Genomic DNA, 72,089 nt, shown 5'->3' with positions numbered 1-72,089 from the left:
GGTGGTGGAGTCCCTGGAGGTTTTTAAGTCCTGGCTTGACATAGTCATGGCAGGGATGACTTAGTTGGGGTTGATTCTGCTTGGGGCAAGGGGTTGGACTCAATGACCTCTTGAGGGCCCTTCCAGCCCTGTGATTCTATGAATCTATGGCTATTTCAACACAGGCATTGTGCCTAACAGCTGTGAAAGCTGTTGCCTGCCAGCAAGTTAACTCCAAAGTATGCTTGGCTAATGTTTGTGAGGTGAAAGGCACAGTATGGAGGGCCAAAAGGTGGATGTGGGGCAGTGGAAGAAAAGGTTCCACCCCGTAGGTTCCCCCAAGTCCTGAGTCCATCCTGAGTGATTGGCTACAGAATACCCAGTTCCTCTTAGACAGAAAGGCTTCATTGCAGAAGGGAAGGGTGTTAGTGAATCTGGTAAAACTTTGCTCTCCTGTTTTTGTAACAGGACCACGCCCTGGAGAGTTCCCAGTCACTGGATCTTATTTAGCCGGGGTAACACTACCTAGTCCGGTCCTCCCCTAAATGGTCCAGGACCAGAATGTTAGAATGAGGCAGAGCACTGGGAAGTTATGTGAACTGTTATCTCCAGTGGAAAAACTAGGATTAATCACCACTGAGGGCACAGACAGCCTGTTTGACAGCAGCTGAAGTGGCAGGGACATGCTGCAGAAGCCAATTGAGGATTCCTAGCTCATGGGGGAGCTATGGGTATTTGCCTTGTCAGCACATCACTCCCCCTGGGAGGCGTTACACAAAGCACAGCCCTTCTCTACAGCTCTGTCTGGGAAGTCCAAGGTGATTCTTCAAGGAAAGCAGGAGTCATCCCTATGGAAACTTCTTCACTTCTTCCTCAAGGCCACCTTCTTAGCCTTGCTCTTAGGTGGGAGCATGACCAGCCCCGGGACAGCTTTGACCTTTTGGAGGCTTTTTCTCTCTTTTTGGTCTCTAATGCACCACCGCTCTCTTGCAGCTCTTCCTGGTGGCCTTCCTACAGCCTTTGACATCTATTCTCCTGCACAGAGTCACTGACTTATCCTTGTCCCTCAGCCTGAGGTCACTGCTGCAGTCTGAAAGTGAAGGAGCCACACTGCCTATGACCTTAGCCCTTCAGTGGAACTGCTGCACACAGGTGTAAGGACCTGAGCCCTGTAGGACAGGTGCAGTAGTGACATCACAAGGGCTTTTTGTAGTACATCAGTTAATTGGTTAAAAGGAAGTTGGGAGGCAGTGACCTCACAGAAAGCCTGGACAGGCCTGCAGGGCAGGGGCCATCTCACAGACTCCCAGGCTCTGCCATGGGGAATCTCCTTCTGGAGCTCTGCTCTGAAGGATGGAGAGAGCATTCAGGGCAAGGAATGTGAGCATGAGAAGGAGCTGCTTAGGCATGTTCTCTGGTCACACTTAACTGAGCTAGAAGACAGAAGTCCCTGTGGAGTAGGTAAGAGCCTCTGAGAGGCTTGGTATCTAAGCAGCCTGATCCCCCTGCAGCTGGCCAAACTGAAGTCAGGGAGAACACTAGGTTAAGGTGGACTGACTCTGGCAGGGCTGCAGGCTCTGCTGCAGCAGGGGCTGTGATTAAGGAATGTTCATCTGAGAGAGGCAGAGGAGGGCATGAAATAAGATTTCGACCCAAGCCTCTTTCCCTCATTCAGTGATGAGCCTGGGCCTTCAAGGTGACTATGCTCCAGCCTGCTATGTACCAGCCCTTGGGTCACTTCTTGTTATCATGGAGCATCTGGGAAGACAGACAAGTCCTTCTGGGGGACACTGCCCCTCAGCCCTTGGCAGCAGAGAGAACTAAGTCTGGTTCTTACTCCTCTCCCCCAGCATCTCTGGCAGAGGGAATTAGGGGAGAGTAGCTCCTGGCCCCAGGGGCACTAGGAGCTGACAGTAAAAAGGCTGATGGAGCCTCCTGTCCTTTGCCTTCCATTAGAACTCAAGCACATTCCCCCCCACCCTCAGTTGGGAGTATCAGGGCTCAACTAAGTTCATTCATCAGTGACCCAGGCAAGGACATTGGCCAGCCACCCCTCCTCCCCCGCCACACACACACAGAGTGTAGTTACCAGCTCCTGCTATGCCAGAGGGGTGAGGAAAGCCAGCTGAGAAATAGGACCCTGGAGCAGACTCGACCCTGACAAGATGAGCAATGAAGAAATCAGCCCCCTCCACCGTGACAGTGACTCCAAGTGGGTAATGGGACCCCCTACTGAAACAAGCCCAGTCCTCTGAGTCTTACTTCTGCTGGCACACAAGTCTCTCCCCCCTTCTCCTTAATTTAGGATCAGATCCCACCCCCCAATATTCCACCTGGCAGGAGCCCTGCTATTGTTGGGCCAGGGATTCAGCAAGAGCTTCGCCCAGTGCCAATGGGAAGCAGAATGTACACCTTTGGAGATCACAGGTTCTTGCCTGATAGCTTACGTGCCCTGTTCTCCGTAAAGTATAGTTAAGTTCTTCGCATTCAATGCCACATTTCCATAAAATATGGGAGGAAAGTCACACTCTCCATTTCCCAGAGCCACTGTCCCTATTACCCTCACCCTCTACCTTGCACCCCATTCACCGCTGCACTCCCATCATGTCCCTATACAGCTGTAGCCCCCACACCCTCATGTAGCTATAGCCTTTAGTAGCCTTCTGCATCTCCAGTCACTCCACTTACCCCACCCTGCCAATCCCTCTTCTCTGCCATCTCAGGTCATGTCCTAGGCCTCTTTCACTCCCCCTTCTCCTCTGCATCTTTTTGCCTCCAGCCCCTGCTCCTCCCAGCTGGGTGACTTAGGAAGCCCCTTGAAAAGTGCATAGAAAGTGTCTCTGTATAGACAAGTGTGAGCATGCAAGCACTGCGTGTTTAAGACACTGTTTTGTAGAGAGGGGGGTGTAGCATTGTCTGTGTAAACCAAGTTTTCAACCTAACTGACTTTTGTTCCTTTTACCAGCTTGTGCACAAAAAATTACACACACACTGTATGTCATTGTGGAGCAGGTTTTTGAAACGAAATTCAAAATAAAATTTATTTTATGCAAATGGCAGCACAGGTTATGAAATGGGGGAAGAGAGGAGGGAGAGCATCATGAAAGAAACCCTTTGTGAATTTTTTTTTTTTAAAATTACCCTTAGACTGTTTTGCTGGCAGCTCATGTCCTGTAACAAGCCAAACTCAAACTTAGCATATTACATCAATCCAGACACTAGATTTGCCCAATGATTTTTTTTTTTTTTTTGGTAAAAAGTGCCAATAATCATATCTTGATAAATATAAAACGCCTCTCCCTCTTCTCCTTTCTGCAACCCTGCAGCTGTTGCTCTCAAGTCCCCAGCAGGAAGCTACAAACATCACAAACTGCAGCAGCTTCTTCCAAACACATCGTGTGCTCTCTTTCCTCCAGCCAGTTCATCCTCTACCTGCAATGCAGGCCCACTAATTAAAGGAAAATCAAGGAGACTGGGGTTCTCTGCTCTAGTCCCTTGAAGACCCTGTCACACACAGCATCACCCATCTCTGTAAGTCAAAACCTGAAATTTTACCCCCACCATCCCTGTTCCTCTCACCACCAACTGAAGTTGTTGCAATAAAAAGATATTACCTCATCCATCTTGTCTCTCAAGTTAAAATTGTCGGTATTGGAAGATACCAGTAATCCATAATCAGATAGTAAGTCAACTTTATCTTCTAAAGGAGAACTCTCTTATTTGGTAATGCTTGTAAATACATTGAATGGCAAATTTATCCATAACCACTCCTCAGCATTCATATTAGGTAGATTATAATTAATGATATACAGCTTTAACCCCTTTATATACATCTAAGGCAGTTTATTACAGAGCATTTTCCATAACTAAATCTAGAGGCACAATCTTCATTTCCATCTTACCATTAGGGAAACTGCTATAGAGAGATATAGCACTCAGAGCCAGAAGGGACCTCAAGACATCGAGTCCAGTCCCCAACACTCACAGCAGGACCCACCACCATCCTTGGCATTTTGTTTTTAAAATCTAATAGCCACCTCAAGGATTGAGCTCACAACCCTGGGTTTAGCAGGCCGCTGTTCAACCCACCGAGCTATCCCTCCCCACACAACTGAGGTACAGTAAGCTGAAGCATCCGGACCAAGGTCAAGGAGATCAGCGGCATAGCTGGACTGTACTGCAAGTCCAAGGCCCTTGCCACTGGCTAAACTGCTCCTCCCTTTAGAATACTTTTTACAAAGATGTAGTTCTCTATTTTAGAGGTGGGTAAACTGAGGCACATGGCACTTAAACATGTGAGAATGGCAGAGTCAAAATAAAGCTCAAGTGTCTAAGTTCAATGCATTATCCATTTATAAACATTCATCAAAATTTGAAAGTTTTTTTTTTTTTAAAAAGTTTAGCCATGTTGTATTACGAAAGGTATTATAGATAGGCACAATAAAAGCAAACAGTTGGGAGCTGGAACTCCTGGGTTTTAATCTTTGGAGCCTTGGGCAACTCTAGTTTGCTGCTTGTATGTTCCACCTGCAAAACCTGGATATTCACCTACAACACATTACACAATTGTTTTGAAGAGGACTTTATAGTCACATATTGTATCAAACAGAAGGGGAAAAAATGCTGGAAACTATGTTTTTGCCAAGAAAACCAGTTTAATTGAAAATGTTAAAATCTCAAAGTTGCAGTTCAGCAAAAAGATTTTTAAAACTGTCAGTGAAGACCTGATGACTTGATACTTGCACTGCAGCTCTTACCTTGCATTACATTGTGATTGTTCTGCTCTTTGAGTTAAGCTTGCTCCTTCAAAGACATGTTCAACACATTCAGATGACCCAGTAACTTTAAGTTCTTTAATTTTTTTAGATTTTTTTTCCCCCCTCATGCCCTTTGGCTATCCGACATTAGTTATGATATTTGAGCCTTCACTGAAAAAAGAATCCTGCAGGAATGATCATTAACACGGCAAAGGCCAACCTTTCTTCGGAAGTAGAGAAGGTCACAAAAACCTCTTTTCTCTGAGCCAGCAAGATTTGCTAGTAGAAAAATACTCCCACCTCTAGCTTCCATTAAACCAATAGTCTTTTCAAAGCACACCACATAGTACTGTAATGCTTAAGTTTTTACTTGCTAGCTTTTTATAGACTGAAATTGAACTCTTAATTGGAAACTAATCACCAAACCCAATGCAAAAGCTGAATGGGAGCCTGCCATCTAAACCAGCTTTGGATCAATTTGGCAGAGATTTTAGAGGAAGAAGGGATCATTGTTAACATTGATCCAACATTCTGCAAAGCAGGGGCCCATAGAATTTCACTGTGTTTTTCCTTCATTAAGCACAGTTTCTGAGTCAGCAGCAATTAAGTCATCCAGTTTTGATTTAAAGATTTCAAGTGGCTGAGAACCTCTAGATAAGGTGTTCCAATGGTTAATTACCCCAATTAATAATGAGCATCTTATTTACTCCAAATTTGTCTTGTTAAGACTTCCAGTTACTAGATCTAATTATGCCTTGTCTCCTAAATTAAACCATCTTTTGATCATAAGTCTCCTGCCCATGCAGGTGGTACAAACCATGATCTCAACTTGTTGGTTTCCCTGATTTGCTACCCTCCAATTAATTTGTGTTAACACAGAAAACCTTTCACAGCTAATTATTATAATCATGGGCAAGTCTTAACCCTGACAGGTCAATAACAGATACAGAGAGGACGAGCTTTAACACTTACATCTAGTCCTCAGCTAAAACCTTTACAGTGCACCATCAGGGATTTACAACCCATCCTGGACAATGATCCCCAACTTTCACAGGCCTTGGGAGGCAGACCAGTCCTTGCCCACAGACAACTTGCCAACCTGAAGCAAATCCTAACCAGCAACTATACACCACACCACAGTCACTCTAACTCAGGGACCCATCCATGCAACAAACCTCATTGCCAGCTCTGCCCACATATCTACACCAGCAACACCTAACCAGATCAGCCACACCATCGTGGGTTCATTCAGCTGCACATCTACCAATATAATTTATGCCATCATGTGCCAGCAATGCCCCTCTGCTATATACATCAGACAAACTGAACAGTCTCTACGTAAAAAGAATAAACGCACACAAATCAGATATCAGAAGTGGCAATATACAAAAACCCATAGGAGACCACTTCAATCTCCCAGGCCACACAGTAGCAGACTTAAAAGTAGCTATCCTACATCAAAGAAATTTCAGGACCAGGCTTCAAAGAGAAATTTCTGAGCTACAATTCATCTGCAAATTTGACACCCTCAGCTCTGCCTTAAACAAAGACTGCAAATGGCTGGCTAAATACAGAAGCAGCTTCCCCTCCCTTGGTGTTCACACCTCCAGATCAACTGCTGGTAGTAAGCCTCACCCTTGCTGACTGAGCTAACCTTGTTATCCCCACCCTTGCTCTGGCTTATTTATACCTGGCCCTGTAGATTTCCAAGACCAGCATCTGAAGAAGTGAGTCTGTGCTCACGAAAGCTCATGCTCAAAACTTTTCTGTTAGTCTATAAGGTGCCACAGGACCCTTCCTTGCTGTTACAGATCCAGACTAACACAGCTACCCCTCCAATACTTACATCAAGTGTTTCTTACCCACAATGAATACTTTACAAATGTCATTGCAGCAAGTTGCTTTCTGAATATACATCCAGAAGCAAACTTTGAAATAATCAGCTTGAACTTTTCACAGTAAAGTATTATTTTGAACAGATACATTCCTTGTCAGAATCATTAGGATGCTTGAAGAATGACTGGTGCAGCAGAAAGCACAGCCTGCAAATAATTTTATTAAAAAAAAAAAAAAAAAAAGTCTTCTCTTTGACTCTCCTCCAAAAGTCATCTGGGATGGGGAGCACACTTTTCAATGAAGTTTAGTTTTTTTGACTAATGTGGTTTTATTTATTTATTTTTAAAAAAGGGCACAAGAACCAAACTAGTCTGACTCCAGGAAGGCAACCTAGTCCTTCCCATTTACAAACTCCTACTTAAAAATGGGATGATGATATGCTATGATTACAAATGAAGGAACTTAACTGGAAGAACAAGCCTTTTGGAAATTCAAAGACTCTTTCAGCTGATAATCAGCAGCATTGATCAGGAGATCCACAGTTTGAGGCAACAACATGCAGGGTAGATAATTGCCTGAGGTAATAAGGGAAATAATGGAGAAACTGTGAAATGGTATCCCACTCAATAGGCACACAAGCTTCTAAGGCTGTGTACAGAGAGACTAGTATGAAACAAATCTACACAACAGGAGATCATCAACGAGCTGAAATGAAAAAAAGGATCTTAAAAAAAATGGAAACTAGGCAAATCACAAAGGATAAATTTTAAATACCATATATAGAGACAAAATTGCAAAGACCAAGATGGAAGACTAGAATGAAGCTAACTAGAGACATAACAGGTAACAAGAAAAACATTCTACATACACATTAGAAGCAAGAGGAAGACTAAGGATTGGGCAGGTCCATTACTCAAATGAGGTAGGGAAGACAGTAAAAGAAAATGTGGAAATGGCAAAAGTACTTAATGACCTTTTTGTTTGCCTACTTTGAAAAAATAAGTAGCAATTGGACATCTAAATTAATGAATGCCATTGGGGGGAAAACAGTAGTATCAGAGGCTAGCATACAGAAGAAAGGGATCTGGGGGTCATTGTGTATCCTAAGTTACACATAACTCAGCAATGTCACACTGCCAAAAAAAACCAAAAGCAAGCATTATGGTCTTTTACTAGCAGTGTTGTAAGACCCAAGAAGTAATTCTTGACTCTACTCCATGCTGATTAGGTCTCTGTTGGAGTACCATGTCCAGTTCCAAGTGCCACAATTCAGGAAACCTGTGGACAAACTGGGGAAAGTCCAGAGAAAAGCAGCAAAAATGACTGAAGGTCTGGAAAATTAAGAGGGAAGATGGGGAAAAAAATAGGTAGAATTAAGTATGCTTAGCCTGGAAAAAAGACTGAAGGAGAACATGACAACTATGTTCAAGTACACAGAAGTTTATAAAGAGAAGGAAGAAAAACAATGTTCTCTTAAACCTCTGAGGATAGGAAAGGAAGGAATAGGCTTAAATTGCATCAAGGGAGATTCAGGTTGGATATTAGGAAAACCTTCCTGCTAGGGCAATTAAGCACTGGGTAATCTGTCACTGGAGATTTTTAAGAGCAGTTTAGACAAACACCTATCAGGGATGGTCTCTGTAAGATTTAGTCCTGCCCTGATCACAGGGGACTGGACTAGAAGACCCCTCACAATTCCTTCCAATCCTACGACCCTATAAACATAGTGTGTAACTTCAGCAGTTAGGCACCCATGGAATATACCTCACTGAATATTGAAAACCTCACTCCCTATATGCTTCTTAACATTTCTGTTTCAGACTAACCCTTAACCTGACGGAGATGCTGTTGGGATACAGGCACTATACAAATACACAGTAAACATCAACTCCTATGCCCAAGCTTACAGTCTCAAACACAGTGCCTTCAGTAATGCTTCAACACCACTGAAGGATTTTAGTGCCCATTAGGGCAAAGCATCTCTTTTAGCTCAGCAGACTTGCTAACTGTGACTGAAGCTATTCTGGGAGATTCTCTCTTTCACCCAACATCACATATCATTTCCATAAAATAGTTTATTAAAATCTCCTGGATTGCTTTTAATAGCTGCTGGGAGATTGATGCTAATCCTGGAGCATTGGCATCCCTGGACTTAGCCCTTCCCTATCTACAAACAAAACTAGAGGGGATACCTTTCTCTGCCCCTTCACTGAGAAGGGGCCATCCTGATTTAGACCATGACCATCAGTCCTTCCCTTAAACAAGCACTCCATCCCAGTTTCTCCTTCTATGGAGAGGAGAACAGTCTCACCTCAACAAGCCTGAATCCCTATTGCCAGCCTGGCTGCAGCTTGTCTGAAGCACCACCTGAGGGGAGGAGGGGTTAAAAGGTCTCAGGCAGCCTTAATTAGACTCAGGTGTCCCTGATTGCCCTGAGGTAAACGTCTTCTCAGCTCGCAGGAAAAATGCCTTTGTCATTCTCAGGTTAACATAGCCACCCTCCTACTTTTGACACTCATACCTGTGTTTTTTCTTCACTGATTCCCTCATGTGAGTCAGCAGCTCCCACTTAATTCTCAGAACCGAAGAGGGCCACTCTTCTACAGTCCCCCAAGCCTGCTTTCACCACACCTTCAGTCATTTAACATGCTGAATAGCAATATTTGAGAAACACTTTACACTGAGAGGATTAGGAATTGAAACTGAAAAAAACTGTCCATCCGCTGAGGGCCAGACTTGGCTACCCTTTCCCACATGGAACCACAGGATATGAGAATAGAAGGGACTTGGAGAGGTCAAGTCCAATTCCCTGCATTCATGCAGGACCAAGCATCATGTATGTTTACATAACCTGTTCTTAAACGTCTCCAATTATGGAGATTTCACAGCCACCCTACGCACTTTATTCCAATGTTTAAACATCTCTGCCATGGCTACACTAGCCCCTGCCTTTCAGCAAGGGCATGCTAATGAGCCACTTTGGCAGATGCTAAGGAGGCACTATCATGAATATGCAGCACCTCATTAGCATAAGGGTGGCTGCATGTATTTTGAAAGTGCTGCTTTTGAAATGCACACTGACCACGTAGACAGGAGCCTTTCAAAAGGACCCCTGAACTTTGAAAGCCCCTTCTTCCCGAAACCAAATGGGAAGAAGTGGCTTTTGAAGACAGGGGGTCTTTCAAAAGGCCCATCTACACAGGTGGCATGCGTTCCAAAAGCAGCACTTTCTAAATGCATGCAGCCACCAGTTTGCTCATTAGGCACTGCATATTCATAGCAGCACCTCATTAGCATCTGGTAAAGTGGCTTATTAACATGCTCCTTCCAAAAGGCAGGGCCTAGTGTAGCCACAGCCCCTGACAGTTAGGAATTTTTTCCCTAATGTTCAACCTAAACCTCCCTTGCTGCAGTTTAAGCCCATTGCCTCTTAGCTCATCAGACACAAAGTGATGTGTACTTTGTCACAATGTACCTAGTCCCCTGGGTTTCAGTAGGGCTGCTTACATAGACATTAGGCAACATGTGTACACATGCTATAATGGTTCTTTTGCTCTGTTTGGTGACCTCAGATGCATTTCTGCTTTTATACTGAAGAATATTCTCCACCCCAGATACATACTGAGAATAATGAGAACATTGTTTAGTGAAATGTAGAACTAGGTGTTCCACTGTGGGAGGGGGGAGAACGCACCAAAAAAACAGAACACTTTTTTGTTTGCAGGATTATGTTTCTGCATTAGATTGATGTGTTATATTTTCCTTATATAAATTGGAGACTAGTTACCACCAGCAGAATAAAACACTCCTTTTTTTAAAAAGATAAGAATTGTACTGCCTTTCATAAAAGACAATGCCTCATTTGTCTGAGGTTATATTTAACTGACTATAGCTCATTTCTGCAACAGTATCTGCTAATACTTGGCATTTATCTACAAAGTGCTTCACAATTATTAATCCTCAACATCCTTTCCATTAAACTTCAGAGCCTGACAGCCTTCTACCTAGTATTTAACTATAACATTCCATTTTAGCACAAAACAAAAAATAAGTCCACAGCCTGGGCAAAGATGGGGGTCACTTTCTACCTATGTTTGACTTTGTAAGTAGTGGACTTTAATAAAAAGCCAAAGCCCAGAACAGAATAATTCACCTTAAACATGTAGTATTTAGCTAGGACCGGAAAATGCTGCCAAGTGCTTTGGGTACTGCTTTTGACTACCAAACCCAGTTACAATGAGGTCTGTAGAAGCAGTGTTTATAATATTACTGCCAAAGTTCTGATTTTGAAGTTTAAATACATGCAGCAGGGCACTATTGTATTTTTAAAGCATTTTCTCTACAGAACCTCACTTTTTCTTATTACAACTGCACTGAATTATTAGTAAATGGGAGAAAAGAATTTTAGAATATTTTTTCACCCTCAAGTTCAGCAAGAGCAAGAGGTTACTTTGAACTGAAAAGCAATGAATTTAAAACTTAAGAAATGCAGGGTCTATAGAGAATAATGTGCAGAAATGCCACTGTCGCATGACATCACATAGTCATAATTTGGTAAGCTTCATAAAGAGATTAGGTACCTGTGTAACACCAATGCTGTTATACACAACCCTTAGGCTTCAAGAAAAGGGCCTTTTGTTGCTTTCTTGTTCACCAAGCATCCTTCTTTACTTGAAAGTTTTTTGTTTTTTTTTGCAGTGTTGGCTTTAAATTAATTTTCATCTCATTCAATAAAATGTATGCTACTCCAAATAATGATCTGATGCTGGAATTCAAGCTTCAGTTCTTAAGTTTTTTCAGTTCTTAAGTTTTTTCAACATGATTACTTTAAAAAAATAGGAAAGTATGTGACATGATTTCTCTCTTTTTTTTCCCACCTGTGTTTGGGCTCAAACTTATTTCCTTTTCCCTGCTTGTACGGATAATATTCAAAGTACATGTGGCTATGCCCTCCTGTAGATGAGGGCTAATTTCCCAACATTAAAATAGAGATAATAGGATTTGGCACTTAATAATAGAAGCTAACCCTTTTAGAATACTTTTACTATAAAAGCAATGATAAGTAAAAGCATTTAATGTTGAGAAGATTCACCTTGTTTTTAACTCCTCCTGTTTATGGGCTTCATGTAGTGACCACAAAGTATTAGATCTTTCCAGCCATCATTACCTTTGTCAGAATACACGCACTTACTGTGAATATACAGTTCTAATGACGACTGATTTCTCTCTCTCAAGGCATGTGAGAAAAATGGTGGATGTAAAAACTACACTACCTGCTGTGGGTTGAAAGGCCATGAGAGGCTCAGAAGCAAAATCTGAGTACAAGATAAACAGAATTATCAAAACCTAAATGAGAAATAAGAATAATGTTCAAGTTTGGAAAGGATATCTACCAGCTAGGCCTACGTTTTCAATCTAAGAATCCTTTTGAAGTCAGACGCAAGTAAGGGATGTGATTTTTCCCCTCCATAAATTATTCAGCATCCACAATTCCAACAGAAATCAATGCGAGTTGAGGGTTCTCAACTATTTAAAAACACACTAGAAATTTATTTGTGTGCCCAAACAGGAATTAGGTTCTCAAGCAAGCCTTTTATTTCTTTAGATTCTAGCAGGACTAAGTCATGTATACTTTCCTCTTGGGTATTGTCCACAAATACTTTGGACATTCTCATACAGCTGATAGCCAACATTTTCAGGGTGAATTAGAAAATATTCCTGGCAGAAGAGAAAGATTAAGGAGCAGTGCACTGTTAAGTCAACTTAAATGATTTATTCACAAGTTGTCACTGTTTCTATCCTTGTTACAGTGTACAAAGGGTTCTATCCTTTTCTGACAACAGTAACATTAAAAAAATAGGCTACCTAAAGAGGCAAGTTCTTACTTTGCATCCATAAATCTATACAGAGAAATTCAAGGTTTCAACAGACAAACATAAAAACCAAACCAATACATACAAAACTAATAGTGCGTACATCTTATCCTTTACTTGGATCAGTTAAACACCAGCTTGGAAATTAATCCCTAGCTCTCAGCTCCTATTCTGGATCCTGTGACCTTGTTAACTGATGTGAAGTTTGTGTTAGCATGTGTAACTCAAAAGGCACTCAAAGGTCACAAGGTTCCTGAGCTTAAGTGGGATACAGATTCCCAATGAAAAGTTAAAACAAGAAGTTACAAAAAGCCAAAAATAATTTAAAAACTGATATTTGGTATACACAAAGATATTAGGAGTCAACTGAATCCTTGCTGGAAGTTATGATTATGTCAACAGAACCATTCATAAAGGGTGGACAATACACCTTTGTAGACATCTCAGTACATCAAAACAATGCATTTCTGAATGAACTTGTCTGAAAATTTCAGACTTCTTACTGTTAGAACAAAAAACAAGGAACAGAATATAAAAAATATTTTCCACAAAGTTTAAAAAAAAAAAATGGCCTAAGCCCAAGAAAAACAATATACACGACACGTGGAAAGCTTAAAAACAAAAAAAGGATCAGGAAAACTGTACAACAGTTAAATAACTATAAAGAAAAGGGAAAAAACAGCCCTGATCTAAGGGCCACTAGAGTCAGTGGAATTTGGAGATCTCTATTTACAGTTCTATTAAAAAGACCCTGTGGTCAGCAATGGAAAGCTTTTTTACCCAAATCTATCACGTAATCAGAAAATTTACAGATTGAAAACGACTCTATGAATGAAGCATTACTAATCTGTTAGGTTCAGATTTTGCCCTACTCCTCACCCCAAACAACACAAAAAGCTCAAACAAACTGGTAACAGATTTGATACAAACTTGGAATGACTGTTCTCTGGTAACACAGAACAGAAAATACAAGTGAAAAAATTAATGGTATAACTAGTTTTAGCCTATGTGGTTTGAGATCTTTCTTTCAAATATGCATAGGAATATACTGAGGATAAAGAGTAGCTGTATATATATCTGCTACAGTATAAGGCCTTTTTTTATTTATCATAGCTCTGTTCATCAACAGGGCATTTAACTTAAAGCAGGAATAAAAGTTATAAAAGTGCTATTGTGTTCCACTGAACAGGCGACTCAGTTTTATGGGTTATATAGTAGTCCATCGCTCTCAGTTCTCTTCTCTGGTGATGTATATAAGAAGTTACAGCAGATATAAAGAGGGAAGATCAGAAGTCTGCTGTCCAAGTTCATTACAACTTGTTCCTGTAAAGCAAACATAAAAGCAACATTTTCAAGGGTTTTTATTTTTGTTCAGTATGAATTATTGTTCTAAAGTGTTGTATAAATAGCTGCACGTAATTGTATAAATAGCTGCACATAATTTTACAGGTGCTAAAACAGATTCAAGTGAAGCAGCAAGACTGGCGATTCCATCTAACTGTGCATTGACCTCAAAGTCACAGAACTTACAACATTTTATAAATTTGCAGCACTGGTATAAAGAAAAAACCCAATAAATTAATCCAAGGTTATATAATTCATTCCCATTCCTTCATTAGACATTATCAGCAACTTTAAAAAGAAATTTTATTATACCTCAACTTTGCCAAGACGTTCTCTAACCTGCCAACTTTCTCCCTATCTCACTCCTAAAAATCCCAGAATGAGGATCAGCTAGAGAAGGGGGAGGGCCAAACCATCAAAGAGCCCCCACAGGCAATCTATTTGACAGTTAGAGGTTTCAACAGACTGAATAAATCTAGGCTGTTACAGTTAGGATGTGCTACAATTTCTTGGCAGTGGAACTACCAAAATATTTTTGTTTAAGTCACCCTCACAATGAATTTGAGGCCATTATATTTGGAAATTACAAGGAAACAAAACTTGCATGCATGTGCCATGCACATGTTGCCATAATCAGGATATAAAAGGAACTGACAGTAAGATACTATACAAGAAAACATGTTCCCTCTCAGACTACAGACCCAAAAGTGGAAGACATCTACATGTTATTTATAACAGAAAACAAACTTTGGGGAAGAACACCACAACCACCACCAAGAATTCTAACCAAACTATGCAACTTATTTCTAACAGAAAGGCTTCAAATTGGTCATTAAAGCCAGGAATAAAATTCAACTAAATATTCTGGACCTCTTTCTCCCATTTAAACAAGGAATATTAACTTCAATTACATGTGGCAGAAATATTTTAAATTACATCTCTGCCATTAAAAAATGTAATTGATTTTTTTTCAAAAGGGCACAGATGATATTCTCAACTGTTTTGATGCTTTGACTTACTATTGGGTTTAAAAATAAACACAAAAACATACCTGATCTTTCTCGAGGGTTAGGATCTGATATCCTGTGGTTCTACTGCAAATAAGTTTCCCACTGCTGTCAAAAGAGGCTAGACGTAACCTAGGGATATAACGAAAGTTAAATTATTTGATTAGGCTCCTGTAGCTTATTCTTCTGACGCTACAGGAAGAAACAGGAGCATATACTGCCATGGAGCACAATTTTGTCCCAATTAAGTTGTCATCTGTTAGGAAGCCCACTCCAAAAGGAAATTGGTTGGAATACTGGCATTAAATTAAAACTTATGTATGAATTATTAGCCATTTCTTACCTGAATGCTATATTTCTCCGTGGTTGCAGACTGACTGACCCACTGCATGGCTGATTCAGTGTGTTTCGTTTGAAAATGATGTAACGATTTGTATAAGTGACAAGCAGGTCAAAGCCAAAGTTGAACCCAGTCCATCGCCAGCAGTACTAAAGAAGAGAGAAAATGCGTAAGGCCTATTTTATTTCAGTGGGCTATACCCATGGTGTCGTCCAACATGCTAGTCACAAGCCACATGTGGCTATTTGGCCAATTGAGGGGCTAGTTGGCTTCTAGTGCAGGCCAACCCTTCAAAAGCTTTGCTTAGGTATCAATAACCAGAATTTAGCAAACAATTCTGCATAGTAAGAAAACATATGACTATATCTGCAGGTGTGCTGATTCTCCACAATGCAACCACTTTTCAGAGCAGAACTACATTATTTTACAGATGGTGTTATTCACATTGTATTATAAAATCAGTTTGAAAAGCTTATGATTTTCATTACTTTGCAAAAGTTACATTTACACATCTCAGGAGTTTCCAACAACAAATGAACTTCATATTCCCTTTCTAAAAATGCTCTGTATTCAGATTTAGTTTCAAGGATGATGACTTAAGTAATATTTTGTTAGAAAGTTGGAAAGCTGACAAATACTTCACTAAGAAGGAGATTTATTTGTGAAAGTATTTTTAATATAATCTTCCTTTTTGGTGCATTTGCTAAAAAAAGCCACTGAACTTTTTTTTTTCAGAAAATACTCAAGACTTTCATGATAGCTTCGTTTTTTAAGTATTAAAGCATGATGTATACTTACATCACCATCCTTTCCAAGCTTTCTACCACACCTCATGCTGTTTCCTTCAAGTTCTTCTTTATTGATTTCTTGCGGCCTATGAATGCACGTAGACCATTTTGAGAATGATTAGACAATTCGTTGTTTACATGTAAGAAGAAAGATGAGTAACAGCAGCAAGAAAATGCTCTGGGGAATTTCAGCGTAAGTCAGCTCTGAAGACAGCATACAAGTCAGTTTCTTATTGTATTTTGATGTGATGTGCTTTCTCTAAATACAAGCTTTTGAGTTTAATTTTTAACCAGCTCTTGCTTCTAGTTCAGCTGTGCTTCCGAATTCATGCAATACAGGTCATCAAGGCAAAAAAAAAAAAAGACTGAAAAGCACCTAAGTTTAAAAGTGAACACTGCTTGCATTTCTCCAGCCCAACGAAGAATAAAGACACTGGAAGCTTCTGCCTCAATCACTGAAGGTTTTTAGTAGCATACACAAGATTCACAAACCAGCGTAAGTTTCCCGAGGGCACATTCCAATCAAGGAACCCTGTTAAAATTCAATTCAAGGTTGTAGCATGGACAGGAATCTAGAAAGGTCAGTACCTAATGGGGTTAAATACTTGTACATGAGCTATTCATACTAAGTTTTACCTGTAGGTCACGTGGAACAAATGGAATGCAAGTAAGTTCTCTAGCTTTGTTATTTTTGTAAAGTAAAGTAGATGCACTCATAGTATTTACCTGCAATTCAGAAAGATTACACAGAGACAGATCATCTACCAGAATAACTGGGCCATCCAAACTAATGGATCATGTAACTTAAAGCTGCCATCTGACTGTGGGACTTTGCAGAAAAGCAGCACAACCAAGATCCCCCAAAGAGGGGCTGGCATGAAGGACAGCAAGGCTACCTGGGTGGGTAAGTAGCTGGTCTAAATCCAAACATAACCCTTTAAATATAAAAGCATAAAGAACACCTATTTAACATACTGTGTGACATCTCAGTGTCAGAGCTGGAACCGAGGAGTCCTGACTTTATTGCTGTAACTACAATGTGGTTCAGCCTCCCTGCTGTGGATGCAACTGTACCAGTATAAACTACATTTAAATTGTTATAGATATTCCAATACGGGAATAATGATATCCACATTAGGGGTTGATTTTGTATCAACTACTTTAGTTTAAAAAAAAAAAAAAAAACAAAAAACCATACCCCTAACCAAAACAGCTATTCAGGTACAAAAAGCTATATATAGATGAGACTTCAAAAAAGTAAGTTTTAGCCATTAAGAATCTTACGCAGTCTGGCTTTAAAAACATATACTGCACTTAGTTATATAAGCATTTTCCATCCTACAAGTCTCCAAGGAACAGTGAAACCACAAAAATTAAATCACTATAAGAAAGGAATACATATACTAAATTACTATTAAAAATCCTAAAGTAGTCAAATACAGCAATAAAATCCACAACTGGCCACAGACCGCATTTCTTGCCATTATAAACAACATGTGCTTGTAACCACTGCACTGAAAATATCAAAGTAGTCTGTGACCTTTTTCCAGATTTTATAGAGTACTAGTCAAAGGGAGTTTAAATACATTATAAAGACATGTCTAATTGTAATTTTTAAATGGGATAAAAACATTACAAAATTGTCCATAGAGTTAATTTTTATTTATAATATCCTAGCTAGCTGATAGTCGATCAAATATATTAACAATATTTGGCAACGAAAACATGCACTGTGGACACAGAGCTACCTTCTTCCTGGCAGAACAGTGGTTATTTTCAAAATCATGAATAAGTTTCTACTTATACATTAGCCTCTTATTAATATTCACTTCAACTAGTTACAAAAATTCAAAAAGCAACTATTCAACAAGTTATCCTAACCACTTAAACAGCATTACTTCTTATTTACATCTTCACACAAGAATCAAAGATCACCCTTTGGAATTAAAAAGCAGCAGGTTTAAAAAAAAAAAAAAACCAAACAAACAAGAAGAACTTCTTCGCATCATCTGTGGAACATATTGCCAAGGAACATTTGTGGAGACCAAAAGAATAACTGGATTCCAAAAAAAGATCTAAGCTCCTGGAAGATAGAGCCATAAGTGGCTATTAGGCAAGATTATCATGGATGCAACCCCGTGCTCTGATCATCCCCAACCTCTGACTGCCACAATATGTGAGTGGATCACTCAGGCCTGCTCTACATTGGGAATCAAAGTCAATCCCAGATACACAATTCTAGCCATGTCATTAGTGTAGCTAGATCCAACGTATCAGGACTGACTTTGTACTCTTGTGTAGATCACGGCTCTTTGGGCTCACACTGACATTCCTTACTCCACACAGCAGCGTGCAGTACCAGGGTTGACGGCCAAGCCCAGAGAAAAAGATTTTGCCATGTCTTCACTGATGCAGCAAAATCAAACTACAGAGGATCGATCGTGGTGCATCAAACCTGTGTTCAGTATAGACACAACATCAGTTACTGTCCTGTTCATTCCCTCTGAAGTTCCTGCAATTGGCCACCATTGGAAGATGGTATCCCAGGCTGGAGGGATCACTGGTCTGATCCAGAATGGCTGATCTTATGTAATAAGGAGTCCAATAGACTTTAATTTCCACTTTAGTTTACCTGGTTAAATATTCAGAATTAAAATAGACTAACCTGCAGCTTCAAAGAGTCAGTTTCCTCAAACTACAGTAGGCATGAATATCTATGTCAGGACACAAAACCACATTAATGCTAACATAAAAAGTCAATCTACTTAGGGTTTAATGTATGTAAGAGATGTTTTGATGACTGGATCCAGTACTATGTGATGTTTTAAGAAGGCATCAGAAAGTTCAAGGCCATTAAGTTGCACACTGCTTTAACGAAGTGAGAAGCATTGTTTTGGCCTCTCAAGTACAGCAAAACATTGAAATAATGCAGCTTTGATCTATCACACAAGGGCACTTTTAATGCAAAATCATTTTCATTTCTGTAGTCTCAAAACAGCATGTGCTCATTAAACTGTGCACCAGATGGGATATGAAAAAGCTACATCACTTCATGAAGCTGACAAAACAGTTTTCACATTTTGTTCATATTATCTGGTTTGTGGTTTTGGTTAACTCTTCAGGAGATGTCCTCTAGCTGGTCTGGATAAAATATGGTGAATTTATTCTTTTACCGGCAAATTTGCCTTTTAACTGCCAAATACTTCCTTCCAATGAAGCAATACCTGGCATCTTTTCTAATTTGAAATACTAATAAGGTACGACAGTTGCCTCTGTCCTGGGTCCCAGGAGGAGATGCTCTACTGCCAGGCAATGGAACCTGTGGACCTGCAAATCCAGAAATCTGGCTCTCTCTGGGATTTTTAATATCACAGACCCTCATTATGAGATTTAAAGTGCCAAAACACAGTGCAAAGGCAGCAATATCTCCCTCCTACACAAATCCACATCAGAAGGGAATAACAAGAAGAGATTAGCTAATTTTAATAAAATCCAGACAAACATTGTTCAATAAAATTAGCTAAGGCACTGCTGAAAAATCCTTAGGACACATCACCTTCTAATGCAAACTTATACAATATTCGCTAATTAAACTCTGAAAATATATTCTCCAAATCACACTCCAGTGCTACCTACCGTTAAACAAATACAATATTAGAAAGCTATAAATGGAATACATGATGCAGAAAAAAAATCTAAAAATATACTAGTGCTGTTGATTAACAAGTGCAACTTACAAACGTAGATTTTTTTTGTTACGTAAAACTGCGCTCAAACAAAACAATATAAAACTTTAGAGTCTAAGTCTGCTCTGTGCTATTTCTTGCTCAGCTTTTCACTAAGACAAACAAGTTTGTTCACATTTATGGTAGGTAATGCTGTTTAGTTACAATGTCACCTGAAAGAGAGAACAGGTCCTTGCATGGCACTTATGTAGGCAGAGTTGTGAAGTATTTACATGCCAAGTTAATCTTTTATATAATCCTTCACGCTTCAGCCACCATTTCAGAGGGCATGCTTCTACGCTGATGTAAAAAAGTGACATATTAGTTTTATTTGTGACTGAACTTCTTGGAGAAAAATTGTATCTCTTGTTCTGTTTTTACCAGCATTCTTACATATCTGTCACATGGTACCAGTATTGGATGACAATACAGCACATTTTTTTTTCCAGTAATGCTCTCACAGTAGATTTGACAAAATGAAAAGAAGGTACCAATATGAGACTTCTAAAAATAGCTACAGCACTGGACCCAAGGTTTAAGACTCAGAAGAGCCATCCAAAATCTGACATGGAAGTGATGTGCAGCATGCTCTCAGAAGACTTAAAAAAAAAAAAAAAAAAAGAGTATACACCTTCTGTTGTTTTGCATCTGACCCAATAATTAAAATGTACATACATCAGTCTGCTCTGGATCATTGCTAACCAGAACCCCTTGTCAGCATGGATGCATGCCCTCTGGAAGCATGAAGGGACACATAAATCTTTAGTAACAGCAACAAAGGGTCCTGTGGCACCTTATAGACTAACAGAAAAGTTTTGAGCATGAGCTTTCGTGAGCACAGACTCACTCCAACATCTGACGGAGTGAGTCTGTGCTCACGAAAGCTCATGCTCAAAACTTTTCTGTTAGTCTATAAGGTGCCACAGGACCCTTCGTTGCTGTTACAGATCCAGACTAACACGCTACCCCTCCGATATATAAATCTTTAGTGCAGCTGACACAAATATCTTGTATCTCAGCTACAACAGTACCATGCAAATACCCATTTTCACTTTTAGATGACACTGTAAGCTGGAAGTGGGCAGCATTATCCTGCAAATTTTAACCAAACTTGTTTGCCTGAGTATTTGGTGGAGCAAAAGATAGGACTGAGTAGACTTGTAAGCTCTGAACTTATACACTTTTATTTTTGAAGACAGTTTTTTTTTTTGTACAGAATTCTACATCTAAGTTCAACTTTCATGATAAAGAGACTGTACTAAAGTACTTGTTTTAGGTGAACTGAAAAATACTTCGTGTGTTTTACAAATACTTGCATTACAATCAAATATAAATCAAGCACTGTGTACTTCATATTGTGTCCTACTTGAAATCAATATATTTGAAAATACAAAAACATCCAAAACATTTAAATAAATGGTATTCTATTATTGTTTAATCAGATAATTGGGATTAATTTTTCATTTGCTTAACAGCTTTAAAATCAATGTGTCCCCTGAGATGCCTGGATTCATAGACAATGGTACTTGTTAAACACATTTTTTCCTGTGAAACAAAACAGGTATAATTGTTTGTTTCAAAAGGTTAAGCTAACAGCTTCTTTCATTTTAATGTTGGATGTGATCCAGAAAGGCAACAAAAAGCAAAAAGCCTTTTAAGCAGTACATATCAGATAGCAGATATTACTATCAATAATGTTTCAACAGCAACAGCACCACTGAAGTAACCCTATGCGCAAGTAACTTTATCTGTCTTGTTTTCAGTAATATTTGACTTCAGGAGGAGAAAAGCAACAGCTTAATATGAGGTCTCAAGCCTAATAACAGCTGTAACACTCACTGTGGAATGTTTTATTAAATGCTAGATAGAAAATGCCAGAGCTCTTGTGTATTTGGAAAAATATTCAGTTCTTGCAATACACTTGATTTAATGTAACATTAAAAACTAATAAAAATTACTTCATAACTGCACACTATTTGCCCTTCTGAGATAAGGCTGTTTTGAAGAAGCATCTGACGAGAAAATGAAGAAAAAAGAAAATCAAGCATACTGTAGGCCTGCCCAGTACACGTGTGTATTTTCTAAACTGACAGATGCTGGATTGATAGAACTGATGCAAGAAAATCTAAGTAAAAAGGGAGGCAAAAGGCAGGCCACAAAACTAAAATAGCATTAGTTATTGCTATAAATCAACAGCTCCACAGAACCCTCTAACACTGAACAGGCTACAAAAGCATCGTTATCCTCTCCCTTCATCCCCATCCTGCCTCAGTTTCCATATCTATACAGAAATGAAGTGACCTGTTCAAGTTCAGACAATACATCAGTGAATAAAAGCAACACCACACTCCTCCTGGTCTCTAGATACTAAGGCTGTACCTACACTAGGAAATGAAGTTGAATTTATTAACGGTGCCTTTATACTACTAGACTTTATGAAGTCGATGGTGAGTGTTCGCATGTATAGAAAGATGACACAGTGTTCCTCCCTCCCCGCCCATTACCTTTGCTAAGTGCACTGTATGTACTTATCCCACAGTTCCTGCACCTCCTGTTGCCTTCTCGGTTTCTGTGCCAGTGTGCTACGGAGGGGGGGGAAAAAAAAATGCACCGCGAGTGGTTGTGGGTGTCTAGTATCCCAGAGTGCATTGCCCTCACTCCATGCTCCCTTTGAAAACAAACTGCCAAATGCATTTTCATTCCTCTTTGGCACAGCCTGCCCATCACACACACCATTACAAGGCTATTGGGCCAGTCCTGAGAAATGTAAAATGCAAAAATAAAAATTTGAAAGTTTCAATTTGAAGCTATTGAAAAGCTGATTTTTGGTATTGTTGAAACGCTTCACTTTGAAAATGTTATCGATGTGCTTCATTCTGACCCAGCATTTGCATGGTGCTGGTGGGTCGAGATGGAGAGCCCAGCAGCCACGTGGTGTGGGGAGGGGAGGGGGCTCTCAAGCTGGAGCGCTCGGCAGCTGCATAGCATGTTTGTGTGCGTTTGGGGGCGGGGGCGGGGTGCCTCAAGCTGAAGAGCCTGGCAGCCATGTGTGTGGGAGAGGGGTCTGAGCTGTGTGGTACAGCCAGAGAGCCCAGCAGCCATGTGGTGCGGAGGGACAGCTACAGAGCCCAGGCTGATTCTGGCTCACCTGGAGAGCAGCGGAGGTGAAAGTGATGGTCAGAATGGACATGTTTGGGGCATTGTAGGATACTTCTGGAGGCTAATAAAAGCAAATTAAATACTGTGCCTACATTAGCATTAAGTCAACCCTGCAAATTCGAATTTGATATTACTCCTCATGAAAAAGCTGGAATAGAAAAATTGGATTTTAAAGGGTCCTAAGGTCAATCTTTTGAAACTTGTACTGAAGAAACACACATTATAAAATAGACCTAACTCCCTTTAAATTGACTTTACACTATAGTGTAGACACAACCTAAGATGATTGGTCCAATTTTAGTTATAACTTCATAAGGCACAGCACCTTAATATTAACCAGCTTCTACTGATCAGGGTTAGGCTATCCAATTTTATATGTCTGTTATTCTGATTAGTATATTACATAAAGAACTCTCCCACCCTGAACAGAGAAAAGTAAAGTAATTACCATTCTGTTTAGGTGGTTAGCCAGTACAAGAACACTTTGACCACTAAGCCTAAATCCTGGGTTAACCAACATATTTTTGAGGAGGCAGGGTCATCAAATCCATGTAACTGAAAGCATATGAATAAAATAAAATAAAAGCATCTAAATGAAAGAATTCCTGGGGAGCCGACAGGAAAACTGAGCTCGTAATGCAAATGGGGAAAGATAAAAACAAACTACAGCCATGCAAGGAGCACTGCAATATGTTTAAAAACAGACTACACAAAAAAAAGTTAGGGACAATTCAAAACTCAAAAATGCAGTGGCAAAATCAAAATAAATAACTTAGCAGCCAATTTCAAAAAATGTATCTGGCTTCTTGCTATACAAGCTCTTCAAAATTTCCAACTAAAACAGCTACTGCTAGTGATTTGCATGGAAGCAACATACTATTTTCTAAGTAAAAATCTATAGATTTATTTCTGAAAATAAAATGAATAAAAAGGAAGGACTGTAGTCATGACAGCTGAGAGAAAAAAATGTTTCTCATTATATACACTCTTAAAGGCTGAGAGCTATCCTAGTATCTACCCAATTAAAAATTATTCTATGACCTTGTTTATCCTATGCACTCTCCTTTATCCATTCAGCCACATGCAATGGGGGGAGGAAGGATAAAGTTCAGGTCTGCGTATTTTCCTTTTTTTCCCTCCCCAAAACTGATTACAAAGTCATTATTTCACATCCTCGAAGAACATGATAATACAATACAAATGGTGACAAATACCAGGCAGTATGAAAAAAAGCCACAAAATATCCATCTATAAGCTATAATATAGAAAGCAAGTTCTCAATCTATTTTGAAGATGACCAGAAATGGACCAGATGAAAGTGAGTGAAACAGACTGCTCCATAAAGAACTGTGTATGCCTGAAGTTTAAAGTAACTGAGTTAGCCTCCTTTTCTTATGTTGATGAAAACTAACATTTATACACATCAGAGACTATATGGGAAAGAGATTCTACTTAAAATAATCAATAAAAGAAAACCTGTAATGTACCTACCCAATATCATTGTCTTGTTCTGCTCTGAGCATGGCAAACCACTGCTGTTTGTAAACAGAGGACAGCCATTCTAAAATTAAAAAAATATAAATAAATGTGGGGATTTCTTTGGAGGTGGGAAAGGGGATATTTACAGAACATTTAAAATCAGGAAATAAAATTATACTGAGATGAAAACGTTTTTTATTCATTAAAAAGCCAAATGACATTTTCACTGGCATGCCCACCTCTAAGACTTATCTGAACTATTTTAAGCTGCAAGTACCAATAAAATGATCCTGCTCAAAAATGACAAAGTAACATACAGCACTACCTGAGCCTTTTGTTATCATATCAGCAACATTCTCTCTGAACTACAAAGGTAAATAGATTTTTTTCCCACCCCTATACCAAAAAGAAGTGCTACAAAATACCATTCAACTACAGCTAACTGGTTGATAGCATACTTCACACAATACATCTCAAAAATGATAATTAGATGTACAACAGAACAAAGGCAATCTTCTATACATCCAGTAGTCCTGACACAGTTTCAAGTGAAAGATCATGCACTCAAAAACATAAAACTGAAATGTAAGAGCTGTGAAGATTCAAGCAGTTACACTCAAAGGAAATGGAAGGATAATTGTTTATATAACACTTTTCGTTTTTACATCTCACATTGCTTCACAATGTTCAATGTACAGGCGGGACCAGACCAGTCCAGAATGAGGGACTTTGCTGGACAAAGGGTGGTCCCAATGCCAGCCCCTCAGCACTTCTGGCCCAGGCTCCACATCCTGCAGGGGCTGCCACAACTCCCCCGTTGCACAGCTCGCTCACCAAAGCGGCTCCCCACCACTCCCTGGCCCAACTAGCAGCTGCCTGGCCAACGCTGGGCCGTAACTTTCCAGCTCTGGCGGCAGCCCTCTGGCCACTGCTGGGCCCCACACCACCTGCTGGCCCCTGCGGTCCAGCACCATCCATGGTCCAATGCTACTGGATCAGAAAGTACTGGCTTTCAGAGGTACAGCCTGTATTTATCTTACCACCCCATACGGTAGGAAGGCCTTATCCCCATTTCAGAATTGGGGAACTGAGGCATAGAGAGGGTAAGTGACTTGGCCAAGGTAACAGCAAATCCACAGCTGAGGAGGGAGCTGAACCTAGGTTTCCACATACTCTAAGCCAAATACCAGCCTTCAGGCTGGATCTGGTTCACCAGGGTTAGTATCTGGTGGGCTCCCAACTCTATATTTACCTGTGGAGGCACAGGTATCTGATGATCACAGCTCTCATGGGCCATGGATCATCCTTCACAGTTATGAGAGTGGCATCCCAGCCCATGCTACTCCTATTTGCAGTCAACTTGTAGCCAACGAGAGCTGAAATCACCCAACACATAAAGAGGTATGTAAATATAGTGGCAGTGGCCCACCAGGGACTAACTGTCCTGCAATCTTGTTTTACAAGAACAGGACAATTCTCAGGCAAAACATTAAAGATGGTTAAAGCAGCAGAGGGCAACCTGCAGCCCACTAGTGTTTTGTTTGGCCCACAAGACTTATTTACCAAAGCCCACATGATTTCTAGCCCACAAGAACTTATGCCAAAATAAATGTTTTTGTTTTTTGCTGAAATAGACTAACATAGCTACCCCTCAAATTGTGCTGGGTTTAGTCTGCTTAGATTTTTTTTCCCCTAACAGAATCATCAAGTGACAGACACAAAGCAAGCGCAGATGAAGTGAGATGCATGCCAATTGCACACTACATTGACTGTGAGAGCTGTGTGTTCCCTCCCACGTGCAGCCAATCAAATCACTGCCATGGTCCAATCAGAACACCCTGCAAATTCTAGATACACAAATGCATTTAGCAAAATTACTCTATCCCAGGAGAACATACAACAATCTTGCTCCCCGTGGAGATGAAGGAGGGGCACTCGCGAGGGCCACTCGCAAGCCCAGGGTGCCCATCACTGGGCAACCTAGGCTCAGTGGCCTAGGAGAGAGGAAAAGTTCATACAGCACTGAACATGTTCCACTGCACAGAGATGAGAGAAAGGGCAAATAGGCAGGTAGTTGAAGTCAGGTGTATACAACTCAATTTAAAAAGGGAGTCAATGAACAGGGCAAAAAGGAAGGAAAGAACGAAAAAATCATGCAGGATACACAAAATTTTAGACACAAATGATTTAGGACTGACAAGGAACCCTTAACTTCACGACAACCTAGATTTCAAAAAGGGAGCAAGTCTGGATACAAAGAGAAATTAAAAAAAAACATTGGAAACTGAAAGCTACAAAAAGGATTTCAGCAAAGCCATAACCAAAATGAAGAAAAGTTCTGGAGGCACCCTGGAGAAGGAGAAAAAAGGCAATCTGGAAACAATGGGATTTTGTTTTAAATATTCTTATTATATTTTAATGATTTAGCACATGAAAAGCATTAATAAGGGAAACTTCAAAAATATTATTCTGGAACTCTTGAGCAAAGTTAGAGAGCAAGAAAGCAATAGCAAGATAGTTAAAACAGACGTCCATATTTGTTATACTACAGATTAGATTTTCTTCTAAAACTTGAGTGGCAAACATATTATTGCCTCTTCCTCTTACTGTGCCTGGACATATGCAATGCACAAAGCAATTTGTAGCATATCTTTCAATCACTCAACAAACAGAGTTTCAGATTAAAGTAAACAATATAACAAGATTTACATTACAATATATTTAGTGATGACATTCAAAGCTCTCCATATTCACAAAATGTCCAAAAATTATATCTAGACAGATTAGCTGAGTAAAAAGTATTAATGGCTTACAAATATAATAAATGTTGAAGTCCACAAATGTATCTTCATACAGAAGATAGTTAACCATGTCAAGTCTATAAATTACGAAAAAAAATCTTTGTCTATTTGAAAACTGATTTCACATAAAACAATTGTTTTCAGGCAACAAAACTAGAAAGTAAATGGTTCAGACTTTTTCCCTCACACCCAAAAAGTTCTCTCAAAAGACTAATTCCCTCTGTTATCTGCAGTCATATACACAGCTAGATATTGAATTTGGCAACTGATAACCACTTCTAGCATAAGTTGCTAATGACTTGACTGAGCAGTTTCTCAACTGTGGCTATCTATTTGATATCCCACATGACAAAACATCTGGATTTGCCTATCATCCTTCTTACCAGACTGATAAAGGAAACAAAGATAACTCCTCCTAAACATAGGTGCTTCTAGTGCAGATGATGTAGCCTATGTACAAAAGTTACTGTCAGAAGAAATGTTCCAATAAAACTTCTGTCAACAGATCCTGTCTACACGTAAAAACGGATCAGCCTTTCGATCAGCTCTGTCAACAAAAGGGCCCTGTGAGCATCTACACAGCTTTTTTTGTGGACAGTTTCTGTTCACAAAAGGCACTGTGTGTGTAGAAGCTCCACAAGCTTAATCTGCAAAATTCTCTAGTGTAGATGCAGCTATAGCATTTTTCTTCTATTTTGCTCTGTGAGATCAACATACAAAGTTTGTCAAAACCACCCCACCAAGTGTATATCTTGTAATGACTTCAGGTAAGAGACTTCTAGCTCTGTGTTTAAAAGATTACTCCTTTTCTAGAATGAAAATCAAAAACAAGGTTCTCTTAGTACACACCATACTCCAAGATCGAAATGAAATATTAATGTGGTCTGGTGTGGCCCATGCTTGAATGCTACTCTGTGCTTTGGTGAGATCTTGTTCAGGTATTTGTGACAATTATTTTACGTAAATACAAGTGCTGGAGTTCTGGTACAGTATTTAAAAATAAAACTCATTTTAAGTTAATTTTAAATTTTCCCAAATTAAAAAGGGAAAGGACCTCCACCATTTATTATAAATCCAGGAACTGAAAGTACCTTTAAGTCTACATTTATAATTTGATCTATTGCGAAAAAGACTAAAATTACATGGTTTGCTATGTTAAACATTAAATGCAAACCCTAAGACTCAAGTAGGCAATAAAACACAGCATTATAAACCTAAGGTTAAGTTTCAGCATAAGGTTACAGCACCTTCCAGCATCTTATCAACTCCAGTTACATTTATGCAGAATATATATTGCTTTTGGGGGAGGTGTGGGGGAGAGAGAGAGAAAGAAAGAAATGACAAAGCAACACTAAATATAAGTAAAATCTTATTAAGCCAGAAAATCTGTTCCACGAAAAGAGCGCAAAATTTTCATATCCTGTCTCCATACCTAGGCTGACTTACAGGACCATAACATGACTGGACTTCTCCAACTTCCTCTACACTAATTCTGCCAAAGGAATGGAGGAGAGTCTGTAAAGGAGTAAGGGTTCTGAAAATTCTTGCCAATATATTTGAAACAAACAAAAAAGCAGTAAGGGATGGCAGTACCAGATATAAGTGATGTGCTTATGGTGGTAACTGATCATATTTATCAAAGGAAGGAGTAAAGTACCTCTAGAAAAACCCAAAATACTCAAAATCTAGACACAAGCAGCCTTTTACTTTCTTGTAGTTGTTGCATCAGAACCAAGCTATCAGAAACAATCCTGCTTAACATGTCTGTCTGTGTTCAGGGTGTGGATTCAAAAGGTGAAGAGATGACTAAAAAAGCTGACACCACAGACAAGATAAAGGGACAGGGAAACACAATAAGAAATAAAACAAACAAGGTGCAGAATGCCATGAATGTAGAGCCAAGCTCACTGCTTCAACCTGATGAAGAGAGGAAAGAAGATGAAGTTGAAGAAAGGATTAAAAAAAGGAGGAAAGCATTTGGACAAATTGATTGGCCAGATATGAGGATGCAAACCTCATTTTATATGCCTAGGATGGGGCTAAGCATGAATGTTACAAGAGAGAGATTACAGTAATCAACATAGGACATGAGCACCTGCAAAAGCATTTTAGATGTAGAAACAGAAAAGAACCCACAGATGCTAATGATGTTTTGGAGGAATCAGGATTTGGATGTGGCTTTATAGGGAGGCAGGAATCAATGGTGATGCTGAACATACAGGGCTGTGTGACTGAAGGGATGATGGTCAGTCGTAAGGGAGAGGACGGAAAGAGTAAAGTGGGTTTTGAGAGGAAAGATAAAGTAACTAAAAATACATGGCTTAAAAAAAAAAAAAATCTAACTTTTCAATAACATCCAGGAGGAAATGTTAGAGAGGCAGCGATAAATAAGCAATGACGAGATGGGTTTGTACATCACCACAGACATCCTAAAGGAAACTGTGGAAGTATAGAATGTCACACAAAGAAACACAAGAAGAGATTCAAGGACAGGGAAACATGCAACCCCATAGACAAAGGAAATTATGCCAGAGACAGAAAATGAGAGAGCGTGAGAACCCAGAAAAGACACTATTATAAAAACCTAGGGTGGATAAGAGGTTGAGAAGATTTAGATATTGTCATATTCTCAGAGGTTAGGGAATATGAAAGAGAGACCCTGAGACCATCAGAAAACTTCATGAAGGTGATGGAAACCACACGCGAGAGTCCCCAAGACAGATGGAAGCCACATCTACACTAGACTTTAAAGTCAACTGTAGATACACAATTCTAGATACAGCAATTGTGTAGCTAGAGTTGACTTACCTGGTCATTGACACAGAAGGAGATCGAGGGGAGAAACTCTCCCATCAACCTCCCTTACTCCTCGTGATATTGAGGAGTACAGACGTCAACTGTTTCCACCATATTGTTCGATTCTGTGCATCCCTACTAGGCATGTGAAAATGAACCATGGAAGATCGATCTTGATGAGGTCGATTTTCTGTTTAGTGAAGACATACCCGAAGAAGAGAAAAATCAAGACAAACTGTGTAACAGGCAAGTTCAATTAACTTAGCAGTGAAAGAAAGAAAGGGAAGTTAGAGACAAGTGCTCCACCTACAGGAATATTTGAAAGCATGGTGGCAACTCATTTTCAGTTCAGGCCCTGACTTTGAGAATTAATATTTCTGTTCATCTGGCATGTTTGTTACACTTCAGAACCAGGAGTAAAAACCATTTGCTAATTAAGGAGTGTGCCAACAGTGTGAGGATGGGGCCTATTTATAATGCAACTTAGTTAATATTTTAATTCTCCGTTCAACCTGATTCACTTTAATCTTCATTGATTATTTTCTCTTAATATTCACATGTGCATCTCAAATCAAAAGAAGCTGGGCACATTTCACACACTAGAAAATGTAAGCAGAACAACAGAACAATATCCACCCAACTGCCTTGCTAAGGACAACGTAAGAGCTTTCTTCCATCTCAATTTTTGTTTATTGCTTTCTGAGATACCAGACAACGAAGCTACCAGCTTTTGGACACCTTCAGTTTCAAACACTAATCGACATACAAAACCTGCCTACTAAATCACTAGCTTTCAATTTAATGCTTTAGCCAATTTTCTATGAAAAGATTACTTGCATTAAACTCTTTAAAAAGCATATTAAATTTCATACTGCATTCTATTACGTTTCATAATTTATATTTACATTAGTCTATCAAGACATACAAGGCAGTTTTACATCTGCAACAGTCACAAAGACATAACTGACAACCCAACAAACATTTTACAAGAGTATGCAAGTAAAAAAACAGACCAATGGGAACAAAAGGTATTAGCCCAAATACTTAATTCACCATTGTTCCAGCTAATCAGAAAATATGAAAAATGTCCAATCAAAGTATTTTCTTACCCGACGGTACTAGAGCATCTCGCTCAATGATGCTTGCTGATGCCAAATCACTGATGATATATTGCAGTCTCAAGTGTTTGAACACTGTCAAGAATGATCTTCCTTGTCCAGATTCTAAGAAAGCAACGTCATCCTCAAAATCTGCGATATGACAAGAGACATACACCTGTATGAATTTCCTAGAACGTACTCATTTTGATACAAACACTTAACTGAAATGTCTAAGCTCTCCAAACAGAGAAAACAAAATAACTTTTCTTGTAAAATGTAAACAGCCTGAAACAGAACAGATTTCTCAGTGCCAAGGAAGTTACTGATATTCAAGCAACTGTAAAGGCAAATTATACTAAACTGTTTTTATCCACTGACATACAAAAGAGTTCGGCCAGAATTTTCAGATGATCGAACAAAGATTTTACTGGACAAGTCAGTAACAAAAATAAAGCAGTTTGCCCTCTAATGATTTTTGCTTCAAGATACATGGCTGCAGCTGTTGAACAGAAAAGACTCCTTAACAGTATAAGGAGACTAGGAAATGGAAGTCAAGTAAATGAAAGCATCTCTTTAGTATACATCTGGCATTATTTTTGGAGGGAGCTAAAAGACAATCGCACCGTACTTCCTGTTGCATGCATTCAGCATGGAAGTTCTAAATCTAGCACCTTCTTCACAAACTCTACATCCATACAAACTGGCTTACCTTTTCTACGCTTGGAAAACCAGGCATCAGCTTCAGTTAAAAGTTGTTTTAGTGGTCCATTCCAAGAAGGCACTAGCTGAAGGAACATCCACTAAATAAAAACAATTTTTGTAAGCTTATTTTGGAAGAAAAATATTACATAAACATTCAAGGCTAATACAATTTATTGTTACAGCCACTATAAAGCACATGATAAAAACAAGTAATGAAGTCTACTGCTTATTATTCGACTAATTCTGTATTCATCGTAACACTAGTAAATTATTAAAAGATATTTTCACAATTAAACTATCCATGAACAGTTCAAAATACATAGAAACAGAATTTTAATTTCTACACAAAAATTTCAAAATAGTATCATCATTCCAGATTCTGTATATTACTTCAGTGTTGTAGTGAAAGCATCAAACATTTTGAACAAACTAGACTAAACTCATCCCTAGTCTAACTTCACAGGTTTCAATAATATTACACCAAAGGCAATCTTGGCCCCGCACAAGTACCTTTTTGAGAGCAGTATACACATCCATCTCCACTTGCATTACAAATAGGTTAGAGGAGCTGATCAGCTGTTTCATGAGGTTTATGCTGGAAAAGACAAAACACTACTAAGTGACATGTAAAACTAAGTCAAATCAAGTAACTAAGTAATATCAAAGAAGAAAGAGTAAAGGAAGTTAATTCACTCATCATAGCTAATTGAAAGGGAGAGCTGGTTTGTTTGTTTGTTTGTTTTGACATTAGTTATTCATTGGAAAATGCAGCCCTGTCAAAACTGAAACTTATGAAAAGGGCCGCTTTTGACAAAACTTTAGTTGGGAAGGTTTTTCCAACCTTGGATGGAATTTCTGGTCACAATCAGAGGGAACACAGAATTGTCATTAATGTAATGGTTAAGACTCAGTTGGGACAGGGGAGTCCCCATGCTGTTTGATTTGGCGAGTTTCCCTAATTACCAAGCTACTGGAAAATCTGGAGATGGTCTCTACAATCTCTCTTATTCATTGGAACAATGAATGAGTGGACTAACAGAGCACTTACCTCCTCCAACTAAGACTTAGCAGAGACTTGAACCTTGGTCCCTCCTTTGCCCACAGCAGATGAGTGCCCTAAACACTTGTTCTATCAGCTTTCCTAGTGTGGAGGTCTCTTTTTTCCCCCACTAATAGTAGTAATAATAATAATGAAATCTGAACAACTTCTCTTTTATGCCAATGCAAAACTGAAAAAAGCAATTTAAGTGGAAAGGCAGGTACCATGAAGGTTAAAGGGTTGAGATTAATTTTATGAAGATATAGATTATATGCTGTTTCAGAGGACAAGATTCCTTCCTTTTAAACTGAAGTGTCCCAGTCTTATTAATCTCTCCTCATACGGCAACTGTTCCAAACCCCTTCTCGTTTTTGTTGCCCTTTTCTGAACTTTCTAATGCGGCTTTTTTTTTTTTTTTTTTAAAAAGAATGAGGTGACCACATCTGCACACGAATATTCAAGTCATGGGTATACCAGGGATTTATATAGATATAAATATAGACACACATTTCCCAAAAGTAAAATATTTACATACCCCTTTTGGGGCTTCAGCCTTAGAACATAAGAACATAAGAACATAAGAATGGCCATACTGGGTCAGACCAAAGGTCCATCAAGCCCAGCATCCCATCTGCCGACGGTGGCCAATGCCAGGTGCCCCAGAGAAGGAGAACAGAAGACAATGATCAAGTGATTTATCTCCTGCCATCCATCTCCTGCCCTTGTTATGAAGGCTAGGGCACCATACTTTATTCCTGGCTAATAGCCATTTATGGACCTAACCTGCAAAAATTTATCAAGCTCTTTTTTAAACCCTAATAGAGTCCTGGCCTTCACAGCCTCCTCGGGCAAGGAGTTCCACAGGTTGACTGTGCGCTGTGTGAAGAAAAATTTCCTTTTATTAGTTTTGAACCTACTACCCATCAATTTCATTTGGTGTCCCCTAGTTCTTGTATTATGGGAAAAGGTAAATAATTTTTCTATATTCACTTTCTCCACACCATTCATGATTTTATATACCTCTATCATATCGCCCCTCAATCGCCTTTTTTCCAAACTGAAAAGTCCCAGTCTCTCTAGCCTCTCCCCATATGGGACCCTTTCCAAGCCCCTAATCATCTTAGTCGCCCTTTTCTGAACCTTTTCTAATGCCAATATATCTTTTTTGAGGTGAGGAGACCACATCTGCACGCAGTACTCGAGATGTGGGCGTACCATAGTTTTATATAGGGGAAGTATGATATCTTTTGTCTTATTATCGATCCCTTTTTTAATAATTCCTAACATCCTATTTGCCTTACTAACTGCCGCTGCACACTGCGTGGATGTCTTCAGAGAACTATCCACTATAACTCCAAGATCCCTTTCCTGATCTGTCGTAGCTAAATTTGACCCCATCATGTAGTACGTGTAATTTGGGTTATTTTTTCCAACATGCATTACCTTACACTTACCCACATTAAATTTCATTTGCCATTTTGCTGCCCAATCACTCAGTTTGCTGAGATCTTTTTGTAGTTCTTCACAATCCCTTTTGCTTTTGACTGTCCTGAACAACTTGGTGTCATCTGCAAACTTTGCCACCTCACTGCTTACCTCATTTTCTAGATCATTGATGAACAAGTTGAACAGGATCGGTCCCAGGACTGAGCCCTGGGGAACACCACTAGTTACCCCCCTCCATTGTGAAAATTTACCATTTATTCCAACCCTTTGTTTTCTGTCTTTTAGCCTTATTGGTGTTCCCCCCGTCTCCCAATGACACCCCAGTGCTTATCTCCTGATTTTTAGTAATTTATTTTCTGCCATGTACCCCTCGATATCCTTTCACATACAACCACTGGTATGCATACCACACTTTGGGAAATGCTGATATAGAGGCAATAAGATACCCTCTGTCTTACTGTCTATTCCTTTCTTAGTGATTCCTAACATTATTTGATTTTTTTTTTGACTGCTGCTTCACACTGTGGAGATATTTTCAGAGAACTATTCACGACAACTCCAAGATCTCGAGTGGTAACAGATAATTTAATCCCATTCATTTTATATGTAGGGGGGCAACTGTTTTCCTATATGCCTCACTTTACATGGATTTTAATGTTGATAAATGCAGTGTTTCATTGCCCAGTCACCTAGTTTTGAAAGATCCTTTGGAAGCTTTTCACAGCCTGCTTTGGACTTAACTATCTTGAGCAATAGTATCATCTAGAAATTTTGCCCCAGGACTGGTCCCAGTACGGACCCCTGTGGGACACCCTTAGTTACATCTCTTCATTCCAAAAGCCTATCATTTATTCCTACCCTTTGTTTTCTTTTAACCAGTTGACAATCCAGGGGAGGACCACCCCTTTTATCCCACAACAGCTTGTTTAGGATATAATTCTTGTTGTAATGGTCATCAATACTTTAATATGCCATCTGACCTCAAAACATGCAAACTATTTTAACCACTCTACTACCCAAGGGAATTGCAATCTGTATACCTGAGTTCTTTGAAAAGCTCAACACTCTGGTGAGTCATCAGGTTATTCAAAAGCCATTCAAGGCACCTAGACAAAAAGAAATCTGTTTGTTATTCACAATTTTCAGATATCCAAGTTAGACTATTAAACGAACTCTGAACAGATTTCGTAACTTCTAACTGGATTTAATGATGTCTTACCAAAACACAAAACTCCCTGGACCTACAACCCTTGATACATCTCATTCTTTACCACTACTTTAATTTGAATGATCATAAACTTTAGAAAGGTTTAAAGAAACCTTTAGGACCCTTATGAAGTATGTAGTTTAATTAGCTTTCAATAAAGGTTATCTTCTGTAATGCAAAGGAAGGCGGGCAGTCTAAATTGAGAAGCTGAAGCAAAGTACCTCCATGCCCCAGATGGGGTTATGATGAAAGCATTTGTTGTTGGGGAAAAAGGACATAGTTGGAGCATGCTACTTACCAATCCTTCTGAGACCTCTACTGCTCAGATCTTACATTTACTTCATGTTTGAACATTCCAGCAGCACCAATATCCAATAAAATCATAGCAGATAACCAGTTACATTAGTATTTACTACCCTTCTGCAAGGTTACCGTTTTCTTTTCAATTTTAAAATGAATTTTTACATCCCCTGAGCTACACTTTTTTTTTTTTTTTTTAAAAAGCCCACTGTTTCCAAAATAGTAGAACAGAAGAATTAAAACTTTTGTATTACCAATGTTATACACTTAAATGATAGGAGATTAACTCATAGCCACCACATTTGTATTTTGAAAAAAATCTTTGATCTATAAAAGAAAACTTACATTTTAATTAACGTACGAAAAATACCCTTGTGGAAAAAAAAAGATGATTCTTACTTTTGCTTCACAGAGTCTAATCCATAGGTCCCTGCTGAATTGTAATAGCCACACACTGTCTTCACATTAATTGTTTCCTTCATAGTCTCGCCACATTGCTGTATTAAACCATCCTGTAAATAAAGTCACACACATAAGGGATTTTTGGTTAAAGCATGGATAATTTAGTGAAGACCACACATAAATATATTGTATTTTCAAAGTTAGCAGCCAAAACAATATGACCAAACTCTTCCAGAGCAAAGAAACTACTATACCTAAACATAGCAACATGCACAATGCTGTTATAATAGCTAATTTAATCCTATTTACATCCTCAAGTAAGCTTGAACAGGCAATCTACAATGAATCTTGGTGTGTTTACTTAAAATGACTTCGCTAATATGTGCTACACAAGTATTAAGCAGCCCACTTCTCCAATGATTGTTCTGAAAGCAGTTTTCAGAATCCATTATAAGACTGAACATCTTTAACATTTGCTCCTGAGCGAGCTTTTTAATTGCACTGAGTGTTATTTTATTCCAAATAAACTAGGAAACAACTATACTATCTGAATATGACCAATACTTTATATATTACTTACCAGCTGCAGCATGCAGGCTGCTGCTAGAAGGGCAACAACACGACTGGGCTTTATTAAAACATCATCTCTATAAAGTGAGCCAAATGCTACCTGCAGAGCTAAAAGAGCACAAACTGTCAAATTTAAGAAAAAATAGTGATAATCACACTTTATTTAGATTATACAATATTTAAACACTATGGATTATCTTCCATCTTTGATGTTGCTACAATTCTCATTCATTAATTGTGAGAAAATCTAAATAGTAGAAGTTAAATGAATAGAAAGCCAACTGACTGATCACAGGCTTACAAAATTATTGAACACATCTTTCTTGCACAGATGTGCTGATTATTTTTAACTGGGTCATTAGGAAATATTTATGTCAAAAGGCTCACTTCTATAAACACCGTAGCTCTAAGTACACACAGACTCTACACCCAGGAGAGTTGTTCACATTTTTTAAAAGCCGAAGTAACACCTGTTCAACACAATTACTTGCTAGGATGAATACCAGTTGTTTCACCAGCAGAGTAATTTGGAAAAAATAGCTCACTTACACCATCAAATAGTTCCTGGGAACCCTCTAACTACAGAGAATGATACCTACAAATTACACTCATCCCTCACTATACAAGCACAACTAGTTCCCAACTTTCTGCTCATAGGTGAAAACTCGTAAAAGGGGACACTACATTACCATTAAAATACATGTAAAAAGTCTCTGATTCATTCCAAGTGCTTGTAATTCGGCAAAGGAGTGGCAGCATGTGGCACTGCTTTTGAAAGGTAAGTGGACTTTGGGTTGGTGTGTTGGAGAGGGTTAAAGGCTGGGGGCAGTTTGGGGTCATGGGCAGGAGAAAGGGTTAAAACGTGGTGCCAGGTTGGGTCCATGAGGTGGGCAGGGGGGTTCAGGCTGCTGCAGGTTGGGTCTGTGAGGCTGGAGGTGCGGAGGGAGGGCGGTTAAAGCTGAGGCAGGTTTGGTCTGCAGGGCCAGCGGGGAGAGGGGCCAGACTGCGGCAGGTTGGGTCTGCAGGGTGAGGAGTAAGGCTCGTATTAGTTGGGGGGGGGGGGGGGGGGAGTTCACTCATCTAGGCTACGTCTACACATGCCCCAAACTTCGAAATGGCCATGCAAATGGCCATTTCGAAGTTTACTAATGAAGCGCTGAAATGCATATTCAGCGCTTCATTAGCATGCGGGCGGCAGCCGCGCTTCGAAATTGACGCTCCTTGCTGCCGCGCGGCGCGTCCCAACGGGGCTCCTTTTCGAAAGGATGCCGCCTACTTCGAAGTCCCCTTATTCCAATGAGCTCATGGGAATAAGGGGACTTCGAAGTAGGCGGCATCCTTTCGAAAAGGAGCCCCGTCTGGACGCGCCGCACAGCGGCAAGGCGCATCAATTTCGAAGCGCGGCTGCCGCCCGCATGCTAATGAAGCGCTGAATATGCATTTCAGCGCTTCATTAGTAAACTTCGAAATGGCCATCTGCATGGCCATTTCGAAGTTTGGGGCATGTGTAGACACGGCCCTAGCGAGCAAAGGTAGGTATGCGTGTCCCTCGTTTTAGCAAGTACTCGTTTAATGAAGGATGAGTGTATAATCCCACCATGCCACCACTGTAATGTCATATCAAATTGGAATCGTCTCTCTCCTGGTAAGTACTCCAAGAAAACACCTCTTTTCACTCTTCCTTACTCCTGGCTGCTTAGAGGACAGGAAAGAATGCCAAAGACCCTCCAGAGCATGAGCAATACTTCTTTGAGTGGATGTCTTTACAAGACAACACAGAGAAAAAGGTGCTTCATATAAACACCTGGAACTCCAAAAGAGCCGCACACACTGTTAGGAAGAGTTCTAGGTTGTTCAACTCACTGTTTTAGACTGTGCTTCCTCAGTCAGTTTCTGGACCTTCAAAACAGTTTCTGTTTTGATCCAAAATTCAACTAAGCCATAAACAACTCAAGCTTTTTCTCAGGGCAAATCATTATTCACCCTTTTTTAACAAAAAAGAAAAAAGAAAAAAGACATCCCTAAAGACTAGCAATATTATTTATTAGGTGATGAGCCTTCATGGGACAAACCCCCTTCTTCAGATCTGAAAAAATAACTGAACAGAAAAAAAAACCCACTGTTTTGTTTTGCTTTTTCATTCCTTTTTCTCGGTTATCAGTTATTCTTCAGAATAACTGTCCCACAAAAGCTCATTATCTAATAAATAAATAAGGTCCAACAGGACTGGTTTGGTTTTTTTTTGTTTCTTTTGTGAAGATACAGACTAACAGCTACCTCTTTTCCAAAAATGAGACCCTCTTTTCAGACATCAGATATTAAACATACAATTCTTCAAATTTTAACGTTGAAATTAAGTAAGCTAACAAAGTTGAGGAAAAAGGCCACTGCTCACCTTCTATATCGATATTCTGGTCAGGAATCTCCAATTCAATGATGTTCATACTAGATTCCTTCCAAGAACCACTGAACATACTGGAAAAGTAGCCAGACTATTTAAAAACAAAAAAACAAAAAACAAAAAGAACACACACACAAGGAGCTATTTCATTCAAATAATGAAAACATGTACAAGTTCAGCACATTAGCCAAAATTATTAACCATCTTTAATAAATCTTTCAAGTAAATTATGAGGTACATTGAAATAATTGTGATGTACTTCCAAGTCAAGAACTAATATTTCTTCCAGTTATGCGGAAATATTTATAAACACTGATCCATATTTGAAGTCTGTTTACAGAAGTAGAGATACTTGTTTTTCAAGTTTTTACCCTTTCAATTCAATTTTAAAATTAGGCAAAAAAAAGCCATAAAAAAATCTCCATTCTAATTTATAATATCCACAGCATGTACTCCTGACCAAAATTTAAAGTTCTTATAGCTACTTGGTGACAAATAAATCCTGCAGGCATTGATTTTTAAGTCAATTAGAAAAGAATGCATGCAAGACATACAGATTAATTTACAAGATTGTGGTCTCAGACTAAGGACACACATACATCTTAAAATTTATGTGTAGGTAAATTCATACAAACACATACACATACACCATTTAAGTATACCTTTTTAAACAAAGTGTAAGGCATATAAAACTAGAATTTGATAGATTTCCATCCAAAGTGAAAAATAGTGCTTTACTAGGATTCAAGATTTTCCATCCCAGCAGGAGTGCCCATAATGAGATGCTATCACCCAGTGATGTTTACCTGAGAGATTAAAAAAATAGAGTCTATTTGCACAGCAGCATACCTTCGGTACTGTTACTCAATATTTCCACTGGTGACAGCAAATTATAACACTTGTATCTAAAACCAAAAGTTTACTATATCCATATGCCCCCACCACACTATTTATGGGCAAAGAAACAGACCAATGTTGCATATTGTTTTTCAAAGAAGCTAGAGAGAGACTGTTTCATACTGGTGGAGAAATGTATAAACTAATGAACTATATCCAAACGTACCAAACTCACTCCTAGATTTCACAGGGATGTGGGTGTTTTAACAAGCAGTGCCAAAAAAAAAACAAAAAAAACCACACACACCACCAAAACTTAGTTTGCATATTTCAGATCATTCATTCATATACAGGTGGAAACTGCCAACACTAGCAAGACCATGGATGTTACCGGACCAGACACGCTGGGGTGGGAGGTTAGCAGGAGTCTAGCTGCCTTGGACAGGACTACCCGCCTCAGGGACATGCTGGCACCACAGAGCCAGGCCTGCAGCTGCATCCAAAGCCGGTGCCTGTGGGACCTAGGCCATTTCTGGCAGTCTGGCTGGGGCTGGAGCTGGCCTCAAAGGCTGGCAGCCCAATATGGCCAGGTTGGTGTTGTCCCAGCAAGGGCCCAGGTCCAGGCAGGAGGTAAGGGGGCCCTGGAGTTGGGGTTGTGGAGGAAGCAGGGCAAAAGAGGAGTCAGCAACAGACTCCTCCTTTGTTCAACAAATTGCCTTATCTGAGACCAGTCAGCTCCTGAGGGTGCCCGATGACCAAGGTGCAACCTGGACTGTATAAGTCATATCTCAGTGCCATCTATTGGAAAAAATTCACAAACTAATCAATAGGCTAGGAGAGCCAATGCTGACAGATCGTCATTAAGACAAAGAATCAAGTCTGTCTAATACTAATGGTGGAATCATAGCTTCATCAATAGTAAGATAACAAATATACTGTGTAATATTGAAAAAACAGTTTAACCCTACAAATTTAGTTCCAGTCAAACACAACAATTACTTACGTGAACCAATTTGGAAATTCAAGTCAACAACATTTCCCCCTTACAAGATACCACAGCTTCACAGACAAAGTCAGTATGGTACAAAATCCACATTCTCGAAAGAATTTTGGAATTGAACTTAATTTAATCAATGCATGTTAAACATCAAATGTTTCTGCATCAAGCCACGTCAAGCTTTAAAAAGGAAATCTTACAAGTTTTTACAAGAGAATGCCAAAGCTGAACTAGAAAAATAAAGACAGATTTAATTATTTGCCCAACATAGCACAGGAAGTCTATGGTAGAGCCAGTGCTGGAACACAACTCTAATTCCTTTCGATACTTAAAGAACAAACCATTTTTCCTCTGTAGCAAGTAAACATAGCCAAACTGAAAAATAAACTGCTCTGTCTGGGATTATTTTAAGTAGTACAGGAAAGATGAGGTAAACTGCAAAAAGTTTATTATATCCAAATATGTCTTCCATAGAAGTGTTTACAACATCACACAGATATAAAGGAAAAGAACTTGAAATTAAGGCTTCTCAAAATGTATTGCAACCACTTATATATGCAATATTTAAAAGGAATATAGCTCAAGGTTTGTCTGCAACAAGTAGAACCATCCTTATGATTTGCATTACAAGGCACAGAGTTTCTGAACATGAAACTCAAAATTACATCTGAAAACAAAATAGGAGAAACTGCAATAGCTTTCAGAGTTACTGTAGATTTGGGTGTGTGGTTTTGGCTGTTTAAAATGCTCAGTCTATTTTAAAACCTACAACTGGAACAAAGCATTCACAGCTCACACTAAGAGTACACCAAGTGTATTTATTCTGATTAAATCAAACCCTATCCATGACTTCATGTAGTCAAGATCTGCTTGGCACAGATCTGGCTGTCGGAATAGACAGCAACCGCCTGAAGCGTAATCTTTTGCAGAAGCACCAGAAAAAGCAAGTATAACACTGACAGCCCAATGGTTATTTCCAAGACAGTTACTTTACAAGCAAAGGTTCTAGAATGAAGCAGGAATGGACTAGAGTTTGGCTTGATTTCATCTGATTCAATGGGGGATTTGAACTCAAAGGGAGGCTGAACAATCCTGGTGTTAAAGTTGCTTTCACCTCACTGAAGTCTGTGCTTCAGCTAATGAAGCTGGAGATGGGATGCAACACAAAAGAGACATCTGCCACTGTTGGCCAGAGGAATCCCACTCAGACTCACCACTTAAGGTATTTGTCTGATAAACAGGTTAGCTGCTGATGCGCATGCACAGGAAAACTCCATTCTTAAATTCCACTGGTGACCTCTTTGAGAGATGCACCTTATATTTACAATTAACCCACTCTAAGAAGTTGTAGGAATAAGTGTATCATCTGTATTTATTAAGTACATTTAATAATATGTGGCGCTGATATTACGCAGTCTTGTAAAAAGCCTAGTTTTTTTAAAAGCAGAAAGTGCGCTGTTTCTTTAGAAATGTTAGCTAGCCTACACTAGTCTCTTTCACATTCTAGCCATTATTTCTAAGTAAGATATATAAAGATGTTTGGCTGATTTGGAGTAGTTCAGCTTTTGGGTACATTATATTCCTTCCTTGCTTTGAGATCTTGAGAAGGAAATCTTAAAAACCACCATAATCTCAAAGCAGAAGGACCATGGGTGACAACCATAATCTCTACTTTAGAAACAGAACACTATATTATCAGCAAACTCTACACTGTCTTATTAAGAGAATAACTACACAGTGACTGTGAGCAGTAACTTTCTTGATCTTTTGGAAACCATAGGTCTTCACAGAAAGGAAAGGGACAACTTTTTGAAGTACAGCATTTTTCACAAGCCCTGTTCCTTTCCCGTGCCTTTCTAACGAAACGCTTTCTTATATGCATTTCTCACACAGTTTTGTAAATAATGTATCACTGACTCTCTGCAAGTTCTTCAAAGTTGAAGAATGGAAAAAGATGTTCACACTTTGCCTTCATTCATAATACTGTTAGTTTTATACATGTAGGTAATTAATTTCACTATTACTGCAGAGGACTGGAGATTATTTGTTCTTACTAGCTTAACAATTTATCACATATATTGCAGTATTGAATTCATTACATGCTCAACTCCCATACAAGTCAACAAATCTTTAGACAGTTTACACAAGGTTGAGAGATCTTGATCAATGACTTGCAACTGAGCTCCACTGTCAAAAGCATCTGAAGCACAGGTGCTTTGTATTTTTCAACAGAAACAAAAAACAGAAATAAAAAATGGAAAATAGAAACTGAAGGGAAGAAAAAAGCTCAGGAAAAACAGCTCTACCCTTGAAATTTACAGAACATTGTTTAATTAATCAAACTGCGTCCACTGAAAAGAAAAAACACTTACCTGGCACAAATATATCTTGTGCAAGTTCCACTCCTCTCCCAGTGCACAGATCTTAATATCACTGTTTTCACCATTCAAAAACAGAGTCTGATAAATATACTTTGATGTACTTTTTAGTTTTTTCCTGGATATTAAAAAAAACAAACAAATGACCCAAAGACATACACAAACTGTATAATTCTGCCACAAAGAAAATGAAAGTATCTGTCAAGCACTTATTTAAAGCACCACCCTAGAAGTTCGCTAGTGAGATTTTCTTCTCTTCCCCTAGTATGCCAGTGTGTATTTCCCCCATGTGTTTTCTCACAGGGGTCATGTGACTTATGTTTACTTGCTTTTTGTGTTTACTACAGCCAAACAGTTATCCAGAGGTTCCCAGAGCACACAGAAGAGCTAACTGGGAGCCTAGGACCCAAGCCCGCCCTGTTCCATGGGGCTAGAATCCCTTTTCCCAGAATTAGAAACGAGAGAGCAAGGGAAAAAACTATGTGTCGTGTCTCCAGAGAGCAAAAGGAACGTAGCCTTTTTCCTACATTCCCAGATCTTCTCGGCCCACAGTCCAGGCGCCCACCCGTGCCGCACATTTCAATTCCACCAACCCTTCTATCCTCCTCGGTCAAAATCCCTCCTTTGATGCTGCCCAACCAACCCTGCTTTAACCCTTTAATGCTGCCCATCTATAGCCCCCTTCCTCCAATCAAGCCCCCGTACCCCCGCCCCGGCCAACACCTCCTCCCCCAACCAAGCCCCCCATAGTCAAGACCCCCCCAACCCCGCCCCAGCCGAAGCCGCACACTCCAGGAACCCCTCCCCCAACCAAGCCCGGACCCCCCCCAACAAAGACCCCTCCCAGCCAGGACCCCCGCACCCGCTACCTGCGGGGGGTGTTGAGCAGCCGCTCCTCCCGCTCGCCCTCCCCGTCGCTGTCGCTCTCGGCCGGGCCCTCGGGCCCGCCCCGCTTCCTCTTCCCGCCGCGGCTGCCCCTGTCCCCATCCGTCCCCTCCCCGCCAGAGGGCGCCGCCCGCCGCCTTAGCACCCGGCTGCTCAACGAGCCCATGGCGGCTCGGCCGCCGCCTCCTCATGGGGCCGCCCGGCGCGGAGCGAAGCGCCCGGCAAAAGGGGGAGAGGAGAGGGGAGGGGCGGGCTCAGCAACGCCCAGCCGCGGCCATTGTCACCGCCACAGAGGCCGCGGCCCCGCGCCACGGCGCATGCGCCGAACGGGACAGGCGGTGACTGCAGTGAGGTGCCCTCTGGCGCATGCGCCTACGCCTCGCCGCACGGGGGTGGAGGGAGGAGAGAAAGAGGAGTTGGCGCACGCGCACTGTGCGGTCTCTCAAGAGGGTGTGCGCGGGGAGGGCTGGTGCAACAAAGCTGCTTTAACTGCGTGCAATGGTGTCTGGCTGTTAGCTCTTTTGCAAGAGCCTGGCCGCCCCTCTCTCTCGTTGATTCCAGTGGGACCCAGGCCGAGAAGAGCTGAGTCCCCTGCGCTTTGTTTTTCAGCTGTCCCCTTGCAAGCTACTCCTTTGGCTGACTTGCACGGGGAGCAGGGGGGTCTGCTCCTGTGGTCAGAGGTCTGAGTCTGGGCTTCAGCTGGGATTGCAATTAAGTGACCCCGAGGGTGTCAGCCCAGTGGGGTGTCGGGTAACTCAGGGCACTTATTCAATGGTCGGGAAAGTCTCTGCCCCCATCCAGCCTAAAAAGAGGAGCCACCAGACTCAGGTGCCAAAAGATTGCGGGGGCAACAAATAAAACAGGGATGAGACTAGAGTGAGGTCATAGGGTCCAGTTCAGGGAAGCAGAGATGCATATTGAGGAGAGACTCCCCAGCTGGACCTGCTGCTTCTCAAAGGCAGTCAGGGACCAGGGAACCCAGAACAATTTTGCCCAAAGAAGAATAATTAGAAATAGGTTCTGTAGTCACAAAGAAGCTCTATGTCCAGCTCCCTCCTGTGATGTCAAATATTCAGGTTGGCAAACTACAGCATGAGGTTAATGAGCTGTCAACCCACTGGGGTTGCAAGAGTTATACCATACCATATGCACTTTTGGGTTTGCACTGTGTTTGTACAGCAGATGGCACAGGGAGGTCCTAGTCTACGACCCAGGGCTCCTAAATGCTGTGATAATATATAATAAAAATTGTAACATTCCACCTGTCAGGAGTGATAGGGAGTAAAATGGGAAGATGTTTGGAGGAGACAGATGGGGTCTCTGCAGCTGGTATTGTTGACAGGTGGCAGACTTAGGGCTGATCTGTGCTCAAAAATTACAGTTTTCAGGGGTGTGAAAAATCCACATAGCTAAGAAATGTAATTATGTTTACCTCATCTTATCCCCATGTAGACAGCCGCAGGGCAACAGAATTTCTTCATCAACCCCACTACCACTCAGGGAGGTTGTTTAACTACCAGCAGTGAGAGACATCCTCCTGTGCCAATAGTGGCTGTCTGCACTGAAGCACTACAGCTATGCAGCAATTCTGGCATTGGTGTGTTTTAACTGTAGATATAGCCTTAGACAAAAGAAGCTACCATTTATGCAGTCTGAAAGAGAAAGACAAGGAGCTTGAACTTGCTGTAGCTGCATTATACTGAATTATACTATACTATTCTGTTGCTTTGCATCCAGGTGAGACCCAATTTTCAGATATGGGAGAGAGGAAGGGAGGGGAAGAACCAAGGGCCAAAACTTCTGTTGAAACACAGGATCATCCTGTACAACACTTGACTTTAGCTGATATGAGGGGACTGAGGGGCAAGTCTCCCTGCCACCCCTGCTTTGAAAGGATAAAGTCTATTTTTCTCCTCTCCTGATAACGTAAGGGAATATGCCAAGTGTAGCATTGCAGAATTTCTCTTCCCAAGGCCCCTTTGCTGGGTTTTGCTTTGGAGGGGTAGTTCAGGCCGTGTTTTGGAGAGGCAGCTGATGTGAAGTTGTGGGAGGGGCAAGAAAACACAACCGTCGGTAAAACATGGCAAGGTGCCTCTGGTATTTCATCTCATTCAGAAAAGACATATTTTGGAATTCAAAGTAAAGAAATGATTGGTTTATTACATTGGAAATGTGAGCACTGGCCAGCAATCCATGTTTTACAGTAAAGCCAGAGGGCACTTGTGAGCCTGCTGTAGGGATACAGCTGAATAGCTTCTTCAGATTGCAGCAGATTATCATGGTGCTTGGCAATAAACCTAACAACCGCACTCTGAAGTACGGGACATAAAGACAGCAGAACAGAGAAGTGGCATGTCTTGACCGTAGCCAGAGAGAGAATCCAGTTTTGCTGCTGGTCAAGTTGGGTTTATAACATCCTGTCTTCTATTTGGATGCTCAGCCCTTCTGAAAACACTGCACCACTAGGCTATGACTATACTGCAAAATGTATTTTTGCATTTTTTTCAAACATGACAACTAATGCTTTAGCTAGCCTTATCCCACTGGTTTCCAACCAGTGAGCTGCGTCGCACTGGTGTGCTGCAAGAACAGTCCAAGTGTGCTGTGAAATTTCATCAATTTCCCTTTGCCGTGGCTCTTTGCAGAGCCACTGTGTGTGTGGTGGTGAAGTTGGTGGGGGAGTGATGAACACCATGCCTCCTCAGGCTCAAGCAACAAAGCTACTGGAGTCCCAGCTGGTGCAGGTTTAGCCAATTTCCCCCTGTTGTGGCTCTTGGCATTTTTCCTCGCAACAGCTCTGCAGACACAGCAGTAGCCTGTTCATGCCTGGAGGCAGGTGAAATGCTGCTTCCTAGCCTGAATGGGCTGGCAAGGAGCCCGTTCCCTCTCTCTGCTGTGGCAAGGTGGGAGCCTGTTGAAGCTGGGATGCAGTTCAAATAGTGTGTCCCACCTCCCACAGGCTGGCAGGAAGGGGAGCCTGCTCTCTGGACGTGCCTTCTCCCCCCCCGCCACATAATCAAACATTTCAGTGGTTACTCAACATTCCATTTGATCTTTGTTTAGCTTGTTGTGCACACTACTGTGTTGCAAACGTCTCTAGTAAGACCATACCCAGAGTAAATATAAGTACATGTGGCATTTATGAGCAATTGATTCAGCTGAAAAAAGTGGGTGTACCTTGGAATTGTCTCATTGAAGTGCACCATGTTACTGAAAAAGTTGAGAAACACTGCCCTAGCCTACTGTAAAATTGTAGTAGGGCTAAGATACTACCTTTGACCAAGAGGTAGATGCAATTAGCTGATGTGTGGCCTCCTCTTATTTAACTCACATTAAGGCTATGCCGGCATGACAGCAATGTCGGCGTTATTCATGTTGCTCAACCTGTAAATAAACCATCTCTGAGTGACATAACTTACACTGATGTAAGCATCTGTGTACATGGTGCTATGTCAGCAGAAGAGCTTCTCCCACAGACATAGCTTCTGTTGCTCACTGACGTGAGTTTTTTTATGCCAGTGAGAGAGCTGTCTCCCATCAGCATGAAACGTCTTCACCAGCCATGCTGCAGCAGTGCTGTACGTATAAGCTATGTCTCCACTAGACAGATTTGTTGATAAAACCCACAGAGCGTCCACATTCCCAAGGCATTCTGTTGACAGCAAATTGATAGTACACAGCACCTCTGACGTGTTCTGTCTCACAGGGCAGTGGTACAATGCTGTTGACAGAAGCTGTTGAGAGAAAGATGGTCTGGACGTCTCAGGGGGCCTCTGTCAACAGACTCGGCTTCCAGACACACTGTCTGCTGTGCTGAGCTGTGCTTCTGATTGGCCATTCTCTCGGGGGCGCTTTTTCGATCCGCTTGGCAGTCTGGCCACTACCTGTTGACAGAAGTTTTGTTGGAAGATATCTTCCAACAGAAACTTCTGTCAACAGATTGCTTTAGTGTAGACACAGCCATAAACATGGCCTAAAACCATAAGTAAATTACAGCAGGACAAGGCAAGCTAAGGTGCATTCGTGTCTCTGCTGTAACACACTCACTTTTTGCAGTGCAGATATAACCTCAGAGCAAACAATCTGGATTAGGTTTCTGAACAAAATGACTTCTTGCAACCAGCCAACCACGGAAAAGCATTAAGTGTAAGGCCATGTCTACACTCCAAGCTTATACTACTTCAACTATACCACGTAGTTAAAGGTGCACAACTAATGGGTGCAGTCACTGTGCAGGAAGAGGAATAAACTATTCCAGCATAAAGCACCTTTTAAACCATTATAACTACACCCACAAGAGAGGATGTAAGAGCATGACTATTGGTTGTCACACCCTTAGCCAAAGATATATTAATACAAAATGTGTGTGTGTGTAGACTAGGCCTAAGGCTGGCGGAGTTTCTAATTTATCATTATATGCTGCTCCTATCTTTTGATCTACATGCACAAATAGCCACAGTGATGTGCAATGTTGATAACTTGCTTCTAACAAAGGCCATGTTTTGCTCTTGGCACACCTTGCATTTTAAACAACGTTTTTCTTTGTGCTGGAAAATCGTGAGTGAAATAAAGCCTGTTGACTGTACTTTTCCCACAAAGACCGTGTTAACGTTTACCCCTGAAGAGTCTTATACATTTTGTGCCTCAGCTTGCTTCAATGGGTCAATAACTTCAACAGCAGGGAGGTGGCCTTTTTTGCCAAAAGGCTTCATTTGCAGACAAATCAAATTACAGTAGCATGAACACTTTGGTTATGCTCAGAGTCAAGATTATTGTTAGCTATCCCCTTCCCTTTTTGTAGCAAGATACCTTTCTCTAGCACAGATAACCCAACTGTAGAAAGGAATTGGCGACTATAGAAAATATCCAGTGCTCCTTTCTCCCCTAACATGGCTTTAAAAAGTCTTTTCAAAGCTTGCTGGGAGAACCAATTCAGCCAGGAGATTCTGCATTGGGCTCTAGTTCAAGGCATGACTGGCTCTGATAACACAATTACGGCATCATTGCATAGTCTAAGCAATAAAAGCATATAAGAAATCAATTGGCACCACAGAACCCAAGTCAATTCTAACTGCGCTACCTACAACTATTGGGGGAAACAAGAAATCTTGTGATTTGTTTCTCCTCTCCCCATGACAATGAGTGGCACACAGTTTAGTCTTCACCACCACAAAGCAAGAGTAGGACTTTCTGATAGTCTCCTGAAGTGTCTCCCTGCAACAAAAGAAACAAAACAAAAGACATTATTAGCTGTGCAATGTGTCCAAGAAAAGGTTGCAGTATCATTTATGCAAGTTTGAGATGAGTTGTAGGAGTTATCCCCATGTGATTTTGTATTTCTTTGCCAATGTAAGGGTCAATAACATTAAAAACACACCTTTCATCTTGGAGTATTTAATACACATTGGTCATGTAATAAGGACACATTGCCCATCACTAAAATGCAGTGCCGTGGACTGCAGGAGCTATTACCATGTACAACAACATCGCACAAACATTTTAAGACAAAGCTATTCCTCTATCCAGTTGAAAATGCAAGGTTGATAAAAACAAAAATCAGGCCACAAGGATCAATCAAATGAGAAATGACTATAAGATATGAAGTCCAACAACAAGATTTTTTGAGATTATAAAAACTGTCCATTAACCCGTTGAAGAAACCAAGCCAATGTTGTGAAGATGTCCAGTTTATAGGTGAAGATGTCTGGTTTATAGTTACAGAAGGTTGGCAAATAGTGTCCTCTGACCAAGAGATATTGAGCTGTGGTTCAGATCCAAGTCATCTAGGGTGGGGACAGAAATCTGGCTTGGACAGCCAGTAGAAAGGGACTGGATGGTGTTATCTTCATAGAATCATAGAATACTAGGACTGGAAGGGACCTCGAGAGGCCATCGAGTCCAGCCCCCTTGCCCTCATGGCAGGACCAAGTACTGTCTAAACCATCCCTGACAGACATCTACCTAACCTGTTCTTAAATATCTCCAGCAATGGAGATTCCACAACCTCCCTTGGCAATTTATTCCAGTGTTTGACCACCCTGACTGTTAGGAACTTTTTCCTAATGTCCAACCTAAATCTCCCTTGCTGCAGTTTAAGTCCATTGCCTCTTGTTCTATCCTCAGAGGCCAGAAAGAACAAGTTTTCTCCCTCCTCCTTATGACACCCTTTTAGATACTTGAAAACTGCTATCACGTCGCCCCTCAATCTTCTCTTTTCCAAACTAAACAAGCCCAGTTCTTTCAGCCTTTCTTCATAGGTCACATTCTCCAGACCTTTAATCATTCTTATTGCTCTTTTCTGGACCCTCTCTAATTTCTCCACATCTTTCTTGAACTGCAGTGCCCAGAACTGGACACAATACTCCAGCCGAGACCTAACCAGCCCAGAGTAGAGCAGAAGAATGACTTCTCGTGTCTTGTGGCACATTATAGACAAACAGAAAAGTTTTGAGCATGAGCTTTCGTGACCACAGACTCACTTCATCAGATGCTCGACCATCATCTGATGAAGTGAGTCTGTGCTCACGAAAGCTCATGCTCAAAACTTTTCTATTAGTCTATAAGGTGCCACAGGACCCTTTGTTGCTGTTACAGATCCAGACTAACACGGCTACCCCTCCGATTCTCGTGTCTTGTTCACAACACATATTTCATATTTTGTTCATATTTATCACAAGACCAGGCAGTCTGGCACTACTGAAAATCATTAAACAATCCTAACACCAACATTTGTCACAGCAGTGTAAATCCAATCTGGATCAAAATTTAAGATGCAGGGCAAAAACCTTTTAATTTTTTCATTTTGTGGCATTTGAGTTGGAGTAAATATTTCAATCTTTTGGAACCTTCTGAATTTCTTTTCTGATTTTTCACTTACTGCAGGTTTCCCTCTTTCTGTTTTCTCCTTCTTCACCTTCCCTTATCATTTTCAAAAAGCATAAGGGTTTTTTGTTTTGTTTTGTTTTGTTTTGTTTTGTTTTGTTTTGAATGCTTGGCCAAAAACCAAACATATACATCGAGAATGGACAATTTAAAAAATGATTCTTTCTCCCCAAAACTATTCAAGAAAAATAGCTTCCAATTTGCAAAGCATCAACCAGACACTAGTCAGAATAGAGGGGCAAAGTGGCTGGTGCTGTGTGTAGAAAGACCACCATTTCTAGGAAAGAAAAACTTACCTTGATGAAGGAGTACAGAGATTTCCCATACATCCTCTTGAATTCACGCCTGATATCCAACAAGTCAATTTCACAGCGCGACACCATCACTCGAATGAGTGTGTCATCATCTGTTCCTAAACCCTAAAGAAAAAAAGCAATCATTGTAAAAATACTGTGTATTATGTGCAAATCACTGGTAAGGGTCAAGGTTTTATCCATAGTTTCTGGGTGGGAAATTAGTCCACAGCATTTTGCATTGAGTGTAACAGAGCTTAATGACAGAGCTCCCTATTTCCAACAAATAATGGGGGCAATGACAGTTTCGTCCCTTAGCAGAGGAGGAGAGGAGATCCATAAAAATCACATAGTCTGCTGCCCCTGCTAGTCCCCCCCGAAGTAGCTGCTGTTTACTTTAGCATACGCTAGATTTAATTGCGGGGCGGGGAAAAACCCACATACACACAAAAGCCCCTTACCTTCATGGAATAGTATAATCTTTCAGCAAAGTATGCTTGCTTATTCCTTATGCATTTTACTATGAAGACAAAAGAACAATGAGATTTTCCAGATTGTTATGTTTCAAGGCTGCAATTACTGCTTACAGCTCCTGTCAGATCTCTATGGGGGATGCAGAAGTCTGGCTTCAGATCCACTTAAAAACATAAGAATGGCTATACTGGGTCAAACCAAAGGTCCACCTAGCCCAATATCCTGTCTTCCAACAGTGGCCAATGCCCCAGAAGGAGTGAACAGAACAGTGATCATCATCAAGTGATCCCTCCTGTCACCCATTTCCACCCTCTGACAAACAGGGTAAGGACACCATTCCCACCCACCCTGGCTAATAGCCACTGATGGACTTATCCTCCATGAATTTATCTAGCTTTTTTTGGAGCCCTGTGAATGCCCTAGTCTTCACAACATCCTCTGGCAAAGAGTTTCACAGGTTGACTGTGCTCTGCATGAAAAAGTTCTCCCTTTAGTTTGTTTTAAATCTGCTGCCTATTAATTTCATTTGATGACTCCCAGTTCCTATGTTATGGGAATAAGTAAATAACTTTTCCTTATTCACTTTCTCCATACTGATCATGATTTTATAAACCTCTCTTGTACCCAGTCTTAGTCTCCTCTTTTCTAAGCTGAAAAGTCCCAGTCTTCTTAATCTCTGTTCATACAGTAGCCATTCCAAAACCCTTATAATTTTTGTTGCTTTCCTGAACCTTTTCCAGTGCCAAGATACCTTCTTCGAGATGAGGCAACCACATCTATACACAGTATTCAAGATATGGACATACCATGGATTTATAGAGGCAGTAAAATAATCTTTGTGTTACTCTCTATCCCTGTTTAATGATTCAAAACATTCTGTTTGCTTTTTTGACTTACAGAATAGAGGCCAAAACGTGCACATCCCTGACTATTAGCTCAAGAATCTCCAAGATATATACTTAGGCTACGTCTACACTATGCAGCTTTTAGTGACAAGGCTGTGTCAACACCTGCCTATTGCTAACCATTGGACAGTACAGCCGCTGTTTTGTTGGTTCTTTTCCAGACAAAACACTTCCAACTCCCTGAGCAGTTTTCCTCAGCAGAAGAGCAGTCCCTTTTGGCTTTCAGAGAAGAAGGGATGCTTCCAAATCACAAAAGATTTGTTACTCAATTGCCAGTGTAGATGTGCCTTAATTAGAGCCCATTGGACATGTGGTTAAATACAGGGAGGGCAATGCAAAAGAAAGAGCCTCTTTAAATTAACCTGCAGCAAAGGTAAACAATGTGACAATGGAACTTCTGCCTCTTTGTTCATAGCCCAGCTTGCTGTATTTGCCAGGAGCAAAACAGTGTAACCTGCAAGGAGCAGCAAAACCGTTAACAGCCATCAAAAAAGCATGTCCCCCACACACGGCTCTAGTAAGAGAATGGGCAAGAGATACAGCACTGCTAAAGATGGATGTCTCATTAAGCCAAGTTGAAGCAAGCCTAATACTTTAAATAAAACACCATTAGTCTCCTGCAACAGAGAGAGTGGTTTCAACTTGAGGGTCACTCACTTGGTTGCTTTGAAAAGCAAAGCACATCCCACACATCAGAGGCTCCTTTGCATTCTTCTGCTCTCCCCACCACCATGGTCCTTGTGTGCAATCCACTTATGCCCCTATATTTCTGGGACTACCTATAGATTTTAAATTAATCAAACTTCAACTCCGTTGCTTCTGTGCTTCAGGCTGAAAGACTCCTTTCCCAAGCTACACCTCAATAGTCTGCTGAGAGAGTAAACAGCCCTAAATTTAAAAGCAGAATACTCACCCACAGCTAATAAGGCATCTTCCAGGTCCCCTGACATCTCAGATTTAATGCTTTCTGTAATGTCCTTATTACCAATCCGTCTGTATTCATCAAAGACTGGAAAAAAAGCGCACTAGTAAAAAGTCAGCGAGCAAAATTCATTGATGCCGTCTACAGAGAATTAACCAGTTTGTCAGGTCAAGCAACTGACGCACATTTTGCCTTTATTTTTTAAAGTGATAGACAACTGTGATTGCCATGGAAATGTTTCAGTTTATTTTCAATTTTTACCAACAAATGGCTTTCTAATTGGTCTGTCAGTAATTGCTGGTAACAGTGTCACGAATTACTACGTAGTAGTTCGGAGCTGCTTAGCTTATCCACATGGTTCATTCTGCCACAAGGCAAGGTTTGTCATTTCACCATCAGCATTTGCAACCAGCCAGCTCTACAAGAGCTACTAACAAGATCTGTGGTTTGAGAACCTCTGATCCAAGCAGAATGGTGCTCGTACTTCTTTCCTGTAGGGGGAATGTTGGCAAGAAACCTGCTTCTAAACACCTATCTTTGCTAACTGTTGCCAGTCAAAGTCCCAAATTACTACCTCTGATAGAAAGACTGGAGCACAGAAGATCCATACACGTTCCCCTCAGGGTACATCTACATTTACCAGGTCAATCTTCCAGGGTTCACTTTCATGTGCCTAGTGGGGATGCATGAAATCGAACTATCAGGGTTCAACCGCTGATGCCTGTACTCCTCATTATCATGAGGAACTGTCATGAGCAGTAAGGGAGATTGACGGGAGAGTTTCTCCCATCGACCTCCCTCAGTGAAGATAGCCACACAAGTCAATTGTAGATACATCAATTCCAGGTACACAATTGCCATAGCTGGAATAGGGCATCTACAGTCGACTTTCAGTTCTAGTGTAGACCTGCCCTTTGTCACTCTAGAGCTCCTTTTAGGCTCACTACAGTAGATGCCTTTATTAAAATATTCAGAGGCAAATATACAAAACCAGATACCAGGGTAGGCATGTGCTTTTGGGAACTGTCCCTATCTATCTGCTAAGAGATATTTAAGTACCTAAAGAAGTTGCCTTTAAAACCACCTCCAAAGGATCCAGAAAACTGCTGAGAACCTTACCCTTTAATAGGTGATTTCTGCTTCTTGAACAGAGGATAGTCACAAACTCTCCCTCATTTGTCCCCCATTTCTTCTCCCCAGCTTCATACAAGCACTAGAAAAAAATCAAGCCCGTGAAATAAAGGTTAAAATCAAAAGCCCTGATAAAGGCACAGAGCTTGGGTCTGAACTGTCCCTGAAGTTTGTGGAGGGTACCTGGAGTCATCACTAAGTTGCGTACATTCAAGTAAGCAGGAGGGCCTCAAAACACAGACCCGACTACAGAAGCCACTCATTGAAATGTTAATTCTCTTATTAGCCAGGAGCACCTATTAATAATGATACCCAGCTCTTATATGGATTTTTGGTCAAGGATCTCCAAGTGCCATCCAGAAGGATCAGGGCCTTGTTCACCATCGACCAGCAACAGAGCCAGGACGAGAACCCAGACCTTCTGGGTCTCAGCCCAGTGCATGACAAATATTTCAGCTAAATGGATGATGAGTTTGACTGGCCTAGCAAGTGTTTGGCAAACATCCACTGTGGTGGGGTGGATTTTTCTTAAAGAGCTCAAAAAGCCACAGACCTGAGCATCTTGCTGAGCAAGGCCTTCATCCACATAGTGTCCCTCATCTCTGTTCCCCTGCAGAAACACAAGAGGGCTGTGTTAGATTCGGCCTTTCCCAGGGGCTCACAGAACAGATTCTAGCAAGATCCCTGTTTGAAAAGAATTACCAGGCATATACAATAAGGGCTTCTTAGAAGACAGCTGCTATTGTGCAATGAACTGTTGCAAAAGGATAGTGGAGAAAGCCCTGTGGAATATTAAGGATCTGATTTTATTTATTTTAAGGGGGTCTCAGAACTCAACTCAGTCTCATGTCAGTGAGAGCCATGCACCCTGAGAAAGAACACACACACAGACCGACATTTCTGCTCTGTCCCCTCATCACTCCACACCCTGAGCAGCCTGCCCTTTGGGGCAAACACATGTGATACCCAGTGCACCAGCTGAAATGCAAGGAGGCATGGAGACAGTCCTGGGAAGATCAGCAGGGGAGGCTGTGCAGTAGGAGAGAGGAAAGGTTGCCTAGGAGGGGGATAAAAAGAGCAAGCTGCAAAGCAGAGTGGAAGAAGGAACCAGAGAAGGGGCAGGATCAGTACTAGTGTTTAATACAAAATGATCTGATCTTTTTTATGTAGTGTAACTCCACTGACTTCTGTATGAGCATAGTAAGGGTATGTGTAGACTATGCAGGTCAATCTTCTGGAGTTCAATTTCGCACGCCTGGTAAACGAGAGAAATCAAACTATCTGGGGTCAGCAGTTGACCCCTGTACTCCTCAATATCATGAGGAATAAGGGAGGTTGGCGGGAGATTTTCTCCCATCAACCTCCCTCTGTGAAAATGGCCAGGTAAGTCAACTGCAGATAAATCGATTCTAGCTACACAGTTGCCATAGCTAGAATTGTGTATCTACAATCAGCTTACCTGCCTAGAGTACATTAGGCCTTAGACAGAGGAGAAACAGCCATTTATGATACCAAGATGGAGAGACCTTATCACTGAAACAAGGTGCATGTTTAGTACTGCAGTTCTTCTGTGAGGCCACTACTACACCATAGTAAATCCACCTCTGCAAGATGCGGTAGCTATGTCAATGGGAGATGCTCCGCTCCCATCCACATAGCGCTGTCTACACTGGAAGACAGGTTGGTATAAATGGGTGTGATTTTTCACACTCCCTAAGCAATGTAGTTATACTGACATTGGTTTGTAGTATAGACCTGGCCTTAGATGATTTGTTCAGCAGAAATAAGAAAAAGACTGGACTTACTGTAGCTAGAGAGACCAGCACGCGCCGGAACATTGAAGATGTATCTGACACAATGTCTTTTTCAAGGGTAGTTCCATATTCTAGCAAGAGAGCACAGACACACATGTATACTTGCTTTTAAGAGAGAGGAAGCTCAGCACCTAAGCACCATTCATCTTAGTGTTCTACATGTCCAGCCGTGACCATGGTTTCTGGATTAGGTGCCTTCCCCCAAACTTCTGAACCTGCCTTCCTAGGAATTCCCACACTGAACCTGAATCTCATTCTTCCCTCCCTTTGCATCGGTGTAACTGGCTTCAGCACAGTTGTTCCAGATTTAGGCCGGTGCATGTAAAGTTACTCAAAAAAGCTACCCACTTGCAAGGGAGAAGAAGGCAATCTGGATCATTCTCTCTAAAATGAATCTGAGGTCTGTTCCACACACAAAGTTTCACTGGCTTCACTAAACTTGTTTTGTTAATCTGGTGCAAAAGGCTCTATGGGAGACACTTAACATTTAAACCCTGAGTTAGAGCTGGTTAGCTATACAGTGAAGCTGAGTGGCCTGCTTCTGAGTTTGCTATAGGTGGCCCACTCTACCATCTGCATTTACATAGACACAAGCTGAAAAACGAGAGATACTAGTTTAAAACTGATGTCCATATGAGGATTTGAACCAGTTTAAGTATGCCTTTAAAACCAGTTTTAGTTTAACAATTATTATTTGTATTATCGTCGCATCTATGGGCCGTACTAAAATACCAGGCTCCTAGTACAACTTCTGAGTGAAACTCTGGCTTTTTTGAAGTCAGTGGAAGTTTAATCTTTGACCTCAATGTTGGCAGGTTTTGCCCTCTCTGTGTTTGGACAAGGCATTAGCCTCTGCCCACTGAGCAGGCACACTAGATCACAATCAATTGAAAGGCACCAGAAAGCATGTCTCTTGCAGTGAGTATGACTCTTCCCACTTTCACAAGATTTCTTGGAAACTGTTGTTATTGGTTGACTGAAACACAAGTAGTAGAAGTATCAGAGCAATCATGTAGAAGAGGTAAAATATGCTTAATACGACACAGGTTTTGAAGCCTGCGGAGTGGGTTGTTTTAAAATCTTTTCTGTTTTTGTGTATGCGTGCACACAGACAAAACTCCTAGAGAGACGAGAGCTTTCGCAATATCGTCTATCTCAACATCACCATAAGTAGCGTACACGGTATTTAGCCAGTAATGATACAAACTGAGATAGACACATTTGCTAGCTGGGAACTTTAACCGTTTAGTCAGGAGACCGTGTAGGGGGTCAAGAGGAGATGGGTATTTGTTTAGCTTCCTCTGCAAGTAAGTCAGTAGGCAGCCTTAGGAAAGTGTGATTTGAAGGTTGGTGAAGGAAAGGACCCCTAAACACATAAATCTGAGTTTCCGTAATCTGGGTGTCCCAAACCCAGCAATACCTGTGGTTCGGACCTTGGTAGGGGGAGGAGGATGTGGCTCTGCATATTGCCATTCTCCTTCCCCCGCAGCTGTGAGAATGGCACTGCAGTGACGCAGTTCTCCAGAGGGTTTTTCACGTAGCTCCCATAGTGGCAGTGCATGGTGCCTGGGCATGACAGGGAGTGCCACTGAATAAGCACATGCGAAAGTGCTTCTTTGAATCTGGGCTAAAGCTGGGATCTCTTGCACACTTCCCCACAAATTCCCCTCAGGACAGGTTATTGTCCATGCAGTGAGATCATAAAACCTCATAATTTATGCTACATACGACTTTTGTAGGTCTCATTAATGCGCCGGATTTCATCACCAGAACGAGATGCCAGAATTTCGATCAGGCAGCCTTCATCTGTCCCTGCACCCTAAATGCAGAAGAGAGAATCAGGATGAAAGCTGCTTCCAGTCTAATGCCTAACAGGGACATCATAGTGGCAACAGGAAGAATCAATGCTCTCCCTAGTCTTCTTTCTGATGAGCATTCCTGTGCTGTCTGGGTAAGCCACTTAATTTCTCTGCCTCCTTTTCACCCCTTGTTAAATGGGTAGGGGGATAAGTTATGGACTTTGTGCAATGAGGTGATGGTTGTTTGTAGAGTTGGGTGTCATCTTTGAAGTGCATGGCCCAGGTTCAAAGTCCCCATATGAAGGATTCAGACCAGAAACTTCAACCTAGGTCTTCCATGCCCCAAGTTATTGATTTTTTTTTTCTCACCAGAAATTCCATTTTGGACTCAAGAAACCTTGTAATCCAAGCAGCCCTACCCCACCAAAATATTTGGTGTTGTTGGGTCTGCCTTTTCCAACAAAGGAAGGTTGCTAAATTCCTGACCAACTTGAGAGGTTTGTAATGTTTTGAAGATACAGAGTGCTGTATAAATGCTATGTTATCAAAGGCCAAAAGTATAACTGGGTTCAAAAAAAAAACTAGATAAGTTCCTGGAGGATAAATCCATCAATGGCCATTAGCCAAAATGGCCAGGGATGACCGTACTATGAGCATCCCTAAACATCTGACTGCCAAATGCTGACCGAGACAGGATGAGAGGGAATAGGCCACTTAAAATTTCCCTGTTCTGTTCATTCCCTCTAAAGCATCTTGCCTCAGCAGGTTACTGGGCTAGATGGGCCATCAGTCTGATTCAGTGTGACCATTCTTATGTTGTTATTATAACACAGAAAGTGTATCTCTTTCAGCGTCAAGTCCCATGTTACAGGATAACGGCCTGTAGGGTAAAATTAATTCATCCTGCAGCTTTTAGCAATCTTACACATCACCGTGTTTATTTTCTTATTGCACGGTAGAAAAAAAATGGAAGAACACAGTCCAGGAAGCAAGAAAGTGTTTGCAGATAACATGCACATGTTCTATTCAGATTCCTACATAACCTTCTTTAGCTTAGTATGGGAGAGGACTGCATTAAGCAACCTAACTAGTTTTCACCCTCCCTGGGGAGAAGCTGCATGGGGAATATTTAATTAATGCCATATATTGAACTCACAGGTGTTTTGATAACATCGGTGAAGATTTACCAACCTTCATGGCCCTCTTCAGTTCCTGCACATCATACAGCGTGATGGAAGTCATCAATCCAATAATCACCTTTTCAAAATTCCCACTCAGCTCAGACTTCAAATCACCAATCAAATCCTAGAAAACCAGAGAAGATGAAGAATAGCTGTAACTCCTCTTCATAGGTGGTGTATCTTAGGCCAGGTCTACTCTAGACATTAAAGTTGACTAGAATTGACTTATCTGCCATCAACTTACTTGGCCATCCTCACAGAGGGAGTTCAATGGGAGAAACTCTCCCATGGACCTCCCTTACTCCTTGTGAGATTGAGGAGTACAGGGGTCAACTGTTGACCCCTGATAGTTCAATGTCACATGTCCCCACTAGGCGTGCAAAATCAAACCCTGGAAGATTGACACTGACTGTGTTGATCTTCTGGGCAGTGAAGACATACCCTAAGGGTCATGAGAATCCTGCTTGAAGTAGTTTCCATCATATACAGATCTTACAGTTTGTTTCAAAGGCTCTCAGCACCCTCACTATAAACTATGCTCATAGAATAGAACCACAGGACTGGAAGGTCCTCTCCAGGTCATCTAGTTCAGTCCCCTCATGTTCCACACCACTGCTACCCTATCCAAGCTCCTGGTTGACTCCCAACTCTGGTCATTTCGACACATCCTTAGACCTGCACTAGCTTATGACTTGCGAGACCATGCTCTATCTCTTACTCCGCCATGGACTGCATGGTCTTGGGCAAGCAACTTAGCTCTATATCTACAACACAGGTTGACCAAGCGACGTGCGACATGGGGGTGAAAAATTCACACCCTTCAGAGATGCAGTGAAGCCAACCTAAGCTCCAGTGTACATACTGTTGGGTTAAGGGAAGACTTTTTCCCTTGGCCTAGCTACTGCCTCTCAAGGGGGTAGATTAACTACAGCAGTAGAAGAATCCCTTCCGTAACCTAAGCTACAGCGCTAAAGGGGCAAAGCCACGTCATCTATAAAGTAGACAAGGCCTCAGCCTCTCTGGGTTCAGCTCCCCAACACTAAAACAGGCATGACAGCACTGCCCTGCCTCTTAGGGGTGGTGTGGGAATAAACACTTTAAAGATTGTGAAGCACTTTTATCTTTAGTGATGGATAATACTCTGGAAGAGATTGGGTTTGGACTGATAATTACACCTACTTTTCACATCTTCCCCCAATATCATCCATGCCTGATTTTAGCAGCTTCACAAGTCACTTGTTAGGGTGGGTGTTTAACATTTCTGTCTAGGGTCATTTTCATTGTCCACTTTTCTTTTAGTCCTTGTGGAGGGGTGGGGGAACAGGCAGAGGGGAATGTGGGCAGCAACTCGGGGCTAGTTTACACTAAAAAGAGTACCAGTTTATTTATTTATTTATTTATGCCAGTATACATAGTGATCCACCCCTCCTCCAACCCACCCCAGTGAGGATGCAGTTAGACCAGTATAAAGGTGCTTAGCCTATCATAGATGTTTCTGGGTCAGTAAGACAAGGTTACCTTTATACAGTAAGCTGTTTGGTGCATCTTTTTATTGTGTTTGCGCAGCACCTAGCACAATGGGCTCATGGTCCATGACCAAGGCTCCAAAGACAACAATAATGCAAATTAATAATTCATATGCTCGTTTAACTCTATCAATAAAAAACCACATTTCTAAAGGACATAAGATATACCAGTGCAGCTGTTCTAGCGGGGACTGGGCCTCAGAATAATTTGTTGGTCGGCATTGTAAGCAGTGTTCTCTCTAACTTTTTCCATCCATGTATGGAATAAATTGTTATGTATGCCGAAACACGTGTGAATGTGCACCACAAGTAGCAACAAAAAACCTACCTGTGGGCCCCCTTCAAATCAGCCGGGCAGCATCTGAATCTCTCCTGAGCATCCACACAAGTGCTCCACTTACAGGGAACACTGATTGTAAAGCCAATCATCATTTCAGAAGCTCCCCAACCCAAGAGATTTCACTTCTTGGTGCTTCATTTTACCCATCTAAATGGAATGCAGTAGCATACACTGAGCTTACTGGGGGGTGATGAGGACTGATTTGGGCTTTAAGGCCCAATCCAAAGACCGTTAAACTCCACAATTGTCTTTCTGCTGGCTTCAATGGTCAATGGGTGAGGCATCGAACATCTGCCTAAACAGAAGTTCTACAGCAGAAGAGTCCATAAGCCAGGTGGAACAGATTCATAACTTAGTCATTCTTATTTAACTAGACACAGCCTGGATGGTCTCCACACAATTCCTAGGAACCAGCTGTGCCAGTGTCCTATGAAAAATCACTTGCAACATAATCTTGGGTAGGATTTGTTACATCTGTGCCATGTGGTATTAAGGCAAATATATGCATAGACTCCTAGACTGCATGTTTGCTCCATTTTGGTGGACAACTTTAATACAGGGGTCAGCAACTTCCAGCATGGGTGCCAAAAGTGGTACATGAGCTGATTTTCATCAGCCCTCAAGGCAGGAGCTCAGCCCTACCCATCCTCCCTCATGCAGCCGGGAGCTTGCTAAAACATCTGTGGATTTACAAAAGACCAGCTAATGCTATCAACCACCACCTAAACAGTAAAGCTCTGCATCGTAATTTGTTTATTGATGAAGCTGTTGTAAGTAGGACTATTATTGACTTTAAAAACTACCATACATAGCAGTCCAAAGGTCAAATTTCAGCCCACCACCTCGGAAAGGTTGCTGCTTTAATAGACCCCTGTGAGTTTTCTTTGGATGAGCAACTGCACAGAGTGAATGAAGATTACAGCTGATGATTTGGGCTTTAAGGCCCAATCCAAAGCTCGTTAAACTAAACAATTGTCAAAGTCAACAATGATGTTATGGCCAGCTAAAGCTTTGTCTTGCCTCTCCACAACTGAATGAGGGGGACAATTAATTTTCCAGGAACTGTAGTCCAAGAATTGTTTAGAATAGATCATAATAATCAAAGTCACTGGCTACCTACCCTGCCAATAGTGGATTTATAGGTGATTAAAATTTCTTGACGTTGGGACATACACCTGTTGACCAGGATATCTATGATGGCATCTTCATCCGTACCTAGGAGAGACAGAGGAAAGCCAGCCACGTTGTTATTATAATAAATATTAATTTTGAACCAGGCAACTCAGCTGACTTGCCAGAGTGTAACACCTACTGTTTTTATTCCCTCTAAAACCTGATTACCTACAGCACTGGCTAAGTGGCACTAGACTAGCTGTGTTGGCTATCATCTTGGCCAACATATCAGGGAGCAAAATGGGGAATCTCCAAAGATAAAAACATATGGTGATATGGCTTTCTGTACAGAGACCAGGTTTCCTGCCTGGGACTGTAACTGACTTCCATCCTCTGTGGATCACGCATGGAGCGTGCCCTGAAAGGGTCACTTATCTGGGTTATATACAGGTCTGCCAACTGGAGGAGCCAAAGGGGCTGGGGCTGCCAGCCACTGCTGTTGTTACAGCTGAAAAGGCAGCAGACAGAGCCTGGGCCCTTTAAATCCCTGCATGGCACGCTCTGGGCCTTCCTGAGGAGGCTCTCTCCCCCACAGCAGCAACTGACCAGGGGTTGGAGGGGAGCTTCTCCCCTCGCTGCAGCAGCTCCAGGACTGGGGCCATGGGATAGGTGCCTCCCCCGGCCACAGCAGATCCCAGCCAGGCAAGGGGTGCCTGTCCCCCAGCCACCAGAGGTCTGGCCCAGGAGTGGGTTTGGGTCAGAATGCTGCTCCCCCAGCCATGGTCTATTCCCTGTTCACTCTCTCTACACCATTCACAGGCCATCCAGTAGTGGGGACTAGGTTTCCCGAGTCCCGTGCAGCACTTAACAGGTGTTCCACGGCCGCACAGCTTACAGGAAACTTAGGCCTTAGTTCTCCTGCTTATTCAGGGAAGATAATGAGGCCTCCTTACTTTGCAGAAATGCAAAAACTCCACCCTCTTCCTCTAGGGTCCGAAGCAGTGCTACCCCATTCCAGAGGTGACATTCTGCCCTTTTCAAGTTCTCCCTGCTCTGAGCCTGTTCAACTGAAATTCCATCCACACGGATATTGTTCTTTATGTGTTCATAAGCTGCCTTGTAGTGTTATATGCTGTATTGCACTACCCTGTTCCACTCCAGAAGAGGCTGCACTTCATGAATGGATGAAGTGACCCCCATCTCCTATTTATAGAGAACATGGGGGCAGGAGTCAATAAAGAAATATGAGATACCAAACTTCTGCTCTAGTGAACTGTACAACATGCAAGACAGATACCCTGACGCAAGAGGTGAATAGTCACAGAGAGGTAGCCACGTTAGTCTGCATCTTCACAAAACAAGAAAGCAATGCTGTAGCACTTTAAAGACTAACAAAATAATTTATTAGGTGGTGAGCTTTCATGGGACAGACCCATTTCTTCAGATCCAGAAATTCTGATGAAAGTAAACTGGCACAATGAGAATTTAACGGAAAGACAGATAAAAAGAAAAAGAAATGAAATGCAAACTGAAAAATCAGCTACACATGACAGAAGGAGGCAGGGTGAAGGATGGGGAAGAGGTGGGATAAAATTACTTGCTGCAAGTGTCTATTAAGTTAAGAGTTAGAAATAAATACAAACTCACCAAGACCCTTCATGGCCTTCCTTAGTTTCTGTGCATCTTCCTGAGGACTGAACGGCAAGGCTGGCTTGATTGTGCCTCGGCTTCCAGCCTAATATACAAACCATCAATTGTTAAACACGAAACCAGAGACAAACACATATAGATTCCCCAGGGGCAGAGGGAGAGATCAATAACAAAACTAAGGAGTAGGCTTGCATTGAGATACGTGCTGAAGATAGGCCATTTAGCCATACAGCAGGTTACACAAGAAAGGCCAGCTTGAGTGAGACCAATGGTCCATCTGTCCTAATAACCTGGCAGGTGTCAGATGCCCCAGAAGGAATGAACAGAACAGGGCAATTATCAAGTGATCTATCACCCGTCAAACAGACCCAACTTCTGGCTAACAAAGGGTAAGGACACCCAGATCATGGTGTTGCATCCTTGGCTACTAGCCATTGACAGACCATGACCTCGTCTATTTCTTTTTTTAACTTGAGTTATACTGTTGGCCTTCTCACCATCTTCCAGCAATGAGTTCTACAGGTTAACTGTGTATGGCATGAAGAAACACTTCCTTATCTGGGTTTGAAACCTGCTCCCCATTCATTTCCTGAGGAGTCCCCCAGTTCTTGTGTTATGTCAAAGAGCCAACACCACTTCCTCACTCATTTTCTCTACACCATTCAGTTTTATAGATTTCTATCATACTCCTTCCCTATCAATCATCTGGTTTCCAAGCTCAACAGTCCCAGTACCTTTCCTCTCTCCTCATATGGAAGAGAGGCCAGCCCCTAATCACTTTTGTTGTCCTTTTTGCATCTTTTCCAATTCTTATTCATCTTTTTTAAGATGGGGTGACCAGAACTGCCTGAAATGTTCCAGGTGTGGGCACACCATAGATTTCTATAGTCACATTACGATATTTTCTGTATTATTATCTATTCTTTTCCTAACAGGTCCTAACACTGTTAGCTTTCTTGACTGCAGAGACAAGCTTCCATTCAGACCTAAGCCATTACCCACCTGCAAGAGAGACATGTCTGGAAGTAGCTTCCCTTCCAGTTGAAGATTAATCCACATTGGTATGAGAACAATATAAACCTGGCTACTGTCTGCACTGTACTTGTTCTTCAGATCAGTAAAGGACTTCTTTCTCCTGGGCTGCCAATCTGGCATCTTTGTTAAAGCCAGCTGTGGCTGCTTCCTTTAGTATCAATAGTGCAGGCTGGGCATCTCTGATCCAGCACCCTGGGAACATGACTGGTCTCAAACAAGTGACCAGGGGAGGTCACCTACCACTGGCCCCCTAGCCTGATGCTGGCTCCACACACAGATGGCCATGCTGCTGCAGCCCCAGCTCCCTGCCCCTAAGCTGCTGGCCCTGCTGTTGCTCATCTCCCAGCCACTGGGGCTCTCTGGCCTAGGAATATCCAGTGTTGCCAGACCAGAGTGTCCCACTTTAGGGAAGCGCAATCTCGAGTCCATATCGTCACAAAAGAATCAGTCAGTCCCCTGAAGGCTCTTACACATCACTTTTACAGTGGGGGGAAATGATCATCATTTTCATTTTACAGGTAGGGAAACAGAGGCACAGGGAGGTGGTGCAGTGACTTGATCATGTGAGAGAGAGAATAGCAGGGTTTAGGATTAGAATCTGGACCTTGACAGACAATCCAGGACCAGATCCACTGGCTCACATTGCCTGCTCTGGTGCAGCTGCTTGTGTTCCCACTGAACAAGATTCCTTCCACTCACTTCAGTGCACAGTGCATAAGGCCTAGATCCTCAAAGATACTGAGGAGCCTTACTCACACTGAAATCAGTAGGCATCAGAAGCCTTTGAAGATCTGGGCCTTAATGCCTAAACAGAAGCTACATGGCAGGAGGAGAAGGAATAGTTGAGGCATTTTCCATAAAGAACTTGGATGGGCACTGTAGAATTCCGAGGAACCCAGTTTTGCTTAGTGTCATAGGACTGTGATCTCTTGACATTTCTTCCAGCCCTAAACTTCTACGAGCCAATAGCAAAACTCATTGATCTCAGGGTCAGGCCAGGCCCTCAGCACAGTGGTTTGCAACAGGAGTGGGACAACACACTGGTGTGCCGTGAGAACTGTCCAAGTGTGCCATGAAATGTTATCCATTTCCCCACACTGCAACTCTTTCCAGAGCCACCGCAGGGCAGGGGACGAGGGGAGGATGACAACCCCATGCCAGCTAGGGCTCAAGTAGCAAGGCTACCTGAGTCCCACCTGGTACAGGGTTTGTCAATTTCCCTTCACCTTGACTGGTGCAGGGTTGGTCAGTTCCCCTCCCACGATGGCTCTTTGCAGAGACACTGTGAGGAGAAATGCCAACCCCACAGCACCCTGTTCGTAGAGGAGAAGGGGTAGCTGAAATGCTGCTTCCTATCCGAATGAGCTGGCAGGGAGCCCATCCCACTCCCTCCTGTGGCAAGGGGGAGGGCGTGACCCTGTTGGAGCTAGGACATGGTTTAGATTCCACATTCCAGTTCCAATGAGCTATCGGGGGGTGAAGGGGGTGCTGCTTTCTTGTGCTCCCCACCTGCGGGTAATTAAATAGTCACTGAAATTTTCAGTGGTCACTCATTTCCTCAACATCTCTAGCAAGGCGTGAATCAGCTTTTGAAAATGAGTCTGTGCTCCCTGTTGAAGTTGGCATATTTTGTGGTGGATCTGAAACATTAATGCATTTGATCCTTGTTCAGCTTGTTGTGCGCACTACTATGTCGCAAACCTCTCTAGTAAGACCATAGCCATAGTAAATGTAAGTAAATGTGATGTTTATGAGCAACCGATTCAGCTGAAAAAAGTGGGGGTGCCATGTAATTGTTTGTCTCATTGAACTGTGCTGCATTACTGAAAAGGTTGGGAGCCACCACCTTAGCAGAGACGTAGGTCACTGAAGATAATCTATTTACAACTACAAGGAAGTATGTGCAATGGATACACCCCAGTGTGTCAGGCAGTGCTTTCTCTCTTCCCGCTTCATCATTTACCAAAGTAAATATCACTGCATTGATCAGATGAATTTCACCAGCGCAGCACTAAGGCTGCCTGGCACCACATGGTACCTGGAAGCAAACACACTCACCACCTTTGCCATGGTATTCAGTTAATATTTTAACCTCGAGCTCCCAAACAGATGGTGATCTGCAATAAAAAAGAGGGAGTGTTGACAAAAAAGGAAGTGCCCTAGAAAATGACTGATAGAATTTGCCCTCCTTGCATCTCTAAAAGTGATTTGTTTTAACAGGGATGGTTCTTCCTGACACGAAAGAAATAATATAACAGATTCATTGTTTGATGCAACAGGCAGTAACTGTCCACCAACATTCTTGTTAAAATGGATTACATTCACCGTCCATATACCCACTAACATCTGAGTAGTACTGAACAAACAACTATCAGCCTGGCTCTGGGCTGCCCACTGCTCACAGGAGAGGTGAAACTGACCCATGCTGCTGTGCTGGTCAGTTTCCCAGCTACTATCAGTGACAGTAGCCAAGTATCAGGCTGCTGCTACTGACAGGAGTGGTTTCCCTGCTCCTGTCAGTGGTGGCAGCTGTTCCTGTCAGTGGCAGCAGCCGAGAGTCAGGCTCTTGGCTACCACCACTGACAGGCGTGGGGAAACTGACCAGTGCAGAAGCACTGGTCAATTTCCCCACTCCTGTGAGTGGCAGGGAGCTGGCAGCTGACTCCTGGCTGTCCACTCACAGAAGCTGGGAAACTGATCAGCATTGCTGCACTGGTTAGTTTCCTGGCCCATCCTGAGTGGCAGGCAGCCCAGAGCCAGGCGCAAGCTCCCCACAACTTAGAGTCACATTAACCTGAGATGTGCACAACTTTGAGTGTGCATATCTCAGGGTTCTTCTGTATTTACATTTATCCATGACTTCAAATATCATAGAATACAGGTTGAGCCGCTCTCATCTTGCAGTCTTGGGACCTGACTGGTGACAAATGAGCAAATTTGCCAGATCACAAGAGATCAGTATTGTCTAGCACCTTGCCAACACTTCCACTTCTTACTGGGCTGTTAGAAGACATTTAGGAGTAAATTAGAGCTACATAACAGCACAGAACACTGAGAGCCAGGACTAGTAGTTGTAAACAAACTTTATGGGACCATGGGAAACTTGGCCACACCCATGATAAGTGGTCATCCATCTAATCAAAATCATGCCAAATTATGGATGTTGCCGGACGAGAGAGTTCAGGATTAGAGAGGTTCAACCTATACTACAACTAGAAAGGACCTTTGAGAGGTCATCCAGTTCAGTTGCCTAGCCCACTGGAAAGGACCTCAAGAGGTCATTGAGTCCAGTCCCTTGCCCCCAAGGCAGGACCAAGCACCATCTAGATTATATCAGACTGATCCATCCTATATGTAAAATGGTTTCCTATAAATCTAAAGGCTGGAACTGTCAGAGAAACGTAAGGGATTAGAAATTTCACTGGGGATTCAGGTGCTTAATTGCATTCAGTTTCTTTGGCAATCCTATTGTTTGATGCCAGGAATTTATGGTAAAACCTATTGAGCTCTTCTGGGTAAGGACTGTTCTGGGTTTGTACAGCATCTAGCACAACAGGGTCTTGACCCAGGACTGGCTTTGCCAGGTGTCACTGTAATACAAATAATAAATAATAATGAATGGGAGATTCTAACACAGCTTAACACATAGTTAGTACCTAGAGAACAAATCTGATATAACCCCAAAGCCAAAACGTATTGCATCATAAAATGCATATTCATTTATTCTGACAGCTGGGGGTTTACTGGGATAGAGGATGAAGCAATGAAGTGTACTATGGTGTATATTGCCCAAATCACGAAGTCTGAGCAATAGAAGAACTTGCTAGAACACTGTTAGTCGAGTAATCTCTCTCAGCTACATGATGCATGAGACTCCCCGGGGTTGTAATTTAGCAACTGGGTGTGATAATTTTTCAGTGTCTCCATATACCCACCTATAAAATTGAATAATAATTTCTAGCAGCTTTGCAAAACTCTTTGAGATCTTTCTTTGAAAGGTACTATAAGCAGAGCTGGGGTTTGCTGGCAATTTTAAAAAGAAAATTGACTGGTTTACGTGGAACGAACACTTGGTTTCAAGTTCAACTGTCTGAAAAAAATATTTTATTTTGTACTAAATTTAAAAAGTTGAGAAACAAAGTAGTTTCCAACCAAAATGATTGAAATATTTCATTTCAAAAGTGTCCAGAAGTTTTGATTTGCAAGGACTGAAGGGAATACAAACCAGTAAATCAGAATCTACACAAATTTGCAAAATGATTTAATGCCATCAAATCTGATTTTTTTTTGCCAAATATTACAAGGAAGAAATGTTGATTTTTGTTTTAAGTCAACATTTCCATGAATATTAAAAGTAAATGAAGGGATATTTGCAAGTGGTCAGGGCTTTGGTAAGACTAAAAATCCAAACACAGAATCTGATCTGAATTGCTTCTGTCCCATTAGTTAAAAAACAGAGCGGAACTGAAGTTCCACAGAGGTGTACCCAGAAGTAGGAGTAGCACTGATGCTTGTGTTCAGACTGATTGGGGAAAATAACAAAAGGAGAATTTTTCTAACATAAACAAGGAGACAGAGGGAAGAGCCCAGAAATAAATTAGGTGACAGAAGAAACAAAGATCACAAGGCAGACACACGCTCACAGAATCTGGAGCAACTGCTCTGAATGGCTCCCATGGAAACTTGCTATGGACTTTCAGAACATTCACTACGTCTACACGTGCAGCCAACATCGAAATAGCTTATTTCGATGTTGCGACATCAAAATAGTCTATTTCGATGAATAACGTCTACACGTCCTCCAGGGCCGGCAACGTCGATGTTCAACTTCGACGTTGCTCAGCCCAACATCGAAATAGGCGCAGCGAGGGAACGTCTACACGTCAAAGTAGCACACATCGAAATAGGGATGCCAGGCACAGCTGCAGACAGGGTCACAGGGCGGACTCAACAGCCAGCCGCTCCCTTAAAGGGCCCCTCCCAGACACAGTTGCACTAAACAACACAAGATACACAGAGCTGACAACTGGTTGCAGACCCTGTGCCTGCAGCATAGATCCCCAGCTGCCGCAGAAGCAGCCAGAAGCCCTGGGCTAAGGGCTGCTGCCCACGGTGACCATAGAGCCCCGCAGGGGCTGGAGAGAGAGCATCTCTCAACCCCCCAGCTGATGGCCGCCATGGAGGACCCGGCAATTTCGACGTTGCGGGACGCGGATCGTCTACACGGTCCCTACTTCGACGTTGAACGTCGAAGTAGGGCGCTATTCCTATCTCCTCATGAGGTTAGCGACTTCGACGTCTCGCCGCCTAACATCGAAGTTAACTTCGAAATAGCGCCCGACGCGTGTAGACGCGACGGGCGCTATTTCGAAGTTGGTGCCGCTACTTCGAAGTAGCGTGCACGTGTAGACGCAGCTTCAGAGATACATCCTGAAATCTAATTTGGACTGTACTAGGTTGCTGGAGACCCTTCAGAATGACTTTTAATTCTGTCACAAATGATCCTGGAGCTAATAAAAAATAGAGGAGCATGCCCTGCTGTCTTTAACCCTGATTCACCGTTGCCATCAGTGAAAAGTGGGTGTAAAATGCTACCAACTCAGAATGGAAGCATGGCCCATCCATTTTTCACTGTTGTAACTGAAACCACAACATACAGATTTGCTGATTCAGGCCCTGTGTTCTGTTCCAGTTCCCACTGAACTTCTGTCCTCTTGATGTAAAATCACAAGTGACTTGATCAAGGTTAGGGGTTCAAATAGGTAGGAGAGGAAAACCAGCCCCAGTGGAAAATTTGTCTGAAAAAAACAATGTTAGGATTTCATGGCTGATAAACACAGCTTAAAATACAACAAAACACTGGCCTGATAGCTCCCTGACACCTTCGAGTGCCTCCCAGCCCTTCTCCTCGCCAGAAGCCCTATCTCTGGTGCCTGAGTCTCCCGCTCCTTTCTTTTATCCACCTACCTCCACTCCCCACCGCCTGCCCAGCCAAACTCCAGCTGTCACCTCGCAGGCCAGGGGGGACTGTGCCATTCTCGGGCCGCAAGCAGCAGCACAAATTCTTCCCCTCGTCACCGGCAGGAGTCAAGTTCCTTTTTTACGCACTTTAGGGCTCTTTCCCCTTCCGGGCAACCCAGAAAGAATACCCAGACCGCAAGTCCGCCCCGCTCCTCCGCCCGGCTGTGCGCCCCCCCCCTCCGACCAGCCCTGCGCTCCTGTGTCCCGCTGTGCGCCCCTGTCTCCGCCCAGCCTCGCGCTCCCGGGCGCGGCTGTGCGCCCCGATCCATGCGCTTATCACAGCGGGGAAGGGACCTGTGCGCCCCCAACCCGAGGCCCCAGGGACGCAGGATGGGGGCTTCCAATCTCCCAGCGCTGCGGGGAGAGGAGCTGGAGAGCCGCCTTGGTTGCGCCGCACGGTTTGGAAAGCGGAACTCCCCGCAGGGCGCTGGAGAGCTGCGGCAGAACAGCCGCACCCGGACGGGGGAGACATGAATCCTCATCCCTACGGAGCCTGCAGGGGAGATCTGCCTGGAAGAAGAGGCACTCACCCGCAGTCCCACAGGCCGTGGCTTCAGCTGCTGTGACGAGGCGGGAGGCGAATCACCAGAGCCCTCCCGAGCTTGGCTCGTCAGGACAGGACACGCCCTATTTCGGGGGTGGAGATGCTTTGGATTGCTTCCCGGGCCTTGGAAATAACCCGTCACTGGTTTCACCTACTCTGCCTGCAGGGGAGAACTAGTTCCCTTCTCCCGAGCGCTAGATGTTGGGTTATCCTCCCTGCGGAGCTCCAAGGACCCCACGCGCTGCCCTTGAACTCAGTGTAGCATTCCTCTAAGTAAATGGAGAAGCGGGGGTCTACCTATCTCACCATTC

At 41.8% G+C, this 72,089-nt stretch overlaps 2 protein-coding genes across 5 annotated transcripts; both read right to left on the bottom strand.

The window, feature by feature from the left end:
- Nucleotides 1-12,166: 12,166 nt before the first annotated feature.
- Nucleotides 12,167-44,449, bottom strand: GMCL1 (germ cell-less 1, spermatogenesis associated). Of its 3 annotated transcripts, none has more exons than XM_074981822.1 (14): nt 44,133-44,449; nt 43,258-43,381; nt 39,046-39,142; nt 36,661-36,758; nt 36,078-36,190; nt 35,212-35,277; nt 32,197-32,281; nt 31,694-31,784; nt 30,994-31,134; nt 24,300-24,369; nt 15,935-16,010; nt 15,140-15,285; nt 14,841-14,928; nt 12,167-13,768 (listed from the first exon to the last, which is right to left on the bottom strand). In XM_074981822.1, the coding sequence occupies exons 1-14, from the start codon at nt 44,312-44,314 to the stop codon at nt 13,646-13,648; spliced, it is 1,500 nt and encodes a 499-aa protein (XP_074837923.1). In that variant the 5' UTR covers nt 44,315-44,449; the 3' UTR covers nt 12,167-13,645. The 3 variants fall into 3 exon arrangements, with proteins under 3 accessions (XP_074837923.1, XP_074837924.1, XP_074837925.1); XM_074981823.1 differs by having other exon boundaries at nt 12,168-13,768; nt 39,046-39,125; nt 44,133-44,263; XM_074981824.1 differs by having other exon boundaries at nt 12,168-13,768; nt 39,046-39,125; nt 44,130-44,204.
- Nucleotides 44,450-46,273: 1,824 nt separating this feature from the next.
- On the bottom strand, nt 46,274-71,854 carry ANXA4 (annexin A4). Of its 2 annotated transcripts, none has more exons than XM_074981839.1 (13): nt 71,765-71,854; nt 67,272-67,330; nt 64,176-64,263; nt 62,536-62,630; nt 59,560-59,673; nt 58,298-58,388; nt 56,561-56,640; nt 55,309-55,365; nt 54,744-54,837; nt 53,616-53,711; nt 51,785-51,843; nt 51,327-51,449; nt 46,274-49,362 (listed from the first exon to the last, which is right to left on the bottom strand). In XM_074981839.1, the coding sequence occupies exons 2-13, from the start codon at nt 67,281-67,283 to the stop codon at nt 49,303-49,305; spliced, it is 969 nt and encodes a 322-aa protein (XP_074837940.1). In that variant the 5' UTR covers nt 67,284-67,330; nt 71,765-71,854; the 3' UTR covers nt 46,274-49,302. The 2 variants fall into 2 exon arrangements, with proteins under 2 accessions (XP_074837940.1, XP_074837941.1); XM_074981840.1 differs by lacking the exon at nt 71,765-71,854 and adding an exon at nt 71,181-71,294.
- Between the last annotated feature and the right edge of the window lie 235 nt (nt 71,855-72,089).

This window comes from Carettochelys insculpta, chromosome 31 (assembly GCF_033958435.1).
Source record: "Carettochelys insculpta isolate YL-2023 chromosome 31, ASM3395843v1, whole genome shotgun sequence".
Classification (NCBI taxonomy): domain Eukaryota; kingdom Metazoa; phylum Chordata; order Testudines; family Carettochelyidae; genus Carettochelys; species Carettochelys insculpta.
The sequence above is the reverse complement of the archived record's forward strand: the minus strand, read 5'-3'. Positions and strand labels throughout refer to the sequence as shown.

What these genes read in the sequence shown, in the direction of transcription:
- GMCL1 (XM_074981822.1), bottom strand. Translation starts at nt 44,314, where the DNA reads ATGGGCTCGTTGAGCAGCCGGGTGCTAAGGCGGCGGGCGGCGCCCTCT. An exon ending in GTTTTCCAAGCGTAGAAAAG is followed by an intron (nt 31,135 to 31,693) that starts GTAAGCCAGTTT and finishes GTCATATCGCAG; the next exon opens with ATTTTGAGGATGACGTTGCT. An exon ending in AGCTTGGAAAGGATGGTGAT is followed by an intron (nt 15,286 to 15,934) that starts GTAAGTATACAT and finishes TCTCTTCTTTAG; the next exon opens with TACTGCTGGCGATGGACTGG.
- ANXA4 (XM_074981839.1), bottom strand. An exon ending in ATAAATCCACTATTGGCAGG is followed by an intron (nt 59,674 to 62,535) that starts GTAGGTAGCCAG and finishes CTGGTTTTCTAG; the next exon opens with GATTTGATTGGTGATTTGAA. An exon ending in TTGCTCAGCAAGATGCTCAG is followed by an intron (nt 54,838 to 55,308) that starts GTCTGTGGCTTT and finishes ATTTTTTTCTAG; the next exon opens with TGCTTGTATGAAGCTGGGGA.